We start from the raw sequence: 68645 nt of genomic DNA on the forward strand, positions 1-68645 counted from the left end.
GTGGAAGCGTTCAGAGTTGGATGCGCTAGTCCGGAGCTCCAGGGAGAGGTCTAGGCTGAAGGGGTCGGTTTGGGAGTCACCAGGGCGGAAGTAGTGTTCAAAGCCACCAACTATGAGAAACCAAAGCAGGGAGGCCCCAGGATTGAAGGCTGGGACTGGCCAACTGTCAGCGGCCAGAGAGTGGAGAGAGGACCAGCCGGGGGTGTTTTCGTTGAATGAATGAGCGAGCGAGTCTCCTTTGTCACTACTCTTGGGCAAGCTGTGTCACCCCCATGGACTGTCCCAGTGGTGTCACCCCTGTGGGTCTTCAGGGACCTGCCGCTCTCCCCTTCCTTCCCGCGGCCTTCTCCCAGCAGGTGCTCTGTCTGTCCGGACCCTCCTCGTCGGTCTTCCTGGTAAATTGCTGTTTCTGCTCCACTGTTCTCTGGGGTACCCTCCCAGAGCATCAGCCCACCCGCTTCTCTTTCCAACCCAGCCCCTCCTGGCGCTTTGCTGGCAAACACACAGATACCCAGGCTCCCGACAAACAGCTCCCTCGCCTCCCAGCTGCCTTAGGAGTATGCCCACCGGCTGTGGGGTTGGCTCTCAGGAGGTCGGGTGCAGGCGTGAGCCTGTGTGGGCCCTGGAAGTGGATTTGGTGGTTGGGGGGAGGGGATTCCAGAATCTGGCACCCAGGACGTGGTCTAAAGGGGAGTCGTGTGCTCCGGGTGGGCACGTGCCTAGGCCCCATGGATTTCTGGCCCCGAGGAGAGGGGAATGGCCCTGGGGATGGGGGCCTCCGACAGTGATACCGAGGCTCCCAGTGCCACCTGCAAGATCTCATAGTCTGGGTTGATACCATACCCGCAGGGGCTGAGAGCCAAGGGCAGGTGATATTGGTAAATAGTCCCCCAAAAATATACCTTGAAGAGTAGACGTTCCTACCCCCCCACCCCAGGCAGATAAGAGAGGACAAAGGAGGCCGTGACTCAGTTTCCTTCAAAAGGTTTTCATTTATTAGTCTTTTCTCAAGCAGTTAATTCTCTTTTCATATTTAAAAGAAAAAAAAAGTATGTGTTTCATCCAGAGTTATACCAAAGTGATTAAGGTGCATCTTCTACTGGGGAATATAGCTCCCCAGATCAGAGGGAAAAAAATTTTTTTTCAGTTAACCACGAAAATAAAACCAGGAGAACATCAACAATCAAAAATCATCCCCAAATATCCAGGACAAAAAATAAAATATTTATTGATCTATCACAGCGAGACACAAAGAGACGGGCGGGGCAGGGGTGGGAAATGCTCTGATGTAGGTACGGTGGCTCCGAGGGAGGGACGGGGGATACAGTACTGCATGGGGGGGACCCAGGTTGGGCAGAAGATTCCTGCCACCCCAGCTGGCATAGCTCCTCACACCCTGGGTGCTCAGGCCCCATCGTAGGGGTGTGTGTGGTGGGGTGGAGGCAGGGCACAGGCCACCAACACAGGTTAGCCAGCTTGATGGTGGGGGCACCCAGCCAGCTAGTGGTGCTGGGCGGTCAGCTGGGGACGGGGATGGATGGATGGCTGAATTCCACAAGAGCAAGAGGGCTATTCCCCATGGGGGGTCTTCCCATCCGCAGGTGTCCCAGACATGGGGAATAGGTGGGGGGCAAGGGGGCTGAGAGATGGTTATGACCGAATCCAGCTTGAGGCTTTAGGTGCTTGGGTACCAACTGGACCGCAGCCGGGGTTGGGGGGGGGCGGTTCTGGTGGGCAGGGGGAGGTGGGACTGCCCAGGGAGTGTCCGCACCATCTTCAGAGAAGCCCCAGGGAGGGGGTTCCCGAGGGGCTGCCCTTCCCTCCTCCCTCCCCCCAGGAAGATGAGAGCACCAGCACATAGCACCAAGTTCCCCTGGAGATGGAGAGTGTGTGGAGGGGGAGCTCCTGGGTGGGAAGGGGGTGGGGGCAGGGGGCTAAGCCCACCCACCCCTGGCCTCTGAAGTAGGGGGCCTCCTGGGGCCCACTTGGCCACCACTCTTGTTTCCTTGCTTTGTGGATTTCCAAGGCCACCCAGCCTGGCCTGTCCCCTCCCAGGGTGGGGACTGGGGAGGGGGAATGGAGGGAGGGGTCACAAGGGGTTTACATTCTCCACCAAGCAGTAGCACCAACGTTGATGAGGTCGCGAGTCAGGGGTCCTGGGAAGCTCACTTTCTCTTCCGGCCACAGGATTTCCCCAGGCAGGCCCCACCTGGGCGGGAGGAGGCACCTATGACAGTCTGACCCCTCCCGGGTCCTGCTCAAGCCCCTGCCTGCTGGGACCAGCTCCAAGCTCTTCTCATGCCCACATCAACACAGTGGGGAACAGAAGCTCCGAAGCCATAAGAAGCCTGGCCACAACCTCCCTCCAAACTCTGAGCCATTGCACTGCCCTTAAGTTCTACCACGCAGGAGGGTGGGAGCAGGGCCCAGGGGATGGTGGCATAATCAAGGCTCAGGGAGGGGAAGGGGCCTGGCCTGGACAAGGTCTCTTTATTCTGAGTCCACTGTGTTTGGGAAGCCTTCAGCCAGCAGCTGTGAGCACACTGATTTGGCAAGCCGTGTTTTAAGCCATGAAGGCACCACTGTCTGGTAACAGGGCCTGGAGTAGTTTCTACCCCTGCTGGAGCTCGACATGGCTCCTTACTGCCACCTGGTGGCAGTGAGCAGCCAAGGGGGGCAGGGACGGGCTTCTCCCTGTGAAGCTCATCCAGGGTGTTTGGAAAGCAGCGTGATCAGGCCACAGGCATCAGGTGGTGCCTGACAGAGAGCTTGGTACCCTGGAGAGGGTCAGGCTGGTCTTGCCTCTGCCTCCCTCTGCCCTGGCCCCAGCTGCCCCATCTGTGTAGTGGGAAGCAGGTGGGGATGGAAGGGGTATCCACAGCCTAAGCAGACACAGGAGAGGAGCTGAGTCTCTTTGGGTCTCCTTTGGGCACTGTTGGGAGGTGCCTTGGGGGGTGGTGACCATTACATGCCCCCCCACACTTCCAGAGGCTCGTCTGCATCTTTGAGCGAGGATGTGGGCCAGGTGGTGGCCTCTGCCCTCCCTGCCTGGCTAGGGGCACCGTGGGCCTCCCATCCACCCCTCAAATTCCTTGACTCTAGGGTCCATTGTCCCATTTACTCTCTGTCTCCTCTGTTCCTCCCTTGCCCTCCTCCCTTCTCTTTCCCTTGGCTCCTCCCAGTGGGGGTGGGGTGGGCAGCAGGGAGGGAGAAGCTGCCAGGCCTGGCTTGGGACCCCCTGGAGGGTCCCAGGCCCACCCTTAGCTCTGGGTGTCTGTGATGGAGGTAGGCACAGGGATGGGAGTGAGGTGTCCAGCTCCCCCCAACTTCCCCTCTCCCTGCCCGCTAGGCCTAGTCCAAACGTGCTGCCCCTCTCCCAGGCTGGTGGACCCCAGCCTTCGGCCTCTGTCTGCCCCTCCCCACCCTGCCCTCTCTGAGTCTCTACTCACCTTGGAATCCCAGGGCTCCCAGGGCCCCTCCGTAGGGCTTGGGAGGTTTGCCTGTGGAGGGAAGGGTGGGGGTTGGGGAGAGGGCCAGGCTTTGCCACCTCTCGCAGGATACCCACCATGTACCAGGCCTCCAGCCTGTCACAGAAGGTTCTGAAGACCTTCCTGCCTCCAGCCTGGCCTTCGGTCTCACCCAGCCTGACCCCCGCTCTGCTCCTTATGGACTATATCCTGCCTGTGGAGGTCTGAGCAGCTAGGAGGGTGCCCCCGCCCACCAGCCAGATCCCGGCCACGCAGACTGTCCCACCTAATGTGCCCTAGACTTCAGCCTCCCTGACCACCTGCTTGAGCGGACCTTGTTCTCTCCTTATACACGTCCTTTCCTTTTCTGTGGAGTCTCGTCAGGCTGTCCAGTTACACCAGAGGCCGGGGTTGGCCCAGGTCTCTGTCTCTTGCTGTCCTATTAAATGCCAGGCCGGGAGCCCTGGGAATGGGATCCTTGCCCCCGTCCCTACATTCCACGGCTGAATTTCCTTGGCATCGGAGGGCCAGCCCAGGGCCGTGGCCACAGTCACTGCTGCCACGGTAGCACCCGCCCCCCACTCCACGAAAGTAGCTCAGGGCCCCGACTCACCGCCAATGCCCAGGCCCCCGGCTCCAGCACCTGCAGGACAAGGAGAGGGGCTGTGAGTCAATCTGCTTCTGGGGAGCCTGCCCAACCTCCCCCCACCCCGGGCAGCCGAGTTCTGGGCTTGGGTGTCAGGAGTCCTGGGCTCTGCCTCACTGATCGTGTGACCTTGGGCAAGTCCCTGGCACTGTCGGAAACTCAGTCTGCCTCATCTGGAACGTGGTGCTTTGGAAAAGCTGGTACTCCCTGGCCTTGCAGGGGAGGGAGAAGAGAATGAGGGGAGGCCTGGCTTCATGTAAGGGAGGCCATGGGTCTACCCCTGGGGCCTAGCTCCGCCCTTCTGAGCAGATGGTGCCGGGGAGTGGGCAGGATGGGGCCGGGGGCCAGGGGGCCTGGATGTACCTGGGAAAATAGGAGACAGTCCGAAGCCAGGTCTTGCTGCAACTCCTGTGGGAGGGGTTCGGGGTTGGCGTGGGGCAGGCCCTGCTCCAACCCCATCACCTCCAGCCCCTCTGCCCAGGACCACCTCCTCCCTGCCACGCGCCCCTCGTTGGCAGAGCAGCTTTCCTTATAAGCCTTGTCTCCGCCTGGCATCCTGGCAGGGGGCCCCATACCCTTAGCTCATCAGCCTGGTGTCTGTCACCCACGGTGTATCCCCTGGCCCTGAGGCCTGCCCCTTTGCCCAGGATGTGCCGTTTCCTGGACTGCCCCCTCCACCCACTCTCTGGTGTCCTTGTGCTAGACGCGGCTCTGGAAGTCCCCCTTGCTAGCCAGACAGGCCTCTAGATCCAAGTGGAGCAGAGGATCTCACAGAGAGATGGCCCCTACCTCCAACTTGGAATGGCCTGGTGGCCCCCAGGATGCCAACAAGGCCAGCGCCATCTGAGAAGAGGGTGGACGGGGGTTCGGATGAGGCACCCTCTCTGGGTTCTGGGGTCAGGGATACCCTGGGCAGGCCTTCAGGGGAGGGTGAGCAGGACTGAGGTGGGAGCTGGGGCAGGGACGGGGCGTGGGGGTGGGGGCAGAAACAGCCTGACGCCTGGGCAGAGGGAGGGCAGAGAGAGCAACTCACCGAATTTCGCTGCTTTAGCAGCTGCGGCTGGGGGCACACCTGGGGAGACACGGGGCAAGAGGGCTCAGGAATAGCATGGCCCTCCCAGAGTCATGTCCCCTCCTGGTCTGCTTACCCACTCACCACCTGCCACCATCCACCTGCCACCCCTCTTCCCCCAAGTCTTCAGTGAGCTCTTCCTGTGTGTCCAATGTGGAGCACACAGGACGAGATTCAGGTCGGTTTGGGTAGGGGGACACAATGATGACCGAGGAAAGAGTCATCCCCTCCCCCATGGTGGCAGAGACTTTGGGGAAAAAAAGTTTCCTCCCAACTTTGCTTTTCTTCTCTGGAAAATGGGCACAACCGTCACCCTCCTGATGAACTCCCACTTAAAAGTGGCCGAGTAGGCTGACACAGGAGCGGGAGAGGAGGGGGCACCCAGCTGCACGGGGTGGCCCCAGCGTGTGCTTGCTGAAGGTCCTCCAGATGCCGGCCGGCCTGGGGCAGGTGCGGCAGGTGGGAAGGACGCTCAGTCTCTCTCTGTCTCTCTCTCCTACACACGCCTGCCGCACCCTCTGATTCTGGAGCAATCCCTCACCTCCAAAGCCTCCAACCCCTGGGATGGCCCCTGCGGCTCCGAGCCCCCCAACTCCGAGCCCCCCGGCTCCCAGGGCTCCGGCTCCCCCGAGGCCTGTGGAGAGAGCTGTGTGTTACATTGCTGGCGGGATTGGTGAGTCCGTCTGCAGATGGTGGGTTCTCATCTCAGGACGCAGGGGGAGCTCCCGGGGCCTTGCAGGGCATAGTGGGGCCAGGGTGTGGGCCGGGCTCCGAGGAGACAATGCCCCTGAGGGCCCCGTGCATGGTCAGAGCCCCCACCCCCGCCCAAGCCCCAGGGGCCAGGCGGCCGCACCCCCCCCCCCCAACCAGGGCTCACCAAACTGGGCGGCTTTGGCAGCGGCTTTGGCAGCAGCGGCTGAGGCGTCAGGCCCAACTCCTGGGGACACAGAAGAAGCTCAGGTTGGGGGGGTGGATCTCCACTGGCCAGTCTTCTTCCCTGCCCAGCCTGTCCTGGGCTTTCGACTCACCTGCCACACCGCCTGGGACACCTACTCCGCCGAGAGCCCCGACCCCTCCCGCTCCTATGGAGAGAAGATGGAAAGTCGGTACCCCAATTTCTTCAGGACGGGGGCTCCCTGTCCCAGGGACGCTAGGCAAGCAGACGTGTGGCCAAAGCCACGTGACCCAGTGGAATGGGCACTGGACAGACACCTGGGTCTGAGTCCTGGCTCTGTCCTGGCCCATCGGGCAAGGGGGGGGGGCCTTCAGCCTTGGCCCACCCATTTCTTCTCCTTCGCAGCCGGCTAGTGCTGGGAGCCACTGGTGGCCATGGTGGAGGCTATGAGCTGCCGAGGGGGAAGACTAGTCTCGGGTTCTGACAGCCCTGTGTTCAAATTCTGCTTTCTCCTCTTGTGATAGCTGTCGCCTCTCTGAGCCCCAGAGCCGATGACCCTCACCCCGCTCACGCTGCAGGTGTCTGGGGAGCGCAGGGACGGCCTGCCCCGCGCACGTACTCTGAGTTCTGAACCACTGCCCAGTGTGGAGCTGCTGGGTGTGGCCACGGCTAACATTTGATGCAACGTTCATGGTTCTCTGAGTAGCCTGCTTAATACTCATTGCGGGAGGGAAGGTAGGGACCACTATAGACCCCATTTTGCGGATGAGAAAATTGAGGCACAGCAGAGATTAAGCAATGTCCTCAAGTTTCCACAGGCAACACATGGCTTGGGAGCCAGCGCCCTCAACTGCTTTGTTTCCCTGGCAACGTCTGTTAGACTCAGGCAGGCCAGCCGCCGGGCCAGGAACAGAAGAGGGGCCTGTGGGTCACCAGGCCTGTGGGGGGTGGGGGCTGAGGAAGCCGGGATTTTCCGAGGTGGAAACTGGCCCCAAGTGGATGAGCCAGGGCTGGTTGGCGGTTCCCTGGCAGGGGCCCTGGTCCGACTCCTAGGAGGCCAGGAATGTGGGGGCCACAGACAGTGTGGGTCTGTCTGTCCAGGCGGGGCTGCCACGTCCTCCAGGCTCGTGGCAGGCACAGTCATGCTGACAGCAAGACGGGCGGGAGGCCGGGGGCCTAGACGAGGTGTCCTGGCTCTGCTGGCAAGGCAGGCCTGGGCCCTGGCCCCTGGCCTTGTGTCCCATGAAACTGTCAGGACTGACAGTTTCATGAGGGGCCACGGTCCTCATGAAGGAACTGCCACTAGGGGCTTTGGAACTGTGAGGGGCATTTTGAGTTGTCCTGGAGCTGGAGGCATGATAGGCGTTTAGCGGGCTGGGGCCAGGTCTCCTCACCCATCATTAGTGTGTCCTAGAAACGGCCTTTTTCCTCCCTGACCCTCCCAGCGCTGTGCTGCAGGCTCTGGGCACTGGGCCCCGGCCCCGCGGAGGGGAGATGGGTGACCAGGTGTTATCAGGGCTGGTGGGACAGCAAGCAAACCAACCACAGGGGGCCGTGTGTGGGGTGCACTCACCATATTTGGCTGCCTTAGCCGCAGCCAGGGTTCCAGGTACTGGGGAAAAGAGAGAAAGGGAAAGGGGGCTGGTCAGCAGCTGAGATCTGGGCCTGGGAGTTCTGCCTCCTCCAGGGAGCCCTCCCTGACTTCCTCAGCCTTCATCGTTCCTCTCAAAGCTCTGAAACTGTAGCTCCCCAGCCAGGAGATCAGCCGGCCAGGTCGAGCTCCAGTATCTAACCGTGCCACTGCCAATCTGGCCGGGGGCTGGCTGAAGGCTGAACTGTGCCTCCTCCTCCTATCTGCCCCTTCCTTCTCTTCCAGGCACAGTGTGATCTGCCTGAGGCTGGATGCGGAGCAGGCAGGAGGTGAAGAACTGGAGGTCCTAGTGGCCCCCTTGCCGTAGTGCGCTGCTCAAGGGGAGCCACACTGGCCCACTCATGCCCGCTGGCCCCAGGGACCACCACCCTCCTTTCCTGGGTAGTGGGTGACTTTTCTGTTTGGAACCCTGTCACTCCTCTAACTGAGCAGGCAGAAACTCTGAAATCTAGCAGCCTGGGGCCCCCTCTGCCTGGCCCGCCACCCATCTGTTACCCCAGTCGTCTCTGTTCAAGAGAACCTAATGGGGGATTCACTATGAGCCCCTGAGTGAGGCTGCTGGGGATGTGCTGGAAGGAAGAGGGGGTCTCTCTCCTCTGAGCTCAGGGGGCAGTTTCTGCCCAGGCCCTAGAAGGCCCCTCACCTGCACCTGCCCCAAATCCGGGAACACCAGCACCAACTCCGAATCCAGGAACGCCAGCACCAACTCCGAATCCAGGAACGCCGGCACCAACCCCTAATCCAGGAACGCCAGCAGGAAGCCCAGCTGCAGCCCCTGGGGGAGATGAGCAGTGGTGGGGGGGGGGCAGCAGGCAGGGAGCACGCACCCACAGGGGTGTCCTGCCCGGGGAGCTGAGTCAGACCCAAGGGCGGGGACCCAGATGCAAGCAGGGGCCACCTGTCGCTGAACCTGCCCTCTGTACTGCCTCCGAGAATGGTCTTCCTAAAATGCCCACTGACCGCCAAGTCCAGCCCCTCCCAGGCTGGCATTCAGGACTACACGGTGGCTGTGGACACCCCATGTGTCACACATGAGGACAGGGAGGGAACTCAGAGGTCACTTCACTAGTGTGGGACTCAGGACTTGAACCCAGGTCTCCCTCATGCTCAATCTGTGCTTCCTACCCTCTGGTGGCCTCTCTGGGACCTAATGAGGCTGCGTATCATTGGGGGGGGGGCGTGGTGCAGCTCAGGCTTGGGTACTTACGGAACTGGGCTTTGGCGGCTGCTTTCGCAGCGGCTTTGGCTGCAGCGGGGGCCCCTACTCCTGCAGAGAGAGGGAGGGGGTTTAGGGACGGCACGCAGGGAGGATTCAGAGGCCCCTTCGACCCACTTAGTCAGGCAGCTCACCTGTAACAGCACCGGGGACAATGCCAATACCAGGACCAATGCCAGGACCCACGCCGGGACCCACACCGGGACCCACGCCAATACCGGGCCCTAACCCTACAAGAGTGAGAAGAGCTCATTCTTAACCAAGTCCTAAGGACAGAAGCCAATGGAAAGAGCAGTGGGCTGGGAGTCAAGAGCCTTGGGATCTTGTCCCAGCCCGGACCCAGGTTTGCTGTGTGACGTCGGACAAGTTACTTTCCCTCAAGGGCCCTCGGCCTCCTCGTCTCTATAAGGAGGCATGTGCAGGATCAGTAGCTCTTAACCTTTGAAGGACAAGGACCCTTTTGGGGCTTCTGAGGGTGACAGAGTCAGTGACACAGTAAAGGGAACTCGGCAAGACGGGTAGACCTGGATTCGAAGCTCAGCTCAGCCGCCATTGAGCTGAGCGAATGTGGGCATGTGACTCAAGCTCTTAGAATCTCAGTTTCCACATCTGTAAAATGGGAATAGTAGCACCAACCCCATGGAGTTGGTGCAAGGATTACCTCCACACGTAGTGGCTTGGCAAAAAAGGGGTCGTTTGCTCTACGTGAGTTTGGGGATCAGTAGACCTGAAGTCAAGATGTTCTCTGGCCTAGACAGTGCTAAATTTTGTGATCAGAATCTTGATGTTGTCAGGTCCCTAAAGCCAAGGTATAGGGACCCCTCTGGCCCAGGCTTACAGTTGGAATCTAAAATGGGGCTGCTGTGGCTGGCCATATTCAGGAGGGTGTGGGTGCCTGGGGCTGCCAGGGTGAGCTTCAGAGGTAGCAAGAGACGGAGAGCTTCGTCAGGGAGCAAGAAATACTGTAGGAGGGTGGGATCCGGTGAGCCCAGCCTGAGGTCCAGAGCGGGGCAGGCCCCAGCTAGAGCTGGGCTGGAGCTGGAGGAGACAGCAAGGGCTTTGGGAAGGCTGGGGAGCCAGGTCCTGGAGGGCTTGCCAGGGCCTGTTCTCACTTTGCTTTTCGGCTCAGCCCTTCACGCGCACCCCTAACGATGGTCAGATAGGCCAAAGGTGGTGAGAAAGCCCAGAATGTAACAGCCCAAGGGGGCTTTCCTCCTGAGGGGAGCTGAGCTGCCAGACCCCAGAGCAGGGAACATGAGAGAGAGCAGTGCTCCAGCATGGGGGCTGGGAGCAGAATGGGGGGGTTGGGGGGACACTTACCAAACTGGGCGGCTTTGGCAGCGGCTTTGGCGGCTGCAGCGGCTGGAATCCCTGCTCCTGGAGAGGTGAAGGGTAGGGATCAGGGGGCAGTCCCTAACACCCCTCTCCACATCCCCTTCCCCCTCCCCTATTCTGGAAAGACCACCTGTAGGGAAGTGTCTCCTCCCCCAGAAGACCCTCCCCATGATGCCTCTTCAACCTACAGACCGAGAGGGAAGTACAGACAGCCCTGGCTTCCAGGCCTGCTGACGGCCCACTAGCCAACCTGGGCACATCCTTTCCCCAAGAAGCAGCTCTGGAACTGTGACATTGGAGCTCTGGTTATGGCAGAGGCGAGCCCCAAGCTGATGGGTAGAAGCCCAGACCCTCTCCTAAGCCTCTAGAAGGCTTGTGCAGCTTTCTGCTGAAGAGGATGTTAAAAAAAAAAAAAAAAAAAATCCTAGCAGTGCTTGTATCCCAAACTGGAGGAAACAGCTTGTTTTGGGGGGAACCTCAAAAGGAAAAATTTTCTCCCAGAAAGAAGGCATGCAGAAGAGAAATCGGGTGGGGAAAAACAACCAAGGAAGTCTATAACTTAATCTCCTTGTAACTTTATCTCTTCTCTTGGCCTCTGACTGGTGGGGGAGAGAGGGTGAGCCAAAGGGTGGCCCAGGGGTGCCTGGGTGGCTCAGTCATTAAGCGCTGCCTTCAGCTTGGGTCATGATCCCAGGGTCCTGGGATCGAGTTCTGCATTGGGCCCCCTGCTCAGTGGGAAGCCTGCTTCTCCCTCTCCCACTCCCCCTGCTTGTGTTCCCTCTCTCTCTACCCCTCTCTGTGAAATAAATAAGATCTTTAAAAACAAAACAAAACAAAAACAAAAGGTGGCCCAGGCCCTCCCACCTGGTCAGGAACCAGAAGGGCCACTGGAGTAAAGGAGCTCCGAGGCCCAGCTGATGACGCCAGACTTCCCAAGCCTCCCCAGCAAGCTAGGATCCCCTGGCGGGTCTTCCCTCCCAAGTAGGGGAATTTGCCCGCCCTCCTCCCCATCTCTGGGCTCTGTAAAGTCTTCCCAGTCCATGAAATGATCCACTTGACCTGGTCAATGCCAGAACTCCTTCCGTGAGACAAGCCAAGCTCGTTTCTGAGTTGGGGGCACGGCTCACCTGGCACCACTCCTGTGCCTGGGACACCTGCCACTCCGTCTCCGACCCCTGGCACCAGACCTCCCAAGGCTCCTGCTCCTCCAGCACCTGGAGGAGCGAAGGGCGTCAGCTCTGGCCCTAGAATCGCCCACCTCTTGGGAGAGCGAAGGGTGGGGGTGGTGTGGGGAACAGAATGGCTGCAAGGCCACCTCCGACTTGCTGGTTGGGGCTGGAGGTGATAAGCCGGGCCCCAGTAAGCAGAGTGGTGGGCAATTGAAGAGGGCAGAAGGGTTCAGAGTGGCTTTGGAAGGTGGGGCCAGGGACCACCCTCCCCCTCCCCCGACCTTGACCTGGACAGAGAGGGAAGCAGAGGTCTGAGTGCGAGGGGGCAGGAGCGCTCTGAGCTTGGAGCCTGGCCCCCCTGGGAGGGCAGGGCTGGGGAGGAGAGGAGGCCACTGGCCTGGCGTGGGGACAGGCAGGGCTGGGGCACTTACCGAACTTGGCTGCCTTGGCCGCGGCTGCTGCCTGAGCGGCCGCAGCTGCCTGGGCTGCAGCTGTGGGGAGAGAGAGAGCCCCTCAGAACCCCCTTGAATCTCTGGGGGGGGCTATGCCTACAGCACTCTTAGGCAAAAGTGCTACAGCCCCTCTCTGCGCCCCTTACCCCCGCCCCTCCCTGAGCGCTCTGAAGCCCAGTCTCCGTGCCCCTGCACCCCTCCCCCCCATAGCCCTACAAAAGAGAGCCTTCTCCTGATTTCCCCACATGGATCTCAGGCTCACGGGAAAGGGCAGCTCCGGGAACAGCTCCGGCTCCGATACCGTAACCAGGAAAGCCCCCGGCTCCAACCCCGTAAGTGGGAATGCCTCCAACTCCCACTCCGGCCCTGGCCCCTGCAGAGAGAAGAGAATCAGGTGGAAAAGCATCTCAGTAAGAGAGGCTGGGGAGGGCTTGGGCGGTGGGGGGGATGCCGGTCAACTGGGAAAGAGGAGGCAAGCCTCCCCCAAGTCTGGTCCATGAAGGACCGGAAACCATAGAATGCATGGGCCCCGGGCCAACCTCCTCCAGGGAGCCTTTACTGACAGTCCCCCCTCCACCCCACCACCACCCCAGAACTCTCCAAACCCTCTCTTCTCTGAGCACTTGGGGAAGGGCCCTGTTGTTGGCCTTGGAGAGACTGTGGGCAGGTCCCATACTCCTAGCCAAGCTTGGGCTCCTCTGAGAGGCCCCCACTAGGGCAGGGAGGGTCAGGGATATTGTCTCCACTGAGAATGCCATACGGGGCCTCTCCCATCACTCAGCCCCATGGCCTCATGGTAGGAGACAAGTGGAGGAGACATTGTCCTGGGGCCCAACACTTCCAAGTCCCAGCTCTGCCAATGACTTGCCAGTGACTTGCTGTGTGACCCTGGACAAGTCACTGCCCTTCTCTGGCCAGAACAGGATGGGACAGAGCTAACAGCACAACACTTACCATATTTGGCTGCTTTGGCGGCTGCTTTAGCGGCTGCAGCTGGTGACACAGCTCCTGGAGAGACCAAGGGGGACATAAATGACACAAGGGCCTACCTGTCCATTCACCAACGCATATCCCCATCTACTCATCCGTCCATCTGTCTACATAACGACACATTCATCCACCCATTGAGCTACCCGTACATCTGTCCATTTGTTCGTCTATCCTTAGACTTCAATCCACCCACTCAACCAACGTAACTCTCTGTCCGTCCATCCACTTACCCGCTCATCTGCCTACCTATCCATTCACCTAACTATCCAATGGCTCATTCTGCATTTGCCTTCTATACACCCATCTCGGCATTTGCTCATCCAACCTTGTGCTTATCCGTGCGTCACCCATCCGTCCATGCAGGCATCCATCTCTCCATCCATCATCCTCACCACTTATTTAGTGCCCTACCTGCTTTCCATCTGTCTTTCCATCTATGCATTCATCTCTCCGTGTCTCTCCGCATCCTGCTATTTGTCCCTTCATCTGCATATTCCCTGGTCCATCAACTTGTCTACTCATCTACATGGCCCTTCACCTACATACCCCGTTGTCCGTCCATCCATCCATCCATCCATCCATCCTCCATTTATTGAGCACCTATTCAGCTAAGGGCTGGGAACACACACTGACAGCCAGAAGATGAATTAGAGAAACTGATGCAGGCAGTGACTAATTAGGAGACTGTTACAGCCCAAGGAAGAGAAGACGAGGCATGGCCAAGGGTATGGAGAGAAGAGGATAGACAGGGGAGGTATTAGGGGGAATCCGAAAGTCTTAGCAATGGTTTCAATATTTCTCTCTTACATGTGTATGTACACACGCAGCCCAGCTCACCTGGGACTCCAACACCTGGGACCCCAACACCTGGGACTCCAACACCTGGGACTCCAACACCTGGGACCCCAACACCTGGGACTCCAACACCTGGGACCCCAACACCTGGGACTCCAACACCTGGGACTCCAACTCCTGGGACTCCAACACCTGGGACTCCAACTCCTGGGACACCTATGACTCCCGGGCCAAAGCCTGGCCCACCGGGCACCAAGCCTCCAGCAGCTCCTGTGGAAGGAAAGATTGTTCTCTTGGCCTGGACCCTGAGGAAACCTCAGAGGGCCTCCAAGGGCACGGCTCTGGGAGCTGTGGGAGTGGCAGGTCCCGAGGGCAGGATCCCAGGTGGGCTGGCATTGCTCCTGCATGGATCCCACCCATCCGAGAGTTGGGGAGGGCTGTCGGAACCTGCCCAGAGCTCTGAGGGTTTGGATCTGTGGGTGGGAAAACCACGATCAAGGTCTAAAGCAAAGTCAGGTCTCTCTGCTGGGCCCCCAGGCGGTGGATACAGCAGCGGTGGGGCAACCGTGAGGATAGGATGGAAAAAGCCAGGTGCTCCATGGGACACCCCCACCCTCCCCCAGCTGGGCCAATCAGTGGAGAACAGTGGCCTTCCAGAAGGAGTGGCCAGCGTGGGCAAAGGCAAGGAGGCAGGAACATTGCATGTTCGGGAAGGGGGCAGATAGAGGCTGCCATAGGCCGATGAAGGCCAAGTCCACTCAGCCTTGTAGGACTGGGCTGTCCAAGGCCCATGTGGATGGGGGGCTGAGGGCACCGGGGTCCAGGCTGGCCACCACTCGGGGCGCTCACCGTACTTAGCTGCCTTCGCGGCGGCCTTTGCTGCAGCAGCTGGTGCCCCTGCACCTGGAGAGACAGCCACAGAGGGTGAGGCCCTTTCCCAGTGGCCATCTCAAGGACACCCCCAGCCCCTGCTGGAAGGACACTACCTGCGATGCCTCCAATCCCAGGAATTGCGCCGGGAATGCCGCCGCCTCCAACACCAGGGAGAACCCCGGCTCCTCCGGCACCTGCCAGGAAGGGGACAGTGAAGATGTGGCCCCCAGGGCCCCTTCTGAGGCTGTTCAGAAAGGCTGCTTGGATGCTGGAATTTTAACCAGCACAATCTCCTCTGGGAATGCGGCCCAGGCATCTCCGGCTGGGCCTGCTGGAGGAGGCCCCCACCCCACTGTTCCTTGACTCACCCCCAAAGTGTCCATTTCAACACGCTCATTAAGGGACTCGTATGTTTTCAGACAAATCCCATTCTAATCACTGCCACATACTGAGAAACCACAAGCGGCCGCTCCCCAGGCCAGAGGGGCCCCTGTAGGAATGTTCAAGGCTTCCCCTCCCTGTGTTCCGAACACTCGGCCAAGTTTGTAATCCAAGCGCCTGGCTGCCCGGCTTTGGCAGCCCCTTGTCGCCTCACTCTCCTGCTCCCACATTCCAGCCATCCCCTCCAGCCTTGGGGGCCTAGAGGGAGGGCCTGCGGGGCCTCCAGGGAGCAGGCCTGCCACTCGCTTCTCCCCCTCCACTCTTGCCCCCTTGGGCTAGTGGGGAGATGTCCTCTATCCCATCAGGGTACAGGAGGGGCTCCCCTGGGACTAGAGATGAAGGCAAGTACCTCAGCCCCAGTAATACGATTCTGAACTGAGGGACGAGCTGGGGCGGGGGCATGGGTGCTCACTTTGCCCCCCATGCAGGTGGGGGGAAGGCCATGTCCCATCTACCAGCCAAGGGATCATGAACTTGAGGGGCAGGTGAGAAGTTTTACAGTACACATTAAATTGATACTAAACAAGTACATTGTTTACTCATGTAGGTACTGCCTGAAATTATTACTCTGACCCCCATAGTACCCATCCCCTCAGCCTGGGCTTCTCCCTTCTATGTTAACCACACGGCAAACTCCAGAATCAAATGTCATTTTCTCTGAGAAAACTTCTTGATTTCCCCCACATAGAAATAATGTCTCTCTCTGAGTCCCACCACAGTGCCTGCATTTTGCTGCAGGGCTCTTATTGGACCCGGGCCTCTGAAATGGCTGGCTGGCGGGCTGGCTGGAGGAATTGATGGATGGAAGGAAGGAGGGATTGATAGAGGATGGAGGGAGGGGGGGATAGATGCGGAATGGAAGGATGGAAAGAGGGAGGGACTGATGGGTGGATGGAGGGATAGATGAAGGATGGATGAGGGGATGGGTAGATGGATGGATGAATGAAGGAGCTGAGGAAGGAATGGATAGATGGAGAGATGGAAGGAAGGAAGGAAGGATGGATGGATGGATGGATGGATGGATGGTTGGGAAGATGGATAGGGATGGATAGAGAGAGGGATGGAAGAATGAGTGAATGGGCAGATAGAGAAGTGGGTGGTATTGAAAACACTGGATAAATGGGGGTGGGGAGGGGCTGGCTGCCTTGGTTGGCTCTCTATGAGGCAGGCTGTCAGTGATAATAGGGATAGAGAGGCTGGGGGGCTGGGGGCTGGCAGGTGCACTTACCATACTTTGCTGCTTTAGCCGCTGCTGCTGCTGCTGCAGCCTGGGAACCAACTCCTGGGGGAGGGGAAGGAGAGAGACTCTGAAAACTGTTCTCCTGCATCTCCAGAGCCCATCTGTTCCAGCCCCATGAGAACCAACCCTTTCACAAAAGGGTATGGGTTGAGGGGCTTCATAGGAAGCAGAGCTGAGGGAGCTGCCCTCACCCAAGATCCTTCTCCTGGCTCAGACTGGGGTCTGGATGCAGGGTGGGCTGGCCTGCATCCTGGAGAGACCCTGATCAGCCCCAGGGCTCTGGAGCCTGAGTGATTGGTGCCCCTTTGGCTGACAGTTGGGTGAGGTTCTTACCTGTCCCCGTGGGGTACCCAGCCTTGCCTCCGGCACCAGCCACTCCTCCGGGCCCATAGCCTGTGCAACAGAGGGGCTCTGTGGGCATCTGTGCAGATCTCACTGTGGCTGCACCCCCTGCCCTGCCCTTCAGGGCTCAGGCTGCCCAGAGTCTCCACTCTTTCATTCCCAGCCGGAGTGAAATACCAGTGGGTGTGGGATACTTATTCCCATTTTACAGATGAAGAAACTGGTTTGCCCAAGGCCTGGGGCTAAGTGTGAGGGCCAGGATCGAGAACCAGGCTGTCCAAGTCCCAAATTTTATGTTCCTTTTTCAGGAGATTCCCTTTCCAAGCCTCTACCCCATCCCCAGTCGGTGCTCTCCTTGCTAGGCCCCTGCCGCTGGAAAGTGCTAGAAGCCCATCCGTTCAGGAGGGTCTTACTCACCGAACGGCAGTTTCCCAGTGCTGTAGGGCAGTCCATAGCCACCTGAAGAGAGGGCAGGGTGGGCACAGGGGCTGCTCCTTGGTGACCCTATGCTGGGCTCCCACTGCCTGGGTAGGCAGCCCTACCCCACAGGTACTGAGGCCTGAGACACCCCCCGCCCCCACACGAACCAAAGGTCCCAAGCTGCTCTAGAGGGTCTCAGGAGAGCAGAGGCCCTGGGTGGAGAAGGGAGAGGGCACCCCTGCTCCAGGGGCTGATGGCACGCCCCTCCCCCTACAAATCCAGGACCTGCTATGGCCCTAGAATCCGAGTCTCTTCCTTATCATCCTCCCGACAAGAAACATCTCATTGTCTGAGCTGATGGTGGGGGCAGAGAGCTGACCTCAGAGGGGTCTTTCCATTGAAAGCTGTTTCTTATCATCAACACCTATGGTTCCCCATGGGGGCTATGGCTCTCTGTACCTGTGCGTGTGAGGGAGGCCGGTGCCTACAGAGTGGCTTCCCTTGCTGGCGACCGGACGTGGGCGTCCGTACTCAGGTGCCCTAACCACCCCCCCAACCCTGCCGAGACACCGGTGGCCAAAAAAACGTCCCCCACATGCTGGCTTCTCAGCAGTGAGGCCCGGGGAGTGGTGTGTCTTGAGTCCTCCTTCTGACTCACCTGGCAGTTTGGGTGCCTTGATGGGGTACCCCAGCGGGACGCCAGGCTGCTGGCCCCCAAAGGGTCCAACTCCTGTGGGAGCAAGGAGAGCGAGCTCAGGTCCCAGCAACCGTGCAGGGCCGTTGGCCCCACGCCACACTTTCTGCTCAGAGTGAACTCCAGACCATCTTGTCTTCCTGCCTCTTTGTCACTGGTCAGCCTGGCCCTCCTCAGTGCCTCCGGTCACTTCCTCCAGGAAACTACAGGACTCCCCCACCCACCCCAGGGCTTGGGCCACAGTCAGGGCCTGCAGCTCTTGCGGCATTTGGCACAGATGGGTGGGATTTCTGGGGTTATTTGGCTGCTACGCAGACAGAGGGGTTGGGGTTAGGGAAGCGGCCTGTGATCGAGGCCACATTGTGCTGAAGCCAGTCCAAGGCCTGAGGCAGTAGGCGTGAGGGAAACCGGACAGGCCTTGCTGGGACTCGGGGTGCCCAGCCCCACCCAGGACAAAAGCCCCGGCCTGGCTGGCTACTCTGCCGACTGCCCACCTGCCGGGGGACACCCAGCTTTGCCTCACCTGGGATTCCAGCAAAAGCTCCGCCTCCACCTGCAAGGTAAGAGCCGTCACCGCAGCCCTGCCACCATGGGCCCTGGGTGCCAAGGTACCAATAAATGGTGCCCGGACCACCCAGCTCACAGTTGGGGATTTCTGAGAGGGGTGCTTCCCATCCCGGCCAGCTGCGTCCAGGCTGGAGCACAAGAGGCGCCCTCCCAGAGGGCCCTGAGCCCAGGGTCCCCATCCCCACCCCCACCCTGGGCCAGAGGGGACTGAAGGAGGGTGGAGATTCCCGCCATGGGCTCCCAGCACACTGGCTGCATACCTGGGGTCTTGGCCTTGACTCCGGTTCCGGTGGGAACCCCGGGGAGCACCCCCACACCTGGGAACCGAGCTCCTAAGGGGCAAAGCAGGGAGCTGGCAGTGAGGGTAGGAAGGCAGGCCTCGCAGGCACCCACACCTCCCCCGGGTCACAGAGCTGACCTTCTCTACCGACTACCAGCCATGGGCACGGCTCACGGGGTGGTGGGGGGCCCGTGTGGTGGCGGCTGTCTTTCCCTGTCTGACCCAAGGTTGGAAGACCTGAGTGTTAATCACATTTCCCAGCCACTCCAGCCTGTGCCTCAGTCGGCCTTCTCTCTAAATTGAAGTTAATTTGCAGCTTCCCGGCCCACGGAGAAGGCAGAGCAGCTGGTATTTTCCCCACTCCCGTCTCCAATGGGGCTGGGCCACCTCAGCCAGAGGGACAGTGGGGAGGGACACTCTGTCAGCAAATCCCTCCAGAGCAGGCCAAATCTGGGCTTTTGGGGGAATTCAGGAGGTCACATGCTGGGCGGGGTGGCCAGGCCCTGGACAGGGCAGCTCGGAGAGGGGTCTCCTACAGGGCGGATCTGCTGGGCGGGCCCCCTGGTGACTCAGAGCTTTTGGGAAAGAGCTGGCCACCCTGGGACTTGCTGTGTCTCCGGGGGGCCCTCCTAGGGCTGTGACGATGGTCTGGGCTTGGGCCTAGGGTCAGGGCTTGGGGCAGTGGTGAAGCTGACTAGCCCTTGTGGGAAAAAATGACCAGGGGCCTCTGTCTGTTGGCTTGAGCTTTGATGCTTAGGGGGATGGTGCTGGTCAGGGCTCAGGTGACCACCCTGGCTTGTGGGGAGGTGACAGGCCACCGGGGAGGCTGCCAGGGCTGCTGTCCTTGCCCTAGGGTCCCCTTACCTGTTCCTGGGAGCACTCCTCCTGGATAGACACCTGGCAGCCCCACACCTGTGACCGAGAGAAAAGGTTTGAGCTGTGAACAGCAGCCTGGCCTCTAGGAGCCCCTCCTGGACCCTTCTCTCTGGAGTGGCTCTGGGACTTTCTGGCCAGCCACCCAGGGCCCTGGAGGAGGTCACCAGAGACCCAAGGGCGGTGGCCACAGCTCTCCCACAAGTTTCGGAAGTCATCTGCAAACCCTTCTGTGTGTGGATTTATCTTGTCTCCTGGAGCCTGTTTACATGGCTGGCTCAGCCCACCTCTGGGCTAACAGCTTCCAGATGTTCCCTCCCTTCTGGGTGGACTCAGGCAGCCTTTTGTTCAACCTGAAGTCACTTCCTCAAGGGCTCGGTGCAGAGGAACGAGCACCAGAAGGGGAGTCAGCGTGCCCCGGGCTCAGCCCAGCTCTGCCGTGACTGCCATGGGCCCTTCCGCACTGCCTGTCCATCCCAAGCCCCTGCGCCCCATCTGTCACTTGAGTGCCTGCCACAGAGCATGTCTCTGAGATCTCTTTCTGCTCCAAGATCTGGAAGAAGGGCCCGGAAGGTAGGCCGGGGCCCCCGTCCAGCATTCCTGCCATGGTACCACACGTGGGGCCTGCCCCACCCGCCGCGGCCGGACCTCTCCTTTCCTGTCCGGTGTGGAAGGGAGGAGCCTCTACCCTCCCTGCCCTGCTCCCTCCAGCCCCGGACACCGCACACTGACCGGGCACTTTCCCAGGCTTCGCTCCGGCTCCGACTCCAACTCCGGCTCCAGCCTGAGGCACCACCGCGCCTGGCACAGGATGGGCGCGTCAGAGTGGGCTCTGCCCGGGCCTGCGGCCTTCACCTGGGCAACACAGGTCTACCCTCCATACCTGTAGACACTCCTAAGCCACCGACGCCACCAATGCCGCCGACCCCGCCGACGCCACCGACGCCACCAAGCCCAGCACCTACAGAGATGGAGTGGGAGAGGCAGGGGGTCACGCAAGGGACAGTGGGAGGCAGGAGGGCCCTGGGCCGCCAGGTGAAGGCCCTGCCATCTCGCTTTGAGACTTGGGCACAACTGGTGGCCTCCCCAAGTCCCGGTGGATTGGGGATGAGAATTCTGCCCACCTGCTGCCCCCCGGGGAAAGGGTCTGGCCAAGTTGTGAGTTCACAGAGGCCAGAGGGCTTCGGGCATGTACCCAAGGGTAACACTCACCAGCCTTGGCAGCTTTATAGGCCGCAGCGGCCCCCGCTGCTCCACCGGGCACCAGAGCCCCCGGGAAGGTGCCTGCAGGAAAGGCCCCGAGCCCTGCCAAGGGGAGAACCAGGTGAGGCTCTGAGCCCCAGCCCACCGGGCCCTGACCCTCCTGGAAGGAGCATTTGAGGCGGTTTCCATGCTAAGCAGGGACCCCCCGCTCCCAGGACCAGGTTTGGTGCTGGAGAGCGATAAATGGCCCCTGGGTCTTCTCTCCAGCTCTCACCCCGGACCCAGCCGTGACGTGCCTGTACCCTGAGCAGCTGCTCAAGGTTAGGTGGTCTCAACATCACCCCCTTGCTAGTGCCTGGGACCGGCTTGGCCTGCCATCCCTGTACCCCAGCTGCCCTCCACACCGAACAGATGCCCTGGGCGTGGCTCTGGCCCCCCGAGGGGCGGGTTGCCTGGATGTCAACACCAACCTGCCCCAGGACCCCCACCTGCAAGCCCACCAGCACCTGCGGGGTGAAGGAGACAGCAGGTGAGGAGAGGAGAGCTAGTGTGCAGGCCCCATTCCTGGGCCCAGGGTGGGAAGGGTCTCGTGGCGGGAGATCAGGAACCGGGCGGGGCCGTGTGCGGAGCTCAGGCCCCTAAGCTGGACTCCAGCAGTTGGTACTTAGGGGCTGATCCTGATAAAATAGTGACCAGCTACTAGGTACTATGTAGGCGTGACCCCCCCAGAGCACCCCAGACCTTGCTTCCCCTAGGCCTGTCGGCTAAAGGGGGGCCCAGCAGGGCTTTCTGTGCCAGACCCTGCTCTGTTCTTACCATCAGCACCCAGCCCCAGGCCCGTACTGCTTCCTTGCAGGGGTCCCCTGGCTCAGCCCACTCCTCCTCCCGTAGCCCCTTTCGACGCCCACCATCTGTCTGTCTGTCCATCCAGCCTGCCCTGCTGTCCAGCAGCCTCCTTGCTTGCAGATGGTTGCTAAAATGTTTATGAGAAGCTAAATGGGTCCCTTTGGCTCTCTCCTTCCCACATCTGGGCCCAATTGCTCCCTCTCCCCCTCCAGGAGACATTCCACGGCTTTGGCCAGGACTGATGGGCAATCAGGTTGGAGTTCACAATCGAGCCAGGTTTGTTTCCAATTCTGTGAGAATCTTTCCTGCAAGCTCCAGTCCTGGCTGCCAGGGTCCTGAGCCCAGGAGCAGCCCTCTCTGGGGACAGACCCCAGACGTGGGGGACTGCTGAGCCCCAGAGGGTCTACCTGGCTTTCCCTGGGTGTGGTCCCCCTTCCCACCCCATCTCCTCCTTGTCTGAGCTGACCACATCTAAAACTCAGCCGGCCCCTCTGCAAGGTGGGTCTCTAACTGCGGCCCCTCTCCCTTCCAGGCAGGTGCGGTATGCGTCAGGCCAGGCCTGGGGGTGTGCTGGGTACATTTCCTTGGCACCGCAGGCCCTGCCCCTCCCTAGCTCTGTCAGGGGCTTGTCTCAAGCCAAGCCCGTTTCCTGAGCTCCAAGAGGGCAGGGAACAGGCTCAGGCCTTTCCTGACCACAGAAGGGATGGGAAGAGAAGATGGGGACCCAACAGGAAGTAAGAAGAAGCTGGGGCTGGTGGGGCGGGCAGGCAGCCCTTCTGCTCTGCCCTTTTCCCATGCTCCCCTGCCAGCTGTCTGATCCCAGGGCCACCTCCAGCATGACCAGTCCCACCCCTGATCGCCCTCCTTCCTGAGGACTCACCTGGCCCGAACGCTCCCAGGAGTCCAGCCCCTGGAAAGGAGGAGAGATGTGAGGAGCTGACCTTAGCAGGGAGCCCAGGGGCCTGGCCAGCTTAACCCTCTGTCTTCCCAGCACCACAGAGCCCTGGATTCAAACCCTGCTGCCCCTACCCACTCGGTGTGTGAGGGGAGCAAGTCACTTCCTCTGTCAGAGACTCAGTTTCCCCACCTACGGAATGGCTGGTGTGTGCCTGACCTTCCTGGGCCCAGTGGGCTGGTAAACAGGAAGCACCTAGTGTGTGCCACCTGCCAGGGCTCCCAGTAGGTGTCCCCCAGCTCCTTCCTGTTCTCTCCAGCCAGCGGCTGGCCTCCAGCTGGTGCTGCAGGGGGTATGGGTGGAGCCGGCTCTCAGCTTCCTGGGCCTCCACTGAGAGTCCGGGCAGGGTCAGCCCGCGGAGGCCCATGCGGAGCCTCTGCCAGGCCACCCACCCTGTACTTGTCAAGGGATTAATTGTTCCCAAGCACGACACACGCCGCCTGTGTCCCGTTCTGTCCTGCCTGGGCAGGCCCGGACGTCCCTGCAGCCAGGCCACATAGAGCTGCTCTGGTGTGGGGCGGGGGGCACTGTGGCCCGAGCTGGGCCTTTGTGGCCTAGGGTGCTGAGGCTGAAAGGGGATGACCTCAGGCCCTTGCCGTCAGAAGGAGATGTCCTGACTTCCCTTTTGGTCTACTCCTCCACCCAGAGCCGGAAGTTCTTTCAGATGTCTACACTAGGTCGTTCACTCATTAACACCTTGCCTTAGTGCCCACCCTTATGGGCCTCTGTGGGCAGCTGTCCTGGTCTCCCCTCTGGTGTTTTATCACCACCTGCCATGGGTCCCCTGCTGCCGGTGGGATCCACTCATCTCCTCCCCCAGTTTTGCAGTCATGGCCCCCACTAAGCAAAGTCCTTAGTGGGCTTTCCTGGCTAAGCAGAGTCCGACTTCCACGCCTTCGCGTCCTCCCTCCCTACCGCCGGGGACCCTGTGAGGACGGCGTGCCCCTCCAGGAAGACGGGATGCAGGTTTCAGCGGCATCAGCAGTGAGGCCCAAAGGCTCCTGGCCTCGCAGACCCCCACGGACCCCAGGAAAGCCCTTGCCCAGGACTCCTGCTCTCTCGCCTCTCTCGGAGTTTCACAACCCAGCTGGGCTTGCAGGGAAGGGGGGATCGGGGTCTTGTAGATTCATTTGCACTTGGATCATCGGACACTGGGATTTCGTAAGAGCCGTCGGACATCCAAACTGTCCTGGAGCCTCCGGCTTCGGTGCCGGGGAGACGCGGGGCGGGGGGTGGGGGGGGCGGTGCCAAGGCCACATGTGGAGCATCTCACGCCGATGGGGCCATAAATCTGGGCCATTTCCTCCACCTGCTCCTTCTCCGCCAGTGTTTCCCGGAGGGATCTGCCCTCCCCCTTTCCCGGGGTGTGTTGTTTTGGAGCCCACGGTGGACCTCAGTGGCAGCTCCGGGCCCCATGGGCAGAAGCCTGGACAGATCTAGCCAGATCTTCTTACTGGAAACCTCCAAGGCTTAAACACAGCTGGAAGGGGCCTGGTCAGGAGGGGAGCTATTCTGGGCCCAGGGTCAGGGTTCGGGCTGGGGTTAAGTCCAGGCCTCGGTCTCGGGTCGGAGTTCAGCCTGGGGTCAGAATAAGGGCTCCAATTGTCATTGAGGTCAGAGATTTCTAGGGTCTTGGCCTAGAGGTTAGAGAAAGCTTGGTCTGGGATCAGGGGACCATCCAGGCGGAGTCTGGAGGCCACCGTCCGTGTCTGAGCACCAGAGCAACGTTCATGGGCTTGGTGGCCACTGGGACATTAGTCCCTGCCTTTGCCCCCCTATCCCCAGCACCGGGGCTGTTTCTGAGACCCTGTGCCAACGGGACTCTCCAGGCAGCTGGGCACACGGGTATTTGCAGGGTAGACACTAGACCCTCCTCACACAGGGAAGACATCAAGCTGACTCCAGCCTCCCGTTCCTAGAGGTCCTGGGGCTGCCCCAACCTGCTTATGGCTGCTTACCACCTCCCTCCCTCCTCCTGCCTGTTGCCTTCCTCCCTGGGTTCAATACCCTGTGGGCCCTGCCCTCCCCTCCCCCTGGGGCCTCAGGTCTTACCTGGCTTGGGCGGTTTGCCTCCAGGCCCCAGAGCTGCAGAGGGAAGAGAAGGAAGTGAACTCAGAGTCCCAGGTCACTGTTTTTCTACTATTTATCTCCCTGGTGCATTGGGAGGTGGGGGTTTCACCTGCCAGGTCCTAGAGGGGTTGACAGGGAGGGTCCTCCCCTTTGGACAGGAAGCTGCTGGGAGCCCAGTGTCTGGATGTGTGGGTGGGAAACCCAGCTCCAGCCCTGATTTATGGTTTCTACTCTCTCAGACGCAGTTTCTCAGCCCGGGAAGGGAAAGATGATACCCACTCAGCAGGCCTGGTTGGGGTGTTGTGGGGGTTCAAAAGCCATGGGAAAGGAAGCAGGGGCCACCAGAGAAAGAGGCCAGGGGTTTTGGCAAGTCTCGACCGGACGCTCCGTCCATAAACTGAGGGATGCCTGGGCCTCCTGGGGTTCTGAGGCTGGGGGACCTGGGTGACCTGGGTGGACCAGAGTGAAAACCGGACACCATCCATGAGGAACCAAGTTTGCTTTCTGAGCTCACCTCCTCCTCCCAGACCTCCGAGACCAGCACCTGTGTTGAGAGGGAGAGAGAGAGAGACAGAACCATCAATGTCTCTGCCAGAAAGCTGCCCACAGACCCACGATCAAGTCCCTCACTGCCTAGCTGCATGACCTCAGGCAAGCCTTAACCCCTGTGAGCCTCAGTTTCCCCATTGGGCCAACAGCCCGGTGCCGCTTTGTGTCTGGGAGTGTGCCAGCAACTGCCCTCCATTTCCTATCAGTCCTAACCACTCGAATGCTTTTTTCTTTCTTTTTTAAAACTAGATCACCAGTTTATTATAAAAGGACGTAACTCAGGAACCGCTGGAGGGAAGAGGAGTGGGCGTGGAGGGGGCGGAGGCAAGGTCTGGGGAAGGGGCGGGACTTCCATGCCCTCTCTGGGTGCCTCTTCCTGCACATCCAGGGGTCCACCTCCCCGGAAGCACCTCTCCAACACTTTCTAAGTATTGAAAATGTTACTTTTGATTTTTTAAATTGCTTTAAACCGTGATGCTTTTTTTTTCCAAATTAAAAGAAAACGTGCCCTCCCCCCATGCCAGGAGTGCAACATTCTGCCCCTTGTCTTTCGGGGGTGTTCCAGTCTCCAGCTGCACGTGCCACTGCTTTGTATTGTTAGCACCCGGAAGAGCACTTCGCCGTCTGGTTGGGCAGGTGGTGCACTCCTGTTTTTTAGTAGCTGTGTGTTATGTCAGAGTGGACTCAATCATACCCTCTAGTCAGGCGGACTTTTTGTGTCTTATGTCTTTGCAGAGAACTCTCCAATCAACCTTGCTCGGGATCTCTCTTTTTCTCCACCTTTCAATTATTTTCTTTGAATGCATTCCCAAGAGTGGGGTTCGTGGTTTGAGAGGCGGGGGGCATGAAGGCGCCCACTTTCGTATAGCCTCCCAAACAAACATCGCCTTTCCTCTTTCAGAAAATTTATGCCCTGGGGCGCCTGGGTGGCACAGCGGTTAAGCGTCTGCCTTCGGCCCAGGGCGTGATCCTGGCGTTATGGGATCGAGCCCCACATCAGGCTCCTCTGCTATGAGCCTGCTTCTTCCTCTCCCACTCCCCCTGCTTGTGTTCCCTCTCTCGCTGGCTGTCTCTGTCTCTGTCAAATAAATAAATAAAATCTTAAAAAAAAAAAAAAAGAAAATTTATGCCCTGAGTACTTGTAAAAGTGTCACACAGACTGCTCTTTTAAGTAGGAGTGGCTCTCAGGTGCTCTTCCCCTCTGCCTTGTCGTCTCGTACGAGCTCATGATGATCTGCTTTACCTGGGTGCGTGGAAGTTTCGTGTACATTACCTGGGTAAAAGACACCTCCGGGAACTCCACCAGGAACAGCCCCTGGGACCCCTGGAAGTAAGCAAGTAGAGTCCTCCATCAGCCAGAACCAATAAAAGCGAGGTAACCAGAACGAGGCAGACGACAACGTTGATGCTGTCTGTCTACAGAGCAGGGTATGCTGGCCAAGCAATCGATGTTTATAAAGCATTTTCTCATTCACGCTCCTCAAAATGGCCCCGTGGGGTTGGAAGGGCAGAGATTGCTATCTTCGTTGGAACAGATGTGAAATCGGGCTCAGAGAGGGTAAGGGGGGGGCCCGGGGACACACAGCTGGGAAGAGATGGAATATGGATTCAAAACCCAGGCCGCCCCTCTAAGTGTGATGGTTTGCGCTGTGTTACCTGCTTCTCTCCCCTGGGAGAGGGCCCGGCATGAGGCTGGGGCTGGGGCTGGGTCCTTTTTGCTGGGCAGCTAATTCTCTCCAGCCCCGAGCAGCGTGCGGAGGGGCCAGAGCTGTGGGAGAGCAGTCTGGGCCGTGACAGCGAGCAGTAAGGAAGCGTGGTTGTTGCCAACACAAATGCAGCCATTCCCACACTGATAGGATGGCGTGAGGTCAGCGTCCTCAGCCACTGGGCAGCGACCGTTGGGTGGGGCTCTGGCTGGCTGACACAGGGCTGTCTTAGGAGGTGCCGGGGCCCAGAGGGGGACACCATGAATGAGCAAAGTGAATAGTTTCCTAAGGAAAAGCTAATTCACTGGCCAGGCCAGGGGCTGTCTGCCCAGCCAAGATCACGAGTTCATTTCCCATGGGCCCACGAAGCTCTCACTGGGGAGCGCCGTGGTGCTGGGCCCCGGACCAGGCCTGTGCGTGGTCATGGCAACAGACGATCCCAGGGCGGACCAGGCCCTGACTCCACCACCACGGGGTGGCCCCAGCTTCAATGAGTGTCCTTGCCAGCGCTCCAGCCAGGGTCCCGGACCACCCTGCTGACTGGGGCACAGGCGGGGTTGGGGGACCGTGTCGGGCAGCTCTGCAGTATGTCCAGAGGCCCCACGGCCTGGCGGTGCTGCACAGCTGGGCCTGCTGGCCCTGTGGCCCCGTCAGCCTCAGCCACAGCCCAGCAGGGTGGGGAATGCCAAGCTGTCACGGTCACCCTGTGCCAAAGCCCCGGCGCCACATCCCCCCAGGGCCTGCAGCCCCCCAGGCCTGTCTGTCATCCAGACCTGGAGTGTGCAAGCAATCTGGTCAGAGCCTTGGGGACACAGAGTGATGGCCCCAGGAGGCTGGGCCTGCTGGGAATGAACGCCTCGGCCCTGTCATCGGCTGCCAAGCATGGATGCAGCCTGCCTGGGGCCTTTGATGCCTCCCTTGGCCCCGGCCTCCAGCTCTGAGCCCTGTCTCTTATGTGCCTGTCCCTTTGTAGTCCAGGTCTTTCTCTGTTTCGGCTCTCACCCTCCTCCCCCTTCTCTCCCTCCCGACAGTACCCTCTCCCCACCTCTCCACTCTCTGGCACCAGGGCAGGCTACGGGAGCCGTGTGGGGGGTGGACAGAGCCAGCGGCTCCGTACATCTAATCCTGGCCGTGTCACTTCTTAGCATCTGTGTGACCTTGGGCAAGTCACTTAACCCCTCTGAGCCCCAGTTTCCTTGTAAGCAACATGGGGCTGATAACCTCTGCCTTGTGAGGCTGTTGCAAATTGTCAAAGGGTTCAAGTGAGAGACGTCCTGCCCTGGATCTAGCACATGGTGATTGCTCAAAAAAAAAAAAAAAAAAAAAAAGGAGGTGACTCTGTCTACGCTTTGCTGTGCGGTGCACGGCCTGGGGCCAGGTACCCAGCAGACAGTCAATAAACCACGGATGAATGAGGTTGAGGGGAGGCAAGGATGTTCCCTGTGGGTCTGGGTCTAACCTGTTCCATTCCCAACCGACCTGGGGGGGTCCCCACTTCGGGCCCGGCTGAACCCCTACTTCCTCTGTTGAGGTTCTGCTCCCCCACACCCCATCTGCAGTTCCTCCCCTGCCTGCTCTCTCCCCAGCGCCTGCCCATCTCTCCGCAGCCCTCCTGGCCTGCCCCAGCTTGGCCCCCCCCTCGTCCCATGATTCAGATCCCAACGGCGATTGCCAAACTCCATGCCTGAACCATGACGGCCTGCGGAGCTAGGGATTTTGACCCCCATTTTGCACTGAGCTAAGGGAGAAGGATCAGGGGGTGCGAAGGATCCCTGCCCCGCCTCCTCTCGCCAAGTGCAGGGGAGGTGAGAACAGATTAAGACAGTAGTCGGTCAAGGGCCTTTGAATAGGCATCTTTCACGTTCCAGCTGGTTCTCCTCCTCCTCACCTCCTTGGCCGGAGCCGTGTCTCCTGCCAGGAGCGCCTCTCTGCTACCCAAGTCCTGCCCTTCCTCCAAGACTGCCTTCTCTGAGCCTGTGGCTCTCCTTGCTCAGCTGGTCCAAAGCAGTTGGCTTGGAACATGCTTGTCCTGTTTTATGTGGGTTTGGCTTGTTTCGCGGGCTAGCCCAGGGTGGAACTTGTCTCTTGCCTCTTAGAATCCGGATCCTAGACTCTCAGAGATCATAACAGTCTTCTGGCCTGGGCAGAAACTCCTTCCGCAAACATCTCCCCATGCTCCTGCTTGCATGCCTCCGGTGACGGGAAAGTCACCCCCTCCCCGAGGCTCTCAGCTCTACCTGCAGAGAAGTCTTCTTTCTGCTGAGATAGAATCGACCCCCCCCATCTCCCCAGTTCCACCTCACAGAGCCCCAGAGCCCCAGGCTCATCTCTCGTCCACAGAGAGCCTCTCAGGCATTGCCCTGTCTTTCAAGGTCGAACTCAAATATCGCTTCTGCTATGAAGCCTTCCTGGATTTCCCGGGACTCTTCCGGGCCGCCCCGGGCCCCCAGTCCTATATGCTTCCCCCACCACTCATGCATGCTCCACCCAGCTGACAAAACATGGCGTGAGTAGCAAGAGGGAAAGTTAAACCTTAAAAATGTGCACTAATTGTAGGAGTCAGTCGGTCCAAGTAAACACATTCTGAATAAGAAGATGGATCGTTCTAGAAATTCACATTCCCACAGCCCCCTTATTTGATGAGACTTTGGCAGATGTTACATGACTGGAGCCTCCCACTGGGCCGAGGAAATAAGTGGGACAGAGAGGTTTCTCCTCATTTTATGGCCAGTGAGACGAGGCGCCTGGCCCGGGAGCCACAGCTGACCCCAGTCACACGCAGGGCCTTCTGCCTGGGCCCTGGGCTTCAGGTTCAAAGACGTGGAGAAGGCCGTTTGGGAACAAGCATTAAGCCAGCAGGCCTTGGCAAGGGGCTTCGCCAAGCCCCAGTCCAGGGGGCTGGCAGGGGAGCAGATAAGACCTCACGAAGCTGTTTATTGTTTGCCTGGAGAAAGGCTGCCAAGGGCTTTTCAAAAACAATCTATCCTCTAGTGGGTGACTCCGTCCCCTCCCTCCCCTGGGCACGTCTGCCCTCCTGCCTCGGCCCGGCGAGAACGGGATTAGCCCCTCGAGCACAGGTCCTCTGCTCTGGAGGCTCATCGGAGTTACCTGGGCGGCGTTTACAAAAATCCAGTTCCCTCCTCAGACCAAATAAAGCAGGAATTCTTGGGTGGGACCCTGGTATCAGAGCTGTTTAAAGTTCCCTGGTTAACTCCGGTATGCAGCCATGCAGCCGGGGCTGATAATCCCTGTTCCAAATCATCCTTAGTTCCGGAATCAGGAAAAGAAAAGGCTGCTAATATTTCTGGGACATGGGGGATGGAATTCTACCCAATTTAATTGTTTTCTCTCTCTTTTTAAATGGCGTGGGGGTTTGGGGCAGCTGGTCCTCAAAGCTACTTTGGACCCATCCTAAATGGGTCTAGACAACCCTTTCCATCACCGTTTTCTGAGGGAGCCCCCTCCACTGGCAATATAATTCTTTGGAGCTGGGGAACCCGTGGGGGTGAGAGCCTCCCGGCGGAGGGTGGGGCAGAGCTGGGCTCCCCAGGAGAGCCGGGCGGGTGGTTCTGTGTGTAGGTCTACGACCTCTCCCACTCCCCTGACCTCTCTCAGAGGCTCTGGGCAAAAACCCCAACAGATGTCAAGGATTCACACACCCCTTACTGGCCTGGGACCAGGCTCTACCACCTGGGACAGAGCTGAGACTCATGTTTGCAAAAAAGAACGAGGGCAGTTGAAGGTTATAGTGTCACCGAGGGCACAAGAAGAGGGTGCATTCTGCTCGAGGGTTTGCCCACTCTAGAGGACTCATCCCCGCTGTGCTCCTCCCCAGAGGTAGCCTGGTACTCAGCCCCCACCCCTCATCCTTTGGCAGAGAACTGGCTGGTGCTCACCCCCCCACGCCCCCCCCCCCCGGAGGCTGCCTTAGCCTGTCTCAGCCTCCATTTCCCTATTCGTAAAAGAGGATCATATTCTCGACTCTTAGGGTTTTTGAGGGGATTAATGTAATGGCCAGGCTCTGGGCAGAGCAGGTGCTCAGGGGCCACACCTGGGGGAGCAGGGAGGAGGTTCAGGAGGGCCCAGAGTTGCTGCTCTCGATGGGGGGGGAGAGGGGCTGCTGGGGTGGCCGGTCCTCTGGGGTTTGTCTCGCTCCCCCTGCTGGGCCCCGCCTGATGGTGTGCGAGTCCCCCCCCCCCCCAGGTGCAGGAGCTGACCTCCGCGCAGGAAGCCTCTACTCCCAGCAGTCCTGCCCAGCTAGTCTGTCGCACCGAAACCCACTGAGGCTGCCCAGTCCCTTACTCCAGCCCTCCCGCCTGGCTGTGCTCCCACCTGGGCCCCCCACGCTGGCCCCCGCTGAAGGTCTGGTTCTTACGGCAAGGGGGATGCCCCTAGAAAGCTGACCCCACCCAGGCTACCCCACCAAATGGCTTAAATATCTGCACTCCTCTCTTCCCAGGGCCAGGAGCACCTTCAGGGACCCCCGGGGGGGGGCCGCTCCCAGGGGCCCTTGAGGTGCATAGCAGCCCCATGGGGGGCACCCTTGTGGCCTGTGGCACTGATCATGCCCAAAGGTCCAGGACTGCTGCGAGGTCCACTTTAGCCCCTGCCACCGGCTGCCCTCCCTCTGCCAGGAGATGAATACCCTCCCTAGCTTCCCGATCCTCATTTGTGTTCTGTACCGCGCGCGCACGCGCGCACACACGCAGTGACAACCCACACCTGGATAGCATATTTCCCACGTGTCCATGCCTGTTGGGTGGCAACAGCACTTTCACGTACTTTACACCCCCCTACCCCAACACACACACACACATACACACACACACACACACACACACCTGCTCAGGGATGAACCTGTGAACAGACGTTCCCCCTCTACTGTTGGATAACACATTTGGGCATATACACACATGCCCACCTGTGTGATAGCATGCAACACACTTGTTCATGTGTGCACGTGCACACACACACATGCTCGGATGCCCCAGCCCTCCTCACCAGGGACGGACCACGGCAGCGGCTTTCCAACCCACAACCCAGTAATCCACTTAGCTCTGACCTTCCTCAGAGGGGTGTCCTGACTTCCCCGGGGGTACAAGGAACCTGTTGAGGTCACACAGCTTGCCGCGGCGGTGGAGCTGGCCTCCAGCCCAGGTCCCCTGCCCGCAGGGCATGTGTGCACACCCACTGGGTCCACAGGTGTGCAAACTGCTAGTGCCCAACAACCCAACGGGACCCCACCGGCCCCTTCCCGGCATGCTCGGGAGCCCCCCTCCCCCACTGGAACAGCACCCAGGACAAAGCAGGGGTCCTCAGCCCTGTCTGGGCGGCAGAACCTGGACCCCGCTGAGACCGTCCTGAGTCTTGGGGTGTCTGTGTGACAGGTTCCTTCTCAGCACGGGCTGGCTCCTGGGAGGGGCAGTTTCAAGGATCCAGGGACTGAGGGGCTCCCGCCTGGGACCCCCTGGAGGACGGCAGGGTGAAGGGCGCCCTCTGGTCTGTCAGTCCAGCCACCTGGCCGGGAGGCCGTCGGGCTGCCCGCATCCCCGGGAGCAGGGTAAAGCCTACCTCCAGGCTGCGAGGGGTGGGTGATGGACAGCAGGAGCAGAAGGACTCCGGGCCGCAGGGCTGCAGCTCTCAGACCCGCCATTTCGGGGAGAAATGCCCCAGCCCGCTCTCTGCGCCTCGTTTTATCCCCAAAGCGTAATTGCTGCCTCGTCGCGGAGAGGGAAGGAGGGAGGGAGAGAGGGCGGGCGGGAGGGCGGGAGAAGGGGGAGGCCTGGGGGAGGGGGCCGCGGGGAGGGGGGCAATTACGAAAGGCCCGGCTCACAAGCCTCCCAGGCTGGGTCTGACTGGACTGGACTGTGGGCTTTTTTCCTTAAAACACACTCAAGCGCGCGCGCTCACACACACACACACACACACACACACACACACACAGTTTCCCCCATCTCTCTCCCGCTTTCCCTCTGTAGCTGTTCTCTCACTGCTGGCCCTGTTCCCGCCAGAAAGTGCAAGGGGGGCCTCTGCCAGGACAGCCCTCGGGAGAGGAAGCAGGAGGGAGGGCCCTGCAGCCCGGCCAAAAATCCGGCCCCAGCCAAGGCCCGAGTGGCCAGGCCCCCGCCCCTCTGGCTGGGCCCCGGGCCCAGCGTGGGGACACAGGCCAGCTGTCCCGCGCCTCTGCCCCCACGCCGGCCCTCCAGACTCTCCCAACACCCCCAGGTCTGGCCAGGACCGTCCCTGCTCGAAGCTGGGGAGGTGGGGTGCTGGGCAGGTCTGGGGTCCAGGGCCCGGGGCCAATGTCTGCAAAGGTTCAGGGGCTGTGAGCAGAATGGCCTGGAAGGTGAGATCATGCTGGCGCTGCCCCATGGGGCATGTGGGGAAAGGAAGGGGGACCCTGACACACTATAGGGCTCCGTTCTTTATGGGCTAGGGTCACAGTCTCCTGCCTGATGCTGGGGAGGGAGTGTTGGGCAGGTCTGGGATCTGTATCTGCAAAGACGGGGGGGCTGCACCAGGGGAACGGCCTGGGAATTAAGACCATGTTGGCGTTGTCCCCTGGGGCATCTGGGGGACATGTGGGAGACCCTGACAGACCACAGGACTCCATTTGTCATGGATCAAGGTCACAGTCCCACACGCAGGCCTGTGCAGACCAATGTCTGGTAAAGTTCAGGCAGGATCCCCAGGTGCTCAGGGGGGACCGAGGGCTTGGGGACCTCACCCGGAATGAGAGGTGGCCCAGCCCCCCTTTTGCACCCAGCCCCTATCTGTCTCAGTGCTGAGTACCGCTAGCACCCAGACCAGACTCAGGGAGTCCCCAGACTGCTGGTTCCCTCCTGGCCCCAGGAGAACGCCCCAGGGGCTGACATTCCACTGGTGGCCAGGAGGGGGCGGCCCTGTGCTGAAACAGCTGGGACCAGCATTCCCAGAAGGACTCCGGGGGTCCCCGCCTGCCTGAAACAGGATGAGGACCCTGGGGATTTTTCTGGGGTCCAAGAGGGTAGGAGAGGGTCATGTCTCTCCAGCCCCCGACAGTGGGGGAAGAAATTCGGGAGCCAGAGCATTGAGGAGGGAAATGGGTACTTGCCTTCATCGGAGCCTCTGAGGGGGAAGAAGTCGAGGCCATACGTTCTGTGAGTTTTCCCTGCCCCCAGACAGAGAATGAGGGGCAGACACCACCACAGCTCTGAGCAGGGGAGCTAAAGCGCCCCTCCTGCCGCCGGGAGCCCCGTGGGCGTCTGGAGGGCTAGCCCATGCATTGGACTCAGGTGAAGCTCGCATTAAATTCTAGCTCTAGTGCTTTCTGCTGGAGTAATCTCTTCAGCGCTTCAGCTTCATCCCACGTCAGGTGGTGATAAAATCCCTGCCTGGAGGAGTTACTGCGGAGATAAGTAAAATGTCATATATTTCTATACCGTGCCTGCCAGGCCCCAAATGCTCCATTTGGTATTAGTCCTAGCATCGTGCTATTGCTATCACTCACCCTGCAAGGATCACCCCTGTGTTTAGTGTAACTATAAGCTTTGGCTCTCTGAGGGGCCACCCTGGGACCCTGGGGCCATTCCTTCCTCTCCCTCTGGTCTCGGGCAGCGGCCACTCCAGGAGTCTGGGAGGCGGGTGGGCACACGAGGAGAACAGGCTTGAAGCTATTTGCTCAGGAAATGCACAGCTCTTTCTTCCAGTGTGTGTTATTCGGGGGTACTTTGGGGTAGCTGATGGAGGTTATGCGCCTGAACTGGTCTTTGTGGGTGGGAGTAGGGGCTGCCCAGGGTCGGGGTCTGGAGGCTCAGTGCCTAGGGTGAGCCTGCATGTGGGGAGGGGAGGCTGGGGGGTGGCATCTGTGTGCCTGCCCCCTCCTGGGAAGGCAGAATGGAGGGGGTGCTGGGGAGGAGCTGGGCCCCACTCCTCTCAGGGCAGTGACGTGGGCAGGAACCGGCTTTCAGACTCGCAAACCGCAGTCTGCTCAGAGTCTTTATTAATTCCAGGACCGGGAGAGAGGCTGGAGCCAGAAGGAGAGTGCTTGCTGCCCGAGGATCCAGGAGAGGTGTGGAGGGGCACATGCTGGGAGCGACTTGGGGTTGCTGGGTCAGGCCTCTCCCAGCACGGCCAGGGCCCTGTGTTCCACCCCCACCGGGGACCCCCCTCTTCTTAGCACCCTGTGCTCACGGCAGCAGCTCCAGTAACTTCCACCCAAGATTCTGCACACCACAGAAGGGACCTCAGTTCAGAACCCACCCGTTGACCTGATTCTTCAGTGCAATGTAGCCCATTGCATTCAATACAGAATGTAAGGATCGGGGGTTGCGGTTATTAGCCAACATTCGTTAATTCATTCCCTCATACATTCCAGAAACCCGGCAGTCCTCAGTTGCTCTGTGCCCACCTCCCTGCATAGCTGTGTAGGTTAAATAAGGTCATGAAGGTTGAGCCGCCCACGGAGGGCTGCGTGGTGCACCGCAGGCTGGGTGAGCCTGGCTTCCTCCTTATCACCGCCAAGCCTCCCCTGCCCTCTCGCTGCCGGGCATCCAGGTGAGTCACTGACGGGCCATCTCCATCTTCCAAGTCCTCTGGGTGCACCTGTTTAGAAAGGACAGAGCCGCCAGCCCCGCGTGGCTCGGAGCATCTTACTGCTTTGTCCGGAAACCCGCAATTGCCTTCCAGATAAAGTTCAGACTTCTGAGTATGGCATTCAAGGCCCTGTATGACCCAGATCAACAGCTCTGACGCTCTCCTTCCTTTTGGCTGGCCTCCCTTCTGGCTGGTGGAGTGGCTCCCTAGCTCCTAGACTTGTCCTGGAGGGCTGGACATTGGCAAAGCTCCCTAGTCTCAGCTTCTGTCCCTGCAGGTCTGTGCCCTCGGCATTCCTGTCCCCAGCCCCTCTAAGGGGCGTTGGTGGGAACCTTCGTGGTTGGGCTTGGCACCTCATTTTCGGCCCCTCTGGCCTGGCCATCCCTGAAGGTAGTTTGAAGATGGACCCATTTCTGTCTCCTGTGTCATCTAAGAGTATTGGATAATAGCGCATTTGTGCCCTCTGGGAGTTGGGGGGGCAGAGGCTGCTGATGTGAACGGACTCCCGGAGACTGGGTGTGGTTTCTGTTTTCCCCTTGTCTCCACATGGTCCTTTTATCTGTCCAGTACCGGATGCACTGCCTGTGTGGGACCTGGAACCAGAGACAGAGAGAGAGAGAGACAAACGTTTGCTTTAGGGCTAGCCTGGGAAGAGCTTGGTGTCCATCGGACCCGGGACCCGTGCTGTGCTCCCACCCGGTGCCTGGGGTCCTCTGCTGTCAGTCATCTCTACCTCCATGTGAATAAGGGTCCTCTCAGCCAGTCCCGTAGGAAATAAAATCAAGATTACACTGGTAAGGAGAGCATGAATTTTTCAGGTGGACCCAAGTGAGGTTTGGGAAGGAACAGAATGCTGGTCGGGAGCTTGGGTCCGAGTGTAGACACTTCTGGAGAGAATCAGCAGCAAGGCCAAGTGACGCCCTCCCCCGACCCGACCCACCCTTGCTCATCGGAGCGGACATCAAGGCCAGACAGCCGCAGACATTAAGGCCAGCACCTGCCCCTCCTCTGATTTTAAATTTTCTGATAGTCCCATAAAATAAAAAAAAAAGTAAGTAAGATTAATTTTAATCATATGCTGTATTTAGCTCACTATGTCTAAAATATTATCATTTGAACATGTAATTGCTATAAAAGTTGTAGAGATGTTCTACATTCTTTTTTTTTTTTTTAAGATTTTATTTATTTATTTGACAGAAAGAGAGACAGCCAGCGAGAGAGGGAACACAAGCAGGGGGAGCGGGAGAGGAAGAAGCAGGCTCCCAGGGGAGGAGCCTGATGTGGGGCTCGATCCCAGGACTCCAGGATCACGCCCTGAGCCAAAGGCAGACGCTTAATGACTGAGCCATCCAGGCACCCCTACATTCCTTTTTTTGTAGCGACTCTTAAACTAGCATGGGCGACAAATGCCATGTGACCCAGCAACTGCCACCTCGGGGTATTGCTCTGAAGGAAACAAAAAAGCTACTTTGTTTTTTTTTTTAATTTTAAAAATCCTTTATTGCTAAAAAATACTAACCACCATCTGGGCTTTCAGTGAAAAAAGCTACTTTGAAAAGACATCTGCATCCCATGTTCATTGCAACATTATTTATTGCATTGCTACGACAGGGAAGCAACAAAAAAAATGTTATACACACACACACACACACACACACACACACACACACACACACAAAATGGAATGTTATTCAGCCACAAAAAAGAAAGGAATTCACGCTATTTGCAACGACATGGATGGACCTCATCGAGGACATTAGTGAAATAAGTCAGAGAAAGACACATACCGTAGGACCTCACTTCACAGAAATCTAAAATAAATAAACCCAAGCTCAGAGATACGGGGGACGGACTGGTGGTTGCCAGAGGCGGGATGAAATGGGGGAAGGGGGTCAAAAGGTACAAACCTCCAGTTCTACGATAAATGAGCCCTGGTGATGTCATGTACGGCTTGGTCACCTCAGTCACCAATGCCGTGCGGTATATTTGGAAGTTGCTAAGAGAGCGCATCTGAAAAGTTCTCATCATGACGGAAAAGGTGGTCGCTCTACCTGGTGATGGATATTAATCCGACTTCCTGTAGTGCTCGCAATATACACAAGTAACAAGTTATCATGTTGTGCCCCTGAAACTAATACGTTATATGTCAATTACACTAAAGAAAAAGAAAAAGAAAAAGAAAAAAACTGGCACTGAAGTTACATTTAGTGCTCTAGCAGCCCCATGTGGCCAATGGTCACCGGCGTGGACAACACAGGTGAAGGCCAGGAGGGGACCGATGACGATGAGCCCAAGGGTGGCTCCCACTAAAAAGACTGTAGGTAGGACAGGGCGTGGCGGGGGAGAGGGGCAGGGAAGAAGGGACGTCCTTGAGGGCCGGCGGGGGGAGGCCTGGGGTACAACAAAGACAGGCGGCCCCAGGGGAGAGGCCCTGCCTCATGCTGGTGACCCAACCATAGCAGGTGACAGCCCATGGCGGGGGTGGGGGGTGGGAAGGGTGGGGGCCTCCTGGGCAGCACCCAGAGCCAACGCTTTGGCCGGAAAATGAGAAAGGCCTTCTGTGGCTCGTCCCTGCCCAGAGGCAGCTGGGGACTTCTCTGAGCATGGGCCAGGAAAGGGAAGGAACCTGCCAAGGGGACAGATGTCAGACTTTGCTGGAGGTAAAGGGTCTGCAGTTAAACGCCGACGGATGGGAAGCTGTGGGTCTGGGCCACTTCATCACGTGGGACTGGCCTGAGGAAGAACAGGCGGTAGGCAGAGGCAGTTTGGGAGCTGGGAAGGCGGCTGGGACCCCAGTGTGGGGGTTTCTGCATCGCCCAGCCTGGGGTGCTAAGTGGAGGTTGGGGGTGCAGAGGGGGCTGGTGGTCATCAGGAGCTTGGGCGGATCACCTAGTAATACCCAATAATGGTGACATCAATGGTAATTAACCCACAGGAACCCCTGTTTCCTCTTATGGGGACAGGGGTCTCCACAAGCCTTTAAGATTGAAAACTCCTGGCTGTAAGCATCAGGTAGACAGCCCGTGCTCCAATCTGGGGGGGTGGGTGGGGGTCCGTGACACCATTTAGGCGACCAAAGCAGATGACAGGCTGGAGGGAGGGAGGGAGGGCCAGGGGGAAAGCCCCCTTCTCACAAGCACCACCCCCCTCCATGCCCCAGTTCTCGAGCTCCGCATCTCCGATCCAGCAAGCTCTGCGCAACGCCTCTCCTCTGCCCAGGCCTGGGTGTTTGTGTGTCTGAGTCATTTGTCAGTCTGGGTCCTTGGCCCGTGCGAGCCGGGGGGTGGGTGTCCCGGACAGGCCGTGCTGTTCTGCCCCGTGCTGTTCCCACATCGCGTCCTGAGCTGTCTGCTGCTGTCTGGGGGGGGAACATTGCTAGCCGGGCAGACTCTGCACGCCCCCCTCTCCCCGGGGACCCAGGACGGATGAATCCAGAACACGCCTTTCATTTGTTTGACACTTGACAGTTTACAAAGCACATCTCCATTTGCGATTGGGGATATTATTATCCCAAATATAAACACAGGGGTTAGGAGCTCTGTCTACAAACTCGGACTGCCAGAAAGAGCGCTCTTTGTGTCTCCTGTACATCTATGTACTTGTAACACGGAGCCCCTGTCACGTGGGCAGGCGACGGCCAATTCCATCCCGGTCACTGGCTCTCTCTGTCCCCACTCTCTGTCCCCACCCTCCGTCCCTAACCAAAACCCAGGTGTCCCCTGGCCTCGCTGATCTCATTGGCGCCTCTGTGACTTCGTGTACACCGGGACTGTGATGAGGCTGGGAAGCCCGGGGCTGGGGCCATCTCTGGGGACGCCTGCTCATGGTAATCTGCTCCTGGATCCACGGGGAACTCTCCCATCCCCGGGCAGGGAAATCTTCCCTCCAGACCTCCTACGCCTCCGGTATAACTCACTCAAAGAGAAGGCAGCCCTCTGGCTGCTTTGGCTTGCAGCCTGGTGAGCTGTGGGAGAGGCAGGATACAGGATAGACTCACACAGGTATTCATGGTTCCGTAAACTAGCCTGCTACCCAGGTGAGCAAAGTGAGTCTTTGGGGGGTACGCAAGCTCACCCACGAGCACTACGGCCTGGAGTGGAGGCCTTTGGGGCATTTCACCCTGCCAGTCACACCACTCTTCTGTTAGGGTGACGGCCCCAGCTGTGGGTTACACTCCACATCTGGAGAGCAAGGCCCTCTCTTCTGGGGCTGGGCACCCCAGCTGTTCCCGTGCTGGCTCCAGGAGCTGGTGGGCAGAGCTATTCTCGCTCCCCCTGCCCGACCTGTGCTCTCTCTGCCTGCCTCAAGGTAGTGCTCCCTCCTGCTCGCCCTTATGGGCTCGCCTCCTCTAGCCCATCGTGCCCAGGAGCCCTTCCAAGAGCCTGAGCTGGGAACACTGCTGGGCGGGGAGCTCTCTTCCTCCTGGGTTTTGCCGGTCTCCATCCCTACACCACGTTTGGCCACTCCCTGCCTTGGGCAGACCCCCTCCACCCATGCTCGGAACCCTCAGCTGGCCTGATCCCTGTGGCGCCAGGCGGGTCCCACGGGGCGGGCAGGGCAGCTGCCAGGATGCAGGGTGGGAGGCAAGCGAGGCCGGGCCAGGGGCTCCCGCTGGGCCTGGGTTATCTACTCCCTCATTCCTTCTGGTCTCCACATTCCCAAGCTGCCGGCTTTGGCTGGGCATTGGCCTTGGGAGGGGGAACCAACAGGACACCAGCACCTGCGATCCTGGGAGAGGGGATGTAATCAGGAAGGCTTCCTGGAGGAGAGGTTGCCAGAGTTGAACCTGTTCCCTTCCCTCAAAGGGAGATGCGTTCCGGGTGGTGTATGCAAAAGCAGGAAGGCTGAAGACCCTGGCCTTTGCCCTTCGGCCCACCCACAGGCTGCCTGCTTGCCTGCCTGCCTGCCTGCTGGGGAGCTTCCGGAAACCCAATCCCAGCTGTCCCGCCCTGTGTGAAGCCCGCCAGTAAAGGAGGATGCTGGCCCTTCCTGCTCAGCCTTCACGCTCTCCCAGCACTTTCCAAATTGCAGCCTGTGACCCATGGGTGGGGGTGAAATTGATTTAGTGGGGCAGGAACAGCATTTGAAAACGGAGGGAAGAGGATAGAATGGAATAGAGGCAAAGGTCATACTTGCTCCCGGACCAGCCTTGGGGCTTAGAGTTACGGGTGTAACTGGATTGTGGTGAGTTCTTGTCAACTCTAGCTGTGCATTAGAACCCATGGGGGTTTCTCGATCTCACTGCCCGGGCCATATCCCAGACCAGAGTCCCCGGTGTAGGGGCCTAGGGTGGGGTCTTCCCAGGAGCTTCTGATGCACAACAGAGATTGAGAAACACTGAACCAGGTGGCCCATCTCTGCAGGTGACTCCCACGGGGGGCTCCGGCTGTTGGGCCAGTGGTTCTCAGAGTTTAATGAGCGTGGAAGACATGGGTTCTGGGGCGCCTGGGTGGCTCAGTCGTTAAGCGTCTGCCTTCAGCTCAGGGCATGATCCCGACGTTCTGGGATCGAGCCCCACATCGGGCTCCTCCACTGGGAGCCTGCTTCTCCCTCTCCCACTCCCCCTACTTGTGTTCCCTCTCTCGCTGGCTGTCTCTCTTTCTGTCAAATAAATAAATAAAATCTTAAAAAAAAAAAAAGGGTTCTCAAAGTGTGGTCCCTGGACCAGCACCATCAGCAATGTGGATTTCCAGGCCCTGGCCCAAATCGGCCGATTCGGACACTGGGGTGGGACCCACAATTTGTGCTATCATGAGCCTGCCGGGTGATGGGTAAGCATCTCCAGGCATGAGAACTGCTGACCTGACCTTGACCATGAGGCCCCTCTGTGTGAAGGTCACCTGGGTCTTCCAACCACAGCTTTTGCTTCTGGAAAGAAGGTTTCCAGAGGGCATGCTAGTCAGCTCAGGCGGCCACAGCAAAGGATCACAGACCTGGGGGCTCAGACAATAGGAATTTATTGTCTTGCTGTTCTGGAAGCTGCGAATCTGAGGTGGATACCTTCAATGTCCTACCCCATCAACCTTGTGGTTTCTCCCAAGGCCCCTCTCCTCGGCTTGCAGACAGGACGGCCGCCTTCCCCGGCATCCTCTCGTGCTCACCACTCTGTGTATGTCCGCATCCTAATCTCTACTTCTTATAAGGGCACCAGTTCACCTGCATGACTTTGTCTTGACTTAATGGCCTCTGTAAAGACCCTAGTCTCCTCCTTCTTCCCAGGCTCCGAATGCAGCCAGGGAACATTCTGGAACTAAGCTCTCCAGACACTCTGATTCCTTCCCCGACCGCCAACATGCTCATTGCACCCTCTCCTGAAAGCAGACCCTCTGGTTTTGATTCTTGCCTGGGCTTGAAGGGTGGGTTTGAGGAGGTGTGTGGTCTTTTCAAGAATATTCGAGATGCCTTAGAAGGACAGAATAGTCCTCAGCTGCTCTGACTGCTCCAAAGGGGCTTTCCTGGTCACACTGTGCCACCAGATGGGCTGAGTATCCAGGAGGGTGTAAGATTGTTTTCATTCACTTCTTTAAAAATCTTTGGGGATGCCCCGGTGACTCAGTCGGTTAAGCATCTGCCTTCAGCTCAGGTCATGATCCCAGAGTCCTGGGATCGAGCCCCATGTCAGGCTCCCTGCTCACGGGGGAGTCTGCTTGACCCTCTCGCTCTGCTCCACAACCCTCCACCCTCCACACTCATGCTTTCTCTCTCTCTCAAATAAATAAATAAATAAATAAATAAATAAATAAATAAATAAGATCTTTAAAAAAATTCTTTGATTCAGGCTGGCTGCCCACTCTTCTCCCATCAGCCCAGACTGGTGAGACCTCATGATATAGAAAAAAGGCATCTGAGAGTGTTTGGGGGAGGCCTGTCAGGAGGGGGTGAGGCAGAAGAGGTGCCAGGTGGGTCCAGCCCAGGAAGGCTTCCCAGAGGAGGTGAGATATGGCTTTGGATTCTAGCCTGTACTGAGCTCCTGCCACCCGTCAGGAACCCTGGTAGGAGCTTCCGTGACCCTAACTGGTTTAATCTCCAGACACGTGGGGGAGGTGCTGTTATTCCCTAGCATTAATCATATATTTTTTATTCTGTATTTTCGATGCCTTGATATCTTGGGGTCTTGTTGACCCTAAAGAAATCATCCCTCCCAGGGCTAGCTAATTCCTACAGAAAGCAAACATGCTTTTCACGTATAAACCAACCAATCCAGAGCCCGCACCTCCACCACCACTCCAGGCCGTTATCCCCCTGCCCTAGTCACCGCGTGGCCAGGCATCAGACAATTAGGGACAGTCTCTACACCCAAAAGCCCACTTACATTGCTCAAAGTAGCCAATCCTGAGCCTGCTTATCCGGCCTCACCCATTCCTTCCCAGCAAAGGCTCCTGCCCCCGTTCCTTCCCCACTGCCTCCTGACCAGCCCTGGTGCTTCCCCGTGTGGGCCCTGCATGGTGTACCCCTTTCTCCTGGGATCTGGGAGAACTATCTTTAATGGCGGCCCTCTCCTGATCTGTGGGCCTCACCATACCTGACCTGTATTTTGGAACATCCTCCTCCCATTTTCAAAAGAGCAAACTGATGCCTGGAGAGGTTAAGCGACTTGCCCAAGGTCCCACAACAAGTCGTGGCAGACGAGATTTGAACCTCGTTCCAAGCCCAGCATCTCCCTCTGCAGCCCCTGTCCTCGGAGAGAATGAGGTCTGAGAGGGAGTGGGGAGGAAAAGCGCGGTTTGAGAGGGGCCCTGAGCACCTGTCCTGGAGTTTTGGCCCTTTGCACTGGGGGTTCCCCCACCCCTCCGCCCAGTCCATGCTTTCTCCAGGCTGGCCCACTGCATCTCATCTCTGGATTCTTGAGGGAGGTGGGGAGAGAGGGGGGATGAAACACCAACTCGTTTGGGAACAGGGGGCTGACCTGCCTTAAAGCCTAGCCCCACTCCCTCTGGATGTCTAGAGTTTCTTTCACAGCCAGGAACTCCTTGGGGGATGGGGCTATGTCCCGACCCCGCTGCATCCCCAGCACCCATCTTGACCCGACCCAGAACACATAACTGGAAGGGGGTAAGTAAATGGATGGATGTCTCCTGCTTTCTGTCCCTTTCTCTCTGTCTCTCATTCTGTGTCTCTTCGTGTACGTGTCTCTTTCTCCTGTGAGTCTCTGCATGTTCCTGCTTGTGTCTTTCTCTGCCTCCGGGAGCTTCACTTCCGCAGGGCCTGAGACTTTTAAGTCCCTGGGTTTGCATTACGTAGTTTATCCTACTATGCAGAGCTTGGATAGGGGACCCTGGGATCATGACCTGAGCCGAAGGCAGATGCTCAACCGACTGAGCCACCCAGGCGTCCCTCCACAAGAGCATTTTCAAGTGAGAACAGCACACGCAAAGTGTGCAAAGCTTGGGTGGGGGGCTTGGGGATTTTTACATGTCTAGATACCATAACACCCCCCCACCCCCAACATCTAGAACATTTCCAGCCCAGCAGGGACTCTGTGCCCCTTCCAGGCAGTACCTGCTAGAGATCACCGCCCAGGTAAAGTCTGCCATCACAGATTAGCTTTGCCTGTCCTGGGACTTTGCAGTGGGTTGAGTTGTGTCCCCCCAAAGATATGTTCACATCCTAATCCCTGGGGCCTGCGAATGGGACCTTATTTGGAAATACAGTCTTTGCAGATATAATCAAATTAAGATGAGGTCATACTGGATTAGTGTGGGTCCTAAATACAGTGACTGGTGTTTTCAGAAGAAGGCCATCTGAAGACACAGGGACATAGAGACACAGGGAGACGATGGCCGCGTGAAGCCACGGGGACATGCAGACACATGGGGAGAAGACAGGCAGGTGAAGACAGAGGCAGAGATTAGAGTGAATCGCCTATGAGCCAAGCAATGCCAAGGATGGCCATCGACCATCAGAAGCTAGGAAGAGGCGAGGAAGCGTTCTTCCCTGGAACCTTCAGGAGGGTCGTAAGCCATCTACCACCTTGATCTTGGACTTCTGGCTCCAGCACTGTGAGACAATGAATTTCTGTTGTTCTAAGACACCCCATCTGTGCTGATTTGTTACAGTCGCCCCAGGAACCTCACACAAACTTCGTATGAATGGAACTCCACAGATTGTATTCTGGTGTCTGATTTCCCTTGCTCATATCGTGCCTGTGAAATTTACCCATGTTGCTGTGTATAGCAGTACCGTGTTCTTTTTTTTTTTTTAAAGATTTTATTTATTTATTACACAGAGATAGAGACAGCCAGCGAGAGAGGGAACACAAGCAGGGGGAGTGGGAGAGGAAGAAGCAGGCTCATAGCGGAGGAGCCTGACGTGGGGCTCGATCCCATAATGCCGGGATCACGCCCTGAGCTGAAGGCAGACGCTTAACCGCTGTGCCATCCAGGCGCCCCAGCAGTACTGTGTTCTTTTTCACTGCTGGTGGTGTTCCATCTTATGAATATCCCACAATTTATTTACCCATTCTAATGTTAATGTGCCTTTGGGTTGTTTCCTCTTTTTTTTTTTTTTTTTTGCTATTATGAATAATGTTGTCAGAGGCATTCCTGTCTTTCTGTGGACGTATGTCCTCATTTCTCCTGGGTATAGAGCTAGGAGTGTAACTGCTGAGTGTTATGGTAATTAGATGCATAATTTTTTGAGGAACTTCCAGATAGCTAAAAAATGGTTGTACGGGGGCGCCTGGCTGGCTCAAGAGGAGTGTGCCACTCTTGATCTCAGGGTTGGGAGTTCGAGCCTCACATTAGGCATGGAGGTTACTTAAAAATAAAATCTTAAAAAAAAAAAAAGGAAGAAAAAGTGGTTGTACTGTTGTATATTCCCACCAGCGGTAGACGAGAGTTCCAGTTGGTCTTCAACCTGTCAACACTTAGAATGGGCAAGTCTTGAAATTTTAGCCACTTTGTTGGGTGTATAAGCGTATCTCATTGTGATTTTAGCTTTCATTTGCCTGATGAGTAACGATGGTGAATACTTTCTCATTTGCCTCTTGGGCATTTGAAATCCTTGTTTGTGAAGTGCCTGTTCAAGTTTTGTCCATTTTTGAAAATTGGGTTGTTTCCTATTTTCCCATCGGGTTACAGACGTCCTTTATATATGCTGGTATGATTTCGTGGTTGGTTATATGTATGAGAAAGATCTTCTCCCACTCTGTGGCTTGCCTTTCTTTTAATGTGGTCTTTTGGTGAATGGAAGCTCTTGATTTTGACGAAGTCCAATTTATCAATCTTTTCTCTAGTGGTTAGTGCTTTTTTTCTGTCCTGTTTAGGAAATCTTTGCCTACCCAAAGGTCATGAAGTTATTCTCCTAGGTTTTTCTTTTAGAAGCTTTATAGTTTTACCTTTAACTTTTAACATTGACCCAAGAGCATTTTAAATCTCAGAGGACCAGGCTTCAGCCTGCCTGCACACCCCCTTCCCAAGCTCGGTGGCTCTGGCGTCTGGGAAAACTCCTTCCCTTCTGGGTCACCAGCTGCCCTGCCTCTTTCCCTGGCCCCAGCTCTTCCTCCAGGCCCTGGAATTAATAAAAGCTCTGAGCTGCCTGTGGTTTTTGGAATGAGTGCTCGTTCCAACCTCTGTCAGGATTCAGGCAGCAAGTGGGATCCCCCGTCCCCTCTCCATATGCTCTGCTTTTCCCATCGGGTGTGGGACAAGCTTACCCATTCACATGGCTCCAAGGGTCCTCAGACAGAATCTCCAGGAAGCCTTCTTACCTGATCTTTCCTCACTCCTCCCTAAACCCACCCCACCATCTGGAAACTTCCTGGTCACTTCTCTCCCCTTGTTCATAGATTCAAAGCTAGAGGAGATTGTCCCCACCTCAGGATGGCAAATAGTTTCCATTGCCAACCACGATGGCTGCCTGGCAGCGGTGGCCTGGAAGGGTGTTAAGAAGGATCCTGATTTAGCTACTGAGAACCATACAGTTGCTTGGTAATGTCTGTCTGGGAGCAATCGCTGGGGGTTTTGCCTTTAATGTCTCTGATCTCGTCTGACTCCCCATTAGGATTAATCCAAAGTCGAGTTTCAAGGACACATACGAGGGCACTCAGGGATTAATCAGGAGGCCTGGTTTGGAAGCACTGGCATGTTTAGTACATACTGATAGGACACGTGCTATATTCCGGACCCTGTGCTGGGCATTGAGAGCATGACGGTGGTAAGACCTACTCTAGTGGCTGACTGGGGCTCCCCCTATTGAATTATGTCTCTGTAGGTGACTTTCAGGGAAGAGATCCATAAGCAAGGCCTTGTGAGCAAAACGGTGTGAATACCCTTTAAACAGCCCAGGGGTGCTCCGGGGTGTCTAAAATAGTCCTTGGGGCCTGCTCGGGCACTGTTCCGAGGCTAGCCCACTGGTGCTGCCCTGCTACACCGTCTTTCCCGCTCTGAGCAGCCTCAGTGTTCTCCACCCTTCTCCAGCTGTGACACACACACGTATAGACACACACACACACACACACGCACACACACACACACACATGCACGGGAATATGAACACAGACGGGCGCAAATAGTCTCTCTCTTCCCAACTCACAGCGTAGTCAAAAACCAAGGTTCTGGGCTACGGATTTCAGGTTCAAGTCCCCACTGCCCACTTTGAACTGTTTGCCCTTGGGCCCCAAGTCTCAGCTTCCCCACTGATTGGAGGGGCCTGGGGTGAGGAGCCAAGGAGCACACTCTCTGCAGCCCCACCTCCAACCTCGCGGCCCCACTCGGATCACTGGCTCAGGGCTAGTGCAAGAAACTGGGGCCCCCCGGGGCTCCGCAGGAAATTCATCTCCGTGCCCCCTGCCCAGAGCTCGGCACCGAGCCGGGGACATGGAGACTCCATCAAGGCCTGTCATGGGAGGGAGGGCAGGCCAGGATTTTGCTCTCAATCTTCTGGTGGTTTTCCCTCTGGGAAAGACTTCATTTGTTTCAGAAGCATAAAGGGCCTTACATTCTGTCTGTTTCGGGAGCAGCTAAGCTGGGAGAAGGCCATTCCAGCCTCCACTGGACCACAGGGGCCCCACGAGGTGAGCCCCAACCTGCTGGGGAGCTGCTGCCCTCCTGGGCCCCATGTTTTCTGTGTTTCCATCATGGCCACCGCCCCGCTGGGCCCTGGCCAAGCCCTCACTCGCTGGTGAGGGCCAAGCCAGGGCCGTGCCAGGCTCAGCGGAGGCCCTTGGCCAAGAACAGCAGAGCCGCCCTCAGGAAAGCTGGGGATTAAGCCACAGGCCAGCGGGGACTCAGGTATCCGCCTCCTGCCCCAGCCTAGAGATGAGGGGCACAGCGACCTCCCTCCTGCTAAGGGCTGTGATGTGAGGGGACCAGCGCAAGCCACCCACCCGGGAACGTGGGGACACAGCACTGCCTGGGCCAGCTCTCTCGAGAACAACCTTCGGGAAGAAGCCGAGGCCATATGCCTCCTGCCTCCTGTCTCCAGTAGTCCTCGGTCCTAGGGCCTGGAGTGCTCTCTCCCCCAGCCCAGGGCCACACTGGACCCTGGGTGACAGCAGCCTAGCTCCTGTCCCTGATGCCAGCATGAGCCCGGCCCCAGACTTGGAATCTCATGGGGTGGGGGCCAACCTGAAGGAATGGGGAGGAGTATGTGGGTGGCTCTGGACAGATAGTCCCTTCTGCTGGGGCCACCTCTGTGCCTAGCCAGGGTAATGTGGGCCGACAGCCTGGCCATGCTGCGGGCCATGGGGGGAGGGGCGGACTCCAGCACCTGCCGTGGGCTGTGGAGATGCCCACCTTGCTTGGTATGAGTCCAGGGCTTGGGCTCTCGTCCTCGCCTGGGCTTCTGCGCACTTTACTCCCATCTAGGGTGCGTTTCTCCCACTCCTGTCCTGTCCAGATCCAACCCATCTTTCAGTTCTTGCTTGCCTCCGGGAGCCTTCTTTGACCTTGGGCTGGATTGAGGTCTCCTTCCTGCCCCCCAGGGCCCTACTGGTGTGACATCGACCACCTGGATGGCTGCCATCTGCAGAAACCTGTGTCTCCCTTAGACAGGAGTCCCTTAGAGGCCACCCTTCTGCCTCTACTCCCCAGCCTCCCTCTCCTGACCTTAATGCTCTCATTGCCCTCTGGGCTGTGCCTGCCCCTGGCTGGGCCCCACCAGAGCAGGTGGCTGCCCGACCTGGCCTGGTCCTCTGTCTGGGCCTCCTCTAGGCCCCTCCCTGTGGGCTCAGGCGGGTGGGGGTGTCTGCAGGGACGCTGACTCAGATGTTATTTTGGGCTCCCCTTGGGCCCGGCAAGCTCTGGGGCCTCAGGCCTGTTTAGACGGCTGGGCCGGATGTGACCAACTCCAGGCACTCGGTTCTCCACAGGGCTGGGGGAGAGGCTGGCCAAGGCAAATGCGGCTGGGCAGGGGGCAGGCAGGAAGGACAGGCCTGGCAGGTCAAGGGATCCAAAGGGTGACTGAGGCCCTGCTCACCTCAGCCTTTGTTCTTAGCTCCAGCGGTCGCAGGCGAGGTCCGGGGCTGGGGGTGGGGGGCAGGTGCGCTAGGGCTTGAGAGATCATTGTCTGGTAGATTCAAGGGCTCGGAATCCCCCAAACTAGGATGCCGGTCAGAAGGGCCAGGCCTCAGAGGGCATGGCCTTGATGCCCTCACACAGACATACACCTCTGCTCCCGTCGCAGGGGCTGGGGGCTCATCCCCGCCTGGGTCTCTGACCGGACCCCTCCCCCGCCCCACATCAGAGCTGTCATCTCAGAAGCTGTTCAGACAAAAGCCAAGAGGCAGGTGCCCTGGGGCTCCCGGCAGGCTCCTCCCCGCAGCAGGCCTCCGCTTTTTGCCGGTGGAAAGAGGTGTTTGGTTTCACCATTCTTTGGGTCCTGGCACCTGGTTCAGCAGGGGGCCGGGACAGCCCCAGGTCTGCTGTTCTGATGTGGCCTCCCAAACGGGGGCAGGTGGTTCCTCTTTCCCTGAACATCCGTCCTCAGCCCCTGCCCCGGGCCCTAGCCCAGAAATGTCTAAGGAAACATGAACAGCCTTGAGCTCTGTCCACCGTGTCCAAATTGAAAGCAGAAGAGGCTGGGGCTCTGCTGTTAGCTCCCGCAGAGCAGGTGACCAGCCTAGGGCTGCGGCTGGGGCCCCAAGTGCCCCTCGGGGCTGCCCCCTTATGGGGGCTCCATTGTCTGGACGTTCGGGACTGGCTGGAGGGTGGGTGGCTGGTGTCAGCCAACCTCACGCCTGGGCGCAGGGACGCAAAAACCCGCTGTCTTGGTGGGAGGCCTTTCGGAGGGTGGGTCGGCTGCTACGGACCTGCTGGGCCACTGACTCTCCAGCTGCCCCGGGGGACCGGGGAAGCACACCCCCTACTCTGAGATGTTCCAGAGCCACCTGAGGTCTGGGCCCGGGTTCCCCACTGGAGAGGGGAGGAATGTGGACGGCACTCCCACCACCCCCACCTTGATCGGTCACCCGCAGCACAAGGCCAGGGATCAAGGTGAGATGAGAGAGGGCCAAAGGGGAAGGAGAAGCTGGGGACCGGTGAGAGGGGGTGTCCTAGGCCCCGTAGCTGGCTTCTGGGCTCAAAGAAGGAGGAAGGAAGAAGCTCCTGCAGGCAAGAGGCCAGAGGGAACACAGGCTGTTCCTGCCATGAGGTGGGCATGGGGATACTGGTGGGCCCCTTTCTATGCTGTTGGAATGAGCTATCTAGGCCAAGACCCAAAGTTTCTAACTCTAGACCCTTTGGGGTTAGAAGTCCCTGAGGGAACCCATTGTATGGAGGGTAAGACTGAGGCCCACAGAGGTGTGTGGCTTGCGCAAAGTCAGTGTGCCTGGCTAGTAGGGAAACTGGTGTCCATGTCTCAGTCTCCCAGACTCAAAGACAGTACTTGGCCAAGCAGGACCTGGGTGTGGGTAGGGGCAGTTGACCTCCATTCTCAGTGAAATGCCCCTTGCTGCAACCTGATCCCAACCCCGGAGATATTCCCACCAGGCCTCCGGGCAGGTGGTGGAGAAGTGTGGCCTTCCAGAGCCCAGGGCCCCTTTGGACTGAGGACATGGCTGGCCCAGGCAGCCCAGCGTTCCGGCAGCCGCCCAAGTATGTGGACGGCAGTGTGGACAGTGTTCCCGCCACGTTCCCAGAGCACGCACCAAGGAAAACATGGAATGTTTCTTGGATGACACAGTCTCCATCCAAAGTCATGCATTCCTGTGGGAGGGCAGTGAGGAGGGGTCGTGGCTGTCTGCAGGGGCGGGGGCCCTGCCTCAGCACGCACAGTCCTGTCTGCAGACGTGGGTCCCCAAGTTGTGCCCACAGCCAAGGGAATCTGTGTTGGATGCCCCGGCAGACGGCAGTGCCATTAGCATGAGCCCACGGTGCCTCTGCTGTCAGTCAGCAGACACCGGCCGGTGTGTCTGGCTGATGGCCTGGTTCTCTTTCCTGCCCCGGGGTGCTCAGCTGGTACATCTCCCTGCCCCATACAACTAGTATGCCCCTGCCTATGAGTATCTTCAGCTCTGGGCAGGTAGCAGGTGCAGCTCTTGACCTTGCCCACGCTGACTTCCCCTTGCTCCTGTGTTCTGCCCAGGCCCCAGCTGGTAGGTCCTGTGCCCTCTACTGAGACCGGACATGTCCTCAACCTGTCCTGGACACAGGGTCATTTAAGGGAGTCAACCAGCTGGGGCTCGACCACTGTTTGAGTTGGGGTGGGATACTACGTATCCCCGCCCCCATCTCTAGCCTCAGGCTCCTCCTCTCTCAGCAGTCCTGGGCATTCCCTTCACATGACCACTGTGATCAGGATGGAGGGCAATGGGTCAGGGTTGGGGGGTAGATGGAGAGTGGGCAGGTGAAGGGGTAGTGGTGGAGGCCCTATCCTTTCCGCGTTGCAGGGCAGGGCCTCTTCACAAAAGAAGGGAGACTCTGGCCTTGACCTTGGAGATTCTGAGTCCTGGACAGCCCAAGGTGGAAATTGGGGGCCCAGAAATAACACATAGGAGGTGTTTACCCAGGAGAAGCCCCGTCAAAGGAGATGCACTCTGGTAAAAGGTCTGGGATGACGTTGGGGGGCTGTGGGAGCTGAGGACCGCCTTCCTCTACCTTTGAGCAGCAGTGATGACTCTGGAAGTGTGGACCTTATGAGATGGGTTTTGAAGGTTGAATAGGAGTTTGCCAGCAGATTCGCGTGGAGAAGGATTTTAGAGCTGTGTCATCATGGGTGCCAAGGTCCCAAGGTGTCAAGGAGTGTGGGTGCACCCCAAGAAGTGCAGGAGGTTGGGAAGGCTGACCTTGAGAAGGGCCATGATGAGCCACGAGGGAGGGGAGGCTAACCTGGTCTGAGGGCAGTGATGAAGACGAGCCTGAAGTCAGGGAAAATTCTGGAGCAGGTTTGCCTTGAGAGAGGGTGCAGAGTTGAACGGGTTCAATGATGACACAGAGTCTGAGTGGGAGGGATGGGCATGGTCTGAGCAGTGGTGTGGAGGTGGCAGCGTGGGGAAGGATGAGGGGTTCACACTGTCTGGTGGGGAAAGTGAGGCCTGGCCCTGGAAGGTCCTGATGCTTCCTTCTGTTTAAGATGGCTGCCCCGTCCTGCCCCGGTCTAGGCGTCTCTGGCTGGTACGGGGAAACTGGGGTGCCCCCGCACTATGGTTTACATCGCTCACATACTTCTGGGCTCTTATCTGCAAGGGTCTGTCGTGAGTGCCCACCTTGCCAAGTGGCCCCATCACTGCCTGCCTCATAAATCAGGCCTGTCTCTCCCCAACACCTCCCTGCTCCCACCACACCCTCTGGGTGCTGCTTGCCCCACCCTGAGTTCCACCCAGCTGGGGGGGGGGGGCAGAGAGAGGCCCAGAGGTAGGCCTTGGCCCTGCCCAGTAGCTCTGGCTTTGCCGGGAGGATGTCCTGGGTGACCTGGTTTTCAGGAAGCATTCCCAAGGATCTCCAAAGACTGTTCCCATGGCCTCCCTGCTTCCCGGCTCCTGGGGGGTGCAGTGGTCAAGCCTGTGGTTTCCTGCAGGGGCCTGACTTAGGGTGGGGTCAGGAGCAGGCAGATCCTAGTTGCAACTCTCAGAAGGCTGGAAACCAGCCCTCCTAGAAACTCATAGGACTGTGTCTATACTCCACATGAATTAGAGCCACCAGCACTGCTCTTCCGGGGCTCACGTCCCTTGTCTGTAAAATAGGTACATTCACTCATTCATTCAACAAACACTTACTGTGTGCCAGGCCCCAGGTATGGAATAAACCAAGCAGAGCCTCAGCCCTAGTCCAGCAAGGAGACTATCGCAAGGGAGAAATGGGGTGCTCTGAGCTGAGCATGGGGCTGTGGGAGCCCGGAGGAGGCACCGACCCTGCCTTGACAGTCTGAGAAGCCTTCCTGGGGAAGTAGACCTTCTAGCCCCGTCTTCAAGGACAAAGAGACATTTGCTAGTTCAAAGGGAGAGAGCAAGCATTGCAATCGGGGTGACCACAATTCAGAAAGGAGAGAAGCAAGAAATAGCAGGTGAGGCTTTGGGCGGGGAGCTTGAGAGCTGAGGGGCTGGATCCGGCCAGATGGAGGAGTCTGACCGTCTCCACGGAAGTCAATGGGAGCAGGGGGGTGGCATGATCAGATTTGCATCCAGACTGTCCCTCGGGCCCTTGCCTCCTGCCTGCAGAACGTCACACCGGCAGTACTGAGAAAGGGGCTTCGGGGTCCAGGAGGGGCCCGGACAGAGGGTCCAAGTGGTTTCACCAAGGATGCATCCATCGCTCAGTCTGGGCCTCAAAGGAGAAGGACACCCACACAAGGGTGTCTGGCCCCCTCTGTGTCCCCGCAGCTGGCACAGACTCAGGCCTTGAGAAGGGAGCAGATAGAGGAGGAAGTGTCCCTTCTTGGAAAGAGGCCTGGTTTGGGTCTCCCGCTGTGTCTAGGCCATGCCCCGTCCACACTGGCTCTGCTGGCCCAGGCCGGAAGGGCTGCCTCCGACAGGGCCGTGGCCCAGAACGCTCCTCTTCCTGGCCCGGAGGTGACTGTTTGCCCCCAGCACCTGCACCTACCTTGCTTTCCCACCTGTCATTTCTAGAAAGGGCTGGGCAAGGCTTGGGGCCCATCCCTCTGGCCTCTGATTCCTAAGCGGCCCAGCGTCTAAGCATCTGTCCGGGAGCTTGGCCCGTGCCCCTAAGGCCACCCTGGACTCTGGGAGGACCACAGCTGCTGTGTGCCCGAGGCATTTATTTTCTGGAAAAATCTCCTTCTAGGCTCTTCTTCCCAGCGGTGGACTCCGGAGGACTCAGGTGGGGTGGGGGCAGAAGGAGGGTGGGGCCGGCTGTTGCCCGCATCCAGTGAGGACGAGGGCGCAAAAAAAAAAACGTGTGTTGACAACCACGTGCAACAGCTTTGCTGAATCCTTGTCATCAAGGCGTGTGTGCCAGAAGATTCTATTTCCATCCAGTTAGTCTCTGGTGGGAGAAGTCAAGAGAGGGCTTCTCTTGGCTGGGAGAGCAGGGACGGGAAAGGGGGTATCAGGCAGTGTTTGGAGGGGGGGGCTGGCTGAGTTCTGTAGGTTGACGGGGTGCTCTCAGCACATATGTGAATTTTCACAAACTGAACCCATTTGTTAAAAAATGAGCCGCAGTGTTTTACGATATACTTATGTAGAAGTACGGATGTGTGTGTGTGTGTGTGTGTGTGTGTGTGTGTGTGTGTGTGTGTGTACAAATCTTTCTATCGGTAGCAGTGGTGTATTGGGGACAATCTAATACTTTTTCTCCCGTGCTGTTGGGTTCAATGCTGGGGGTGGGTGGGTGCAGGGAGTGGGGTGCCCTCTGCTCACCTGGACAGAGACCCATAGACTGTAGCCCCTTCCCAACGCTGCAGGCTGGCTAAAGGAGGCAGACCAGGCTGCAAGGCCTTCGGGGCCCACCGGGACACCCCCTGAACAGATAATTATTGATCAACTGACTGCCTGACTAGCAGAGCGCTGCCCAGCGCCGGTTGGGATGCCGGAGGTGGGCTGGAGGTCGGTTGTCCCAGTTCTCAGGGACCTTCTGGAAAAGAGCAGTTGGCTCAGCTGGCATAGACTCGGGGACAAGGCAAGGGGGACAGACGGTGGGACATTTGCACATACATGGTCACAGATACACGCGGACACACAAGCCCAGCTCGGCCCCAGACATCCACACACGTTTGTCCTGCTCTTCAGGGGCACTTGTCCCGTCCTAGACTCGGGGAGCCTTAGGGACAGGGCTGGTGCTGGTGTTGGGTGGCCCTTTGTTGGATGACCAAAGGCGTGAGGTGCAGATACCCGGAGAACCCCAGGGAGACCCCCGGGTAGAGGGCAGACACATCCCGGCCGGTTCTCTCAATGGCTTCTCAGGCTGGCTGTGTCTTGGCTGGAAGGTCTGGCGCCAAAGACCCATTGGAAATACCAGATAGGATTCTGGGAGGAGCAGCAGGGTAAGTGGGTAAGGATAGAGTCCCACACTGGAGATCTCAAGTGAGGACACTCTGTTCCACTAGGATGCTGCACATGTCCCTGTCCCCTCACCCCTGCCACCTCCTCATGGCCTGAGCCTTTCACCTCCCCCAGCCCTGGCGGCTGGCCGGGGTCCTTGGAGGGCCCGCTTTGCCTGGGCGGCCGTGGCTTTGTCAGTGACCCCTGACCTCTCCCTGACCCCTCTGCGACCCTTCCACTGTCTCCCGCCTCCCACCCTCCTTGCATCCCAGCCCTGACCTCATGTCTGCAGGGCCTCAGGCGGGGGCGAGATAAGGCGGGTGTTGCACGCTGCTCCCTCCCGGGGACGGACGGGAAGGGCGGGCCGGGCTGCCAGCTTCAAGAGCGCCCATGACTCACCAGGTGGGCAGGGCCGAGGCTGGCATCCGGGAGGAAATGCCACTTCCTCTGGATAAGGCTGCAGGCCCTCCGGTTTTGCCTTTTGGTGTGTGCCTTTGGGGTTTTGTTTTAAGAAGTCCTTCCACTCCTATGTGACAAAGATATTCTCCAACAGTTTATTCTAGCAAATTCAGAGTCTTGCTTTTCATATTTAGGTCTGACTCTAATCCCTTTGGAGACATCTTTTTGGGAGACAGTAGGTAGGGATCCAATGGTAATTTTTCTCCATTGAGTGAGCCCGTTTCTTCAACCTTACTAACCACGCCCTCCGTTCTCCATGGACCTGTGGTGTGTTTGACTCTCTTTGAACTTGCTGATCTGCTCTGCTGCCCGTCTGGCTGTTCTTGAAACCAGACCCTATTGCTTTCCTTCCTTCCCATGGTTTCATGGAATGTGCTCACTGCAGGCTGGGCAAGGCCTCCCCTCTTGCTTCTATTTTTCAAAGTCGGCTAGCCATTTACAAATCTTTATTCCTCCATATATTCTAGAGTAATTTTATCAAGTTCCTCAAAAAGGCCCAGCTGGAATTCAGGATCTTGGTTCAGCGAAGGACTCCAACATGGCAGATGGGAGGAGGTGGAGATTTGTGTCTTTTAAGCAGCAAGGGACTGCGGTTCTAGAATATACATGGGGTGCCCGCAGAGCAAGGAGAGAAAGACGGCAGCCCCTGTAGAAAAATGGGCTAAGGGTATGAACTGGCGATTTGCAGAAGAGGAAATGGAAACAACCAGAGTACAGAAGGAGTGACTCAAACTCACTTCAAATCAGAGAAATGCAAATTAAAAAACAATAATAAGATACTGCTTATCACCCGTCGGGCCCCTAGGCAATACAGAGATAGGTACTGGTCAGCGCTGGCAGGATGTGGGCAGGAGCGCCTCCCCAGGTGCCCATCACTGGGGTGTGGGTGCCAAATGTGGCCACACCCACCCCGGGGGTGCCACGTGACAGTCACACGCGAAGCCACAAGCCCGGTGGAGGACAAGACTAGGTTGTTGGATCCTAAAAACAGAGCGTGGCTGGAAAAAATAAGAAAGAAATATACAGCCCCTCGCCCAATTCCACTCATGTAAATAATGCCCCCTCCCAAATAGCCATACGCATTTACAAAAAAAGGAGGTAAAATTCATACGGTGTGACATCGCTCCCTTTGGAAAGCGTTCAGTCAGGTGGCATTGGATCTGGTCGAGATGTGGCACAGCCACGAGCTCGGCCCAGGTCCACGACGTGCCATTCCCCAAGAGGAAAGCCCGTGCCAGTTTCGCCTTCAAGAACACACACGAATAAAAGCACATGCATGAGAATGCTGTCTGGAGGGGCAGGAACAGGGCTGAAAGGAACAGGTCCATGAAGCCCCCGGGGCATACGGGGAATACGGTTGATAGGATGGTAACAATGTTGCACGCTGACTTACCGCAGTGACCGTTCCATAGCACACGTACCCATCCTTGTACACCCGAACTAATACAACATCGTATGTCAATTATTCTTTAATTAAAAACAAATTAAATCAATCCATCAATCCTCTGCCCTTGAGGGCCAAAAAGAGATTTAAAAATAGCATATACACTGGAGGTCGGATTCCCTCTCCTCCAGGCATCCAGGGATCAGAGACCCTGGAAAGATCTGGGACCCCAAAGGAGCATTTCCCATCCCCTCCCGACTCCTGGCACAGCAGGATCCCAGGGTGAAGGTGGTAATTAATTGGACCTGAGAAGGGGATGGTGGGGAGAAACAGTCAGTGTCAGGTGGGGGCTGAGAGGTGGACCGCTTGGGGGGTGCACGGGGCGGTGCTGTTGGGGTGCAAGTGGTAGGAGCCTGAGGGCTGTGTCAGCCGACACTTTCTGCTGGTCCCTAGACTGGGCAGAGCAGGGCTTCATTTTCTGAGCAAGAAACCCAGACATGAGGTTTGCCAGAGGCCTTTTTGTTTTTCTGGATTTGAGAATTTATTTATATGAAAAGACTTACCAAGGTATAAACATTCTGGGCCTTTGCACATGCTGTGGACTTAGCTGGAATGTTCCCTCCAAGCCCCCCTCCCACTGGGTGTCCGCCTGGTGAACTCCAGCCACCCCGGGGTTACCTCTTTCAGGAACTTTCTCTGACACATGTCCTTCCCTGCACCCCAGGGTGCTCACTCCCTCTTGGGAGAACCCACAGCCCCTCACGTGATGGTCACCATCTGTTTCCATGTCCGTGCTCCTTCCACCCCCACTTGGAGGCATTTTTCTGGGGCAGGAGGGTGCCTTGTTTTACTTTCCCAGGTGCCGGGCACCCCATGGGGCTCAGAAACGTCAGATGCATGGATAACTGGTAGATGTTTGATTTCACCTGCCTGGGTTCATGGCCACGGTGGGGGCTGTCTTCCCAGCATCAAGTCATTGGGGTTTGAATCAAGGTGGTCTCAAGGCCCCTGCTCTCCTCCCCAGGAGGCTGGGATAAGCTAATTCTCTACTGCCAGAGACTCAGGGTTCTGGGCTTGTGACAGGGAGCCCTGGCCCCTGGGGTGCTGGGCATTCACTGTGCGTGGGTCATCAAGACCCCAGCCTCCAGAAGGCAGAGGGGAGACTGGACAAATCAGGCTCCCATGTTGGGGGGGCTTTGTGAAGGGCCCAGGGCTCCTCCTTCCATCCAGAAGGTTGGGGACACGATGGTAGCCTCCTCACCACCTTTCCGAGGCCAGATGGGAGCTGCTGTTGTTGGGTCTCATCAATGGGACCCCTTTCAGGCCCTCCACAGACCCTGGGGACCCCCTGGCAGCTTCAGACGTTTGTCTCCGAATAGGTTCGCTCTTCCCAGACAAGGGGCCTCGTCTGGGCCAGTCTGGGGAACTTTGGTTTAAGTCCCCGGTTTGGGAACGTGAGGGAGAGAAGGGATTTTTTTTTTTTTTTTTTTAATGCATGTACTTTGGTTTTCTGTGTAACCAGCTCCCAAAGTCACTGCTCCCCTCCTCGCTTGGCAGAGCTGCCCGCCTCGTGCTGTTGACCTTGGCTGTGGGTTTGTGGGGGCTGGAGCTCTCACACCATAAATTCCTGTCTTCTAGGAATCCAGCCTGGGAAAGAAAGGAAACATGGAGGAGAATATTTGATTAACATTTTTCCAACGTGACCACATCACAGAGACGTGTGGCCGGAATTCTCACCCTGGACTGGGCAGGGCCCGACTCGGCTTGTGCCCAGCCCTGGGGAGGGTAGACTGGGCTGGGGGCCCTTTTGGCCCGAAGGAAGAGTGGGGTATGAGCTGCCATTGTCCTTCAGGGTGGGGGCTCTTGGATGGGAGCTGGGCCAGGTCAGACACCTGGATCTAAGCACCTGGGAGAGCTCACCTCTGACCTCAGCAGTTCTAAGGCTGCCCCCTGAGCTCGGGGTGCGAGGCTCTGACCTTGTTTTAACGATCAGCTCCCCACTCCAGACAGAGCCCTCTCTAAGCCCAGTTTGAATCTTGACCCCAAGTCCAGACTCAGACCTGGCCCAATGACCTCTGAGCCGAGCCCCAGGCCGACTGGGCTTTCTTCTGTCTCTGAGTTCTCTGGCAGAGACCCTGCATGGCTCCCTCTCTGTCCCCAGACTCTGAGCCTTCGTCCTCAGAACTAGCCTGGGACTAATTCTATGCAACTGTCATCAACCTCACGGCTCCAAGCCTCTGGCCAGACGTCCGCTCTCCTCCTCCGACCACCGGCTATCATTGGCATTTTAACGACTCACCGTCAAAAGAAGAAGGCAACCCTCCCAGAGCCCCACTCCCGCCTCTGGCCGCCCCTTCTCTCGCTTCCCTGTCCCGGCCTCTCTCCAGAAAGCTGTCCACACACTTGTCTCCACTCCTCACCTCCCTCACTCCCCGGTATACGTGGTCAGCCTCCTGCCCCCACCAGCTGCCCGAGCGGCCCCCACCCAGGTCAGCGGGGACCCCACGGAGCCCAGCCCCACCGGCAATGCCCTGTCCTTCCGGGCTTCTAGGACCCCCGCTCTGCTCTCCTTGGTCCGGATGGGCGGTGTCGATCCTCAACACCTCGGTCTCCTCTGTCCAAACCCAGATGCCTCCTCTTCCCCCCAAACTACTCTCCCTGTGGTGCTCCTGCTCAGCCATCATTGTGGCTCAAACCCGAGTCATTTCCACCCGTCCCTCTTCCTCACCGTCCCAGATCTGGCCCACCCTCATTGCCCCCCACCATCCTACCCCTTCCCCTCTACCCCTGCTCTCCCCTCTTCCCCCTCCAAGCTGCCACCTGGTTTCTATCTCCTAGGATAGATTTCTGACTCTACCCTCATCCACTCCTGCCCCTTTTAATCCAGCGTGACCTGTTAAAAATTCCAGTCTTATCGTGTCCCTTGTCTACACCCCACCGCTAACTTCCGGCTCCCCTGCAGCGATCTCCTTGGGCTCTCTTTTCCCCCTCGGCGCCAGCCATCCCAGACACAGGCCGGTGCACCATGTGTCTCTCTCCCTGGAGCCCTCTCTGCTTTGTCTCCCTGCAGCCCACAGCGTGACCGGAAGCATGACCGGCTAATGTCTGCTCATCCGTCAGCTCAGCGCAGACATCGCCTCCATCAAGAAGCCTTCCCCTCCTTCCCAGAGCTGCTCTGGGGCCCCCCACTGAGCTACCCTGGGGACCAGAGGAGCACAGATCACGCGAGTTATCATTTCCTGGCTCTCTGACCTCAAGTTTGGACCCCCCTCCCACTGGTTTTTCTGAGCCCAGGCACATGGTGGTCTGTCCAAACCACTTTTAGAATGAATGAGATAAAGAGAGGGCCAGAGGACTCTCAGGGACCAGGAAGACATTAAGGTTCAAGTGGGGTAATGGGAAAGGGAAGCAGGCCTGGGTGTCTGGGGAGAGAAAGAATAGGTTGGGAGGCTGGGGGATGCTTCTTAATCAGGGGAGATGTTTGCAGCACCATGGCATGGAGAGGGCCTTCAGTTGATAAAGGGGCTCTGAGGCCCACAGTGGCCAAGGGCAGAGCTGAACCCTGGACCAGGACCCTGACCTTGAGATATGTTCTCAGCCCCCAGAAGGTTACAAGTCCCTTGGCTTTGGTCTTCACTTTCTGGTCTCACATCATCACCGCTGGGAGCCCACCCGAGTTTCCCCACCTGGGAGCCCACCTGGCTCTCCCCACCTGGGAGCCCACCCAGCTCTTCAGAGCCTCCTCCACCACATGCTCACAATGCCCACCTTTGACCCTCCGAACCTGGTTCTAACACTGGCCTCACATTTCCCAAACCCACTAGCCTCACCACCCCCCACCCATTCTTCCTCTCCCTACTGCCCACCTCAGTCCTCTACCTGAACCAATCCCCCCCACAACAATCATTTACACATTGATGCAACATGTATTGAAATGGAGGGGGTGGGCCAGGTGTTAAGGAGAAGCCTTTTATCTTTGAACACCACCAAAGGATCCTATTTTCATCTGGAAAAAGACATGAGGGATTTTTTTTTTTTAAAGAAATTCAAGACAAGAGGAGAAATGAAACAGAACAGGATCCTATGCATATTGGTAGTAAGAACAGTATTTACTGCGCACCTGTGTGTCGGGCACCGTGCTGAGTGCCTCATAGGCATGCTGACTATGGCCCCGTGTGCTATTGTCACTCGGGGAGTCTCCATTGTCATCCCTACCTCATATTCCTATGTGAAGGGGCTTCAGCTAGAAGACTTTCCTGTCTTCTCTCTTCTCCCTCGTCTCTCCTTCCCTGGGACTTGTCTTTTCTACTGTGATCTGTATGGGGGACGGTTCTGCCTGGCAGAGTGGAGGGAAGACCTTGGGGGGGGGGTTCAGCACCACCTATGACTGGGGTCCAAGTGTATCTGAGTCAGGGATGAAGGATGGGGGTGCCCAATGAGGTTTTGCTTTTTGGCTTGATTTTTTTCCCTTTTTTTTTTTTTTAAGTAGTCTCCCCACCCAGCATGGAGCCCAACAGAGGGCTTAAACTCACAACCCCAAGATCAAGACCTGAGCTGAGATCAGGAGTTGGAAGCTCAAACAACTGAACAACCCAGGCACCCCAGCTTGGTTTTCTTTTCTTTCTTTTTCTTTTTTTTTAAAAGATTTTATTTATTTATTTGACAGAGAGAGAGACAGCCAGCGAGAGAGGGAACACAAGCAGGGGGAGTGGGAGAGGAAGAAGCAGGCTCCCAGCGGAAAAGCCTGATGTGGGGCTCGATCCCAGAACGCTGGGATCATGCCCTGAGCCGAAGGCAGATGCTTAACGACTGCGCCACCCAGGCGCCCCTTGATTTTCTGATCATTATACTTTTTATTTCTTTTTCTTGCCTTATTGCAATGGCTAGGACCTCTAGTACAGGGTTGAGTCAAGTGGTGGCCATGGACAGCAGTCCTGTAGCTATCTCTCAATTCGTTCTGAATGTGCGAGGGAGATGTTATTTCTAGAACTCTTAATACTCCATTTTACAGATGAAGAATCATGAGGTAGCTTGACCAAGGTCACACATTTATTAAGTGGCAAAGTTCCTGTATGTAAATCCCAGTGAGTTCAACTTCAAAGACTGTAGTCTTAGCTACTATGCTATAAAGCCTTCCATAAAACACATTCTAAAAGAACAATAATTTGAGTGTGTACTGGAGTGAGATCAGAAATATGTGCCATTGGAACAAAATACAAAGCAGCAATTTTATATAAGAGCTGATTACATATAAAAATGCAAGCCTTGGTCAAGCATTTATAAATTGAATTATAAAATGAATTGGAGGGACAGCAATTCGGGGTGCGAGGAAATTAGCTAACACTTTATATTCAACACTGAAATTATCTCCAGACAGATGACAGAGTTAAAACTTACATAAGTAATAAAATTCTACAGTAGCTAGTAGGAAACATTGCCGTCTTTCTTACATTCTGGAAAAGCATTTATAAATTTTTCTTAACTTCCTTAACATTTCTTAAACTTCCCAAGTGGTTTATAAGTTTCCAAGCAATAGAAGAAATCACAAGGAAAAAGATGAATCTTTTTGGCTCAGGGATGGGCAGTGTGGAGGGAAGGGGCATTCTCCCAGGAGTGATCATGGGGGACAGAGCCATAGTGACCAGCAGTATAAATCATCTTTGAAGACAGAGAAATATACACCAACACGTTACTGCCAAGTTGCAGGAGTCCAGGAATGCCCACATAGGTCCCACTGTCAAGGCGTACTCGCACCTTCGGTTGTGAGCTGGAGCTCTGGTTTGCCATCACACACCCTTGGACTTCCATAGACGTATCTTCTCTTCGCTTCACCACACCATCGATCTCCCACAAAAGTGCACCCTTGGGGACTTGCCTTGAGATGTCTACACACACGGAGGCACTTGCACACCCAATGGGAAGACAGAGCCCATCCCTGGGCACAGGCCAGGGCTCCATCTGTCTGGGTCTCTCTGGGTGGTCACCTCAGTCCACACTGTGGCAGCTGCGGGCCCTGCCAGACCCCACCGGACCATGAAGCCTGAGGCCGGTCCACTGGCCCAGAGTGGGAGACTGCTCACCCTGCTGTTCTGTTCCAGCTCCTGCTGCCCCCCCATCCCCCCATGTCCCCGCCCTGGCCCCCTCTCCAGCCCAAGCAGTATGGCGCCTCTGAACCTACTCTGAGCCCTGTCTGCAGGCCCTGAAGCATGAGGGGCCTGTTCCAAGCAAAGGCCCAGGGTCCAATTATCCTCTTCCCCTGCAGGTTTAGCTCTGTTCTCCAAGCCCACCTGCCCAGGCTGGGAGGAGCCATCATCACCTTCTCGGGGGAGCAGTGTTGACCTCCATTTTGTACTTCCGGGGTCCAGTCACCCACCAAGCCCCGTACTGCCCCTTACCCCCGCTCCAGTTGGTCCAGCCCCGACTCCCAACTTCTGCCTGGGCTTGCCTCCCAGCCCCAGAACTGCCCCCTAGAACTTGAGTTCTACTCCCAGCTCTGCCTGGAGCTGGGCTGAGCTGTGGTCCAGTCTCCACGCCCTTGCGAGCCCCTTCTCCGGCAGGCCAGACAGACCCCCTGCCCTGCCTCTGTGCCTGGGGGCTCCAGCCATGACTGAGCACAGCGCCTGGGACGTAGTAGGCCCTCCACAAATATTTGCCAAACGAGTCAATTCTTCCACAATCCCCTCGAGTAGCCCAGTGTGCTCCTTGACCCACCCCCTTAGCCTGGCCCCTCCAGGTGGGCTGCTTTGGGCCAGGAGCCGAGAACGTGCTTGGCTCAACTCTCTCTGGGCCGCCTCCTTCCCCTGGCCCCCATATGTCTTCAGTTTGCCTTTCCCTTCCCCAGGGACAGTGCGTCCTTCCCAATTCAGTATACCTCCTCCCACCCGCCCCGGGGGCTCAGAGCAGGGCCTCAGGGCCACAAAGCACCATGAAAGGTGCCCTTCCTGCTGACCGAGGTTTTCTGCAGGCTTGGCTCATCCCGGGCTGTAGCCACTCTGTCCCACCTGCCAGCCCCGTCCTCTTACCCGGACCCTCAGTGTGTGTATTTCACCCGCAGGGCTGCTCGGAGGGCTTCTGGGCTACTCCGAGGGCACACTGACTGAGAAGGGGAGCCTTCTCAGACGGCCCTTGCTTCCCCTGCCTGCCGTCCTGCAACCTTGTGCTTTGAAATGAAAACAGGTGATGAGGGGGAGGGTCAATGTTGCTGGAGATTCACAAACGGAGTTTGGGTAGGGGGCACCCGTAGCTCCACGGGCACCTCTGTGGGTCTCCCAGCCTTACGGTTCAGTGACCCTGACAGAAAGCCAGGCCTTCTGTCTCTGACCTTGAAGAGCAGGTGTGCTCTCAGCCCCAGCACCTGACACCCCGTCCAGCGTGCCCACAACAGGACAGAGAACTCTGGGAGCAGCCTCTGCCTCTGATCGCCAGTGGCATCCCCACCCCCACACCTTTCTGGGCCGTGTGTCCCCCAGCTGGACGGTTAGCGCATCCCCTCACCCAGGCACCCCTCTGACAGGGACAAAGCTGCAAGGGGGTTTAGGCTTTTTCTAGGCTGCAAAGGCACTGACTTTCTAGGGAGTTGCCCCGAAACTTGGATTTCACGAACCGTCGCTCCAGCCCCCCAACTGGACAAGTAGCCAACTCTTGGGCACCCAGCCTGATTGCTGCCAGACCTGAAGTCTTCGGGGAGGGGAGAGCATGTTTTTAAAACACACAAAAACCCCGTCCTGTCTGAACTGAACATTTTCTCCTGCTTGTTCAACACCACCATTTACATTCTTGGGCTGGTCAGCCGCCAAGATATTTATAGCATGGCCCTGGCACTCCATCTTGCCTAATTGGCGTGGCCGTCGGGGCCCCCATCTGTCATGGTAAGTAGGCCTTTCACCGGCCTCTGGCGGGCTCTCAGCCGGCCCGGACATTCCCAGGCCCGGGGGAAGGCTGCCTCCCGCCCCGCCTGCTCCCCGTGCCCCTCACCAGCGGGCCCAGCCATGCCAAGGGAGCCCCCAGAGCAAGCCTGTGAGTCAGGCCGTTGGTACCGTCCCGCCCGAGAGTGACCTGACAGCACGTCCCCAGCCATTCACAGGCCTCCCCGCTGCCTTCAAGCTTCCCATCGGCCCTTACTCCTAATCTACAAAGGTCACTCTGCTGTCTGCTGACTTCACGGGCTCCTGGTCCTGTAGGATGAGGCCTCAGCTCCAGGAGCCCGGGGAGGACCACCGCCATCCATCTACCCCATGACGGCTCCAGCCACACAAGCTATGGGCCATTGCCCACAGAGAAGGTGTCCTCCAGACCTTCGTGTGGGCTCTTCCCTGTGCCTGACATGCTTCCCACCCCCTCTCAGCTTGCTTAACCTGTTTCTCCTCTGGTGCCTGCCTTAAACACCCCCTCCTGGGCTGGCTCCCCCACCTGGGCTCCCCCACCACACCTTCCAGCACATTCATCAGCAGATTGTCCTTGCTCGACCTAGAAGTCTCTGGGGGGCCAAAGGCGGGGCTCCTTCATGCTACTATTACTTTGTCCCTTGGGTCCTAAGGATTGAATGGGTTTTGTTCCCTAAAATACCGTATTTCCAGATCAATCCCCAGAAAGCCCCTGTTGCTAGTTTCACATCTTTGAAATTGGGAGGGCCTGTCATGATTTAATTGTCAGTTTTTCCCTGTCTTAAAACAATGGTGCATCTTACAATGGATGACTTCTCAGACTTGATGGGACTATAGGAACAGTGTTGATTACAGTCCTTTATGGAGACGGCACGGTGGTTAGAAGGTCAGACCTCCAATTTGATCGAGCTGGGCTCTGAACCTGGCTCTGCCCTATTCAGGTTATGAGACGATGCTAGCTTCTGAGCCCCAGTTTCCACATCTGAGCCGTGGGGAGGGTTGAGCGTGGAGTACTCATTGGGTGGTGCTGTGATCGCATTCACTACGAATGAGCGCCGTGCTTAAACATATGGCCACTGCTATTGTTTCTGTTGCTAACTCATCCAACCGAGGTCTGAGTGCTGACCGGGGTGGGGTGGGGATGGCGGTGGGCAAGGCAGGCGGGGCCCTGCTCTCATGGGTCTTAACTGGTTGGGAAGACAGAGCGTAACCACACCACTGTAAGTCAAGGAGAATTCCTACAAAAGGGCTGTGAGGGAACAGACTCAAGGAGACCGAGTTTTGGGGTGGCGAAGAAAGAGAGGTATGAACCGAGACTGGAGGGACAGGAAGAGTAGACGGAGGTGAGGTGATGAGGTCAAGCCAGGTCTCAAGGGACGTCAGAGTCATTGAGGGACCTCAGAGTCATCGAGGGACCCCATAGTCATCGAGAGGCATCAGTTTGGCTCCAAACACGATAGATGTGTTGGTACAGTTAAAGCAAGAGAACAGTGGGGTCTGATCTACATTTTAAGCTGCTTCCTCTGGTTCCTGCAGGGCAGTGGGCTGGAGGGGGCAGAGAGGAGGCTGGCAGAGTTGTCCGGGGAGAGTGGGTGGTGCCTTGGGCAGTGTCGTGGCAGCGGGCACAGAGGGAAGTGGATTTAGAATTTATTTTGGAGGTAGAGTCGACAGGTGTGGCCATGGAGCCACGTGGGTGGCGAGAAGCGGGAGGATCCAAGGGTGCCTCCCAGTTTTCTGGCCTGAGCAACGGGGCGGACGATGGTGCCATTTCCTGAGACGGGGAAGACACAAGGAGGAGCGGGTTGGGGAGGAAATCGAGAGTTTACTTTCGGACGCATTAAGCTTGGGCTGTTGTCTTTGCCTGGCTCGTTGCTGACAAGAGCTCCACGGGCCTCAGAGCTGCAGGGAGGCCAGAAAGAGGGGTGTCTCAGGCCCAGAAGCAGCCCTGCCCATGCGTGGCCCCATTAGGTGTCTCCAAGCGCTGAAATTGCTTGAGTATCACTCATCCCGCCTTGGCAGTGCTGGAGGCCGGGGAGCCTTCCCGGGCCCGAGCAGCAAAGAACTCTCCATTCCACAGCCCCGAAGGACCCAGGCTTAGTGGGGGAGGCGCCCACATCTCTGTTGGGACGCCCCATCTACTGTGAGCTCCAGGGTCAGGACCTGCCCCTTCTCTGTCCCCGGGTCCAGCCCCCACCTGCCCATCCTGGAGCCTCTCCGCAGAATTCTCGAGAACCACACAGAATTCTCGAGAACCACACAGACTCCAATCCAAACTCCACCTCTTCCATCTGCGTTTACCAGTTATGAGCTGGGTGGCGGGGGGTAAGTGTTGGGCATCTGTGCGATGGGGGGCGATGACATCAATGCCCCCTTCAGGGGTGCTGTGAGCATTCATTGAGCTAATGCTTACAAGAGCTTCAAACCAAGGCCGCTGAAAAGTGAGCACACACGTTTTACTGTTTTTATTACTTATTGTGGGACACGTCACCCAAGTCCGCTTGTAAAACCCCGACTGTGACACCCCCAGGCGGGGACCCCGGGACCGTCCCTTCCTCTCCTGCCTTCCCTTCTGTGGCACCCCGACAAAGCTTTGATGGTGGGATTCCAGGCAATGCCAATTAATGGGAAGGGAGGGGGCACTGAGTCACCCCCCGTTGGCACATGGCGGCCTCTGGGGCCTGCAGGCAGGGCTGGCCTTGTCTGGTGACTGGGGAGGGAGCTGGCAGGGGACTGGAGAAGGGGGGACAATGGGCCCTTGTCTTTGCCGAGCTTTCTCCTTCCAAGACGCTCCAGCCCCCAGACAAAGATGACCTCATTCTTCCTGAAGGTTCCAGGACGGAGGGCAGACACCGGCCCAGAGTTGGACCCACCCACCCCATTTTACAGACTGGAACACCAAGTCACTGGGGAGAAGAAGCCAAGAGGCCACTGAGGTTCTGGCCCTAGTACCTGGCCCGAATTCACACCCTCTTGGGTTGCCGACCCCAGAAGAGGGTCCTCTAGGCAGCCATGGTCCAGAAGGATAATGGGCCAGCTTCTGGGTCAGACAGGCTGGGATCAGATCCCAGCTCTGCCACTTGCAGCTGTGTACCCTGAGTCACGCCATTAGCTTCTCTGGGCCTCAGTTTCTACATCTGACCAAGGGCCTGGCAGCCTCTTCCTGGCAGGGTCGGGGTGTCCTTGGACATCACTGACTAAGGATGTGGGTTCAGACCAGCCTGCTTAAAGCCCTACCCGAGGGGGTGATTTTTCAGGACAGGAAGGTTTGCTTGGTGTTGGGGATCAGGGCCCACTTAACCCAAGCCCCAGGGAATGCCAATGCCCCACCCTCCACCCTCAGCCAGGGGCCCTGTAACAGGAAGTCATGGTAGGAGCCTGGCATTTCCCAATGACCAATTTTTAAAAGATATTTTCAGACATGGGCCCTGCTAGGCACACACATCCCTGCCCATGGCAGCCCTGATCTCTGATACTGCTACCCCAGCCCTGCTGGGAGGGTCTTCTCCTAGCCTGGTCTCCACCCCCATCACCACCTGGGAAGAGCCCCTGTACCCCACCTCCTCTCTGAAGGGGGCTCATGGTGATTCATAGAGATGTGTGAGCCTCAGGTGAGAGTGGGGACAGGCTGGGCACAAGGTCGGTACTTATGAAACGGTAGGTTTATTGTTCATGACAATAAGCATTCTCAAAGGTCATTTAGAATAACCTCCCACTAAGAAGAAGAAAGCAAGGCCCAGAGACTGTCAGTTCTCGGCAGGGTCATACAGCCCATCAGGGGCAGGGCCCGGTCCAGAACCAGCCTCTGGGCCCCATGTTAGCTTCTCAGAGACCGCCCCTTCCTGTACGGTTCAGCCCAGGGACCCAGGTGAGGGAAGCAGGCAAGTGAGGCTGGGGCTTTTCTGGAGGCAGCCCAGGCTCTGGCCTTTCCCTTGGCCCCAATTTCCACCGCGGCTGCATTCCCAGTGAGATAAACAAGGGATCAGTGGGAGCAAAATGAATGAAGTAACGGGGAAGATATGAGCGGCCGCGCCCAGCCCCCGGCCCGCCCTGCCTGCTGCCCGACAAGGAAGGCTTTGGAAGAGGCCAGGCACCCCCAGCCTCAACCGGTGCCAGGCACCAAGGGAACTCAGCCCGGGCCAAGCCTCGGCTGATCCCCAGGCTCAAGACACAAGCCCCTCTCAGAGCTCCTGGACCCTCCATGGGCCCTGTCCCCGGGCCCCACCCTC

The 68645-nt window shown here is 57.7% G+C and overlaps 1 protein-coding gene and 1 long non-coding RNA gene across 5 annotated transcripts; one reads left to right on the forward strand and one right to left on the reverse strand.

Moving 5' to 3' along the window:
• Window positions 1-972: 972 nt before the first annotated feature.
• ELN (elastin) lies at window positions 973-32609 on the reverse strand. 3 transcript variants are annotated; one of them, XM_026515978.4, is made up of 35 exons: window positions 32319-32609; window positions 26315-26365; window positions 25007-25036; window positions 24475-24507; window positions 22348-22377; window positions 20631-20723; window positions 20302-20379; window positions 20151-20219; window positions 19410-19457; window positions 18526-18597; window positions 18222-18251; window positions 17663-17734; window positions 17002-17043; window positions 16576-16635; window positions 16231-16284; window positions 14675-14755; window positions 14538-14591; window positions 13731-13958; window positions 12858-12911; window positions 12166-12276; window positions 11883-11942; window positions 11410-11496; window positions 10268-10324; window positions 9082-9177; window positions 8939-8998; window positions 8375-8506; window positions 7654-7692; window positions 6214-6267; window positions 6063-6122; window positions 5727-5819; window positions 5147-5185; window positions 4477-4521; window positions 4081-4110; window positions 3450-3500; window positions 973-2209 (listed from the first exon to the last, which is right to left on the reverse strand). In XM_026515978.4, the coding sequence occupies exons 1-35, from the start codon at window positions 32398-32400 to the stop codon at window positions 2166-2168; spliced, it is 2319 nt and encodes a 772-aa protein (XP_026371763.2). In that variant the 5' UTR covers window positions 32401-32609; the 3' UTR covers window positions 973-2165. The 3 variants fall into 3 exon arrangements, with proteins under 3 accessions (XP_026371763.2, XP_026371766.2, XP_026371770.2); XM_026515981.4 differs by lacking the exon at window positions 17002-17043 and having other exon boundaries at window positions 32319-32595; XM_026515985.4 differs by lacking the exon at window positions 5727-5819 and having other exon boundaries at window positions 32319-32595.
• On the forward strand, window positions 17926-26164 carry LOC123001958 (uncharacterized). Of its 2 annotated transcripts, XR_006411337.2 has the most exons (3): window positions 17926-21150; window positions 21680-21743; window positions 25020-26164. It is a non-coding gene; the product is annotated as an uncharacterized LOC123001958 (long non-coding RNA). The 2 variants fall into 2 exon arrangements; XR_008960261.1 differs by having other exon boundaries at window positions 21680-26164.
• Window positions 32610-68645: the final 36036 nt, after the last annotated feature.

Source organism: Ursus arctos, unplaced genomic scaffold (assembly GCF_023065955.2).
Source record: "Ursus arctos isolate Adak ecotype North America unplaced genomic scaffold, UrsArc2.0 scaffold_2, whole genome shotgun sequence".
Classification (NCBI taxonomy): domain Eukaryota; kingdom Metazoa; phylum Chordata; class Mammalia; order Carnivora; family Ursidae; genus Ursus; species Ursus arctos.

Bases quoted from the DNA above. Each gene is read 5' to 3' on its own strand.
- ELN (XM_026515978.4), bottom strand. From the start codon at position 32,400: ATGGCGGGTCTGAGAGCTGCAGCCCTGCGGCCCGGAGTCCTTCTGCTC. The intron at 8,507-8,938 runs GTAAGTACCCAA...CATCTCCCCCAG, and splicing joins AGCCGCCAAAGCCCAGTTCC to GGGCTGCAGCTGGGCTTCCT. The intron at 7,693-8,374 runs GTGAGGGGCCTT...TCTTTTCCCCAG, and splicing joins CGGATTTGGGGCAGGTGCAG to TACCTGGAACCCTGGCTGCG.